At 37.0% G+C, this 72,089-nt stretch overlaps 3 protein-coding genes and 1 long non-coding RNA gene across 6 annotated transcripts; 3 read left to right on the forward strand and 1 right to left on the reverse strand.

The window, feature by feature from the left end:
* The first annotated feature begins 281 nt into the window (after positions 1-281).
* On the forward strand, positions 282-1,821 carry LOC145803156 (uncharacterized). The gene is made up of 3 exons (XM_082896490.1): positions 282-848; positions 942-1,040; positions 1,353-1,821. Exons 1-3 carry the CDS (start codon positions 318-320, stop codon positions 1,410-1,412), a joined length of 690 nt encoding a protein of 229 aa, XP_082752616.1. The 5' UTR covers positions 282-317; the 3' UTR covers positions 1,413-1,821.
* Positions 1,822-27,776: 25,955 nt separating this feature from the next.
* On the forward strand, positions 27,777-44,457 carry LOC114314949 (uncharacterized). Of its 3 annotated transcripts, XR_014344109.1 has the most exons (7): positions 27,777-28,090; positions 38,564-38,701; positions 39,513-39,633; positions 39,718-40,709; positions 41,545-41,584; positions 41,672-43,612; positions 43,783-44,457. It is a non-coding gene; the product is annotated as an uncharacterized LOC114314949 (long non-coding RNA). The 3 variants fall into 3 exon arrangements; XR_014344107.1 differs by lacking the exons at positions 41,545-41,584; positions 41,672-43,612; positions 43,783-44,457 and having other exon boundaries at positions 27,790-28,090; positions 39,718-40,891; XR_014344108.1 differs by lacking the exons at positions 41,545-41,584; positions 41,672-43,612; positions 43,783-44,457 and having other exon boundaries at positions 27,796-28,090; positions 38,564-38,689; positions 39,718-40,891.
* A 2,254-nt stretch (positions 44,458-46,711) lies between these two features.
* Positions 46,712-48,947, forward strand: LOC114315552 (GDSL esterase/lipase At1g71691-like). The gene is made up of 5 exons (XM_082896491.1): positions 46,712-47,026; positions 47,157-47,287; positions 47,838-48,062; positions 48,233-48,482; positions 48,634-48,947. The coding sequence occupies exons 1-5, from the start codon at positions 46,756-46,758 to the stop codon at positions 48,804-48,806; spliced, it is 1,050 nt and encodes a 349-aa protein (XP_082752617.1). The 5' UTR covers positions 46,712-46,755; the 3' UTR covers positions 48,807-48,947.
* An 18,648-nt stretch (positions 48,948-67,595) lies between these two features.
* On the reverse strand, positions 67,596-68,204 carry LOC145802413 (uncharacterized). Its single transcript, XM_082895124.1, has one exon. It carries the CDS (start codon positions 68,202-68,204, stop codon positions 67,596-67,598), a length of 609 nt encoding a protein of 202 aa, XP_082751250.1.
* Positions 68,205-72,089: the final 3,885 nt, after the last annotated feature.

Here is a 72,089-nt window from a genome sequence, read left to right on the forward strand (position 1 = left end):
ATCTGATAAGCATACTGGTATTTTCTCTATAGTTATGGGTCTACGCCTACTTTCCGAGACTCGCCCCAGTACCCGATGTGGAGACCCCACTTGGCGTTCCATTCTCCCGCCGCTTCGACGTGAGGTGTGTGCGGAGGCCTCGGGAGACGTTCATCTTCTTCCGTCGCTATTTTGACATCATCACCCCCGCAGAGGTATGTTTAGAACTTGTGGTTCATTTAAGCTTCGCTTTGCACTGTATTTTCCATAACAGTGGATAACAAACTGAATTTCATTTTCAGATCACCTAGCAGCCTTGGGCTCCATTGCCAGCTGAGATGCGGGAGCGATTTGCCGGTGCGGAGGAGACTGCCCGCTTCAGACTTCTATTGGAGGGCCTGGTCTGTCGAGCCTGGTACCTGGGTGAGCGCTTCTTGTGTCAGACCCTGGGTTTGCCGGAGCAGATAGTCCCGGTTCACCCTCTTGACCATATGAGGGAGACTGAGAGGTTCACTCCCGAGCAGATGGCCGACTATACGATCGGCTGGGATGCAACCCACTTCAGAGGCATAGGCGACTACTCAGAGTATGTGAGGACGTATATCATGCGGCCTTTGAGCAGTGGCCGCCGAGCTGAGAGAGGGGGACCTGCAGCGCCGGTAGCTGGAGCAAGAGCAGGAGTGGAAGCAGGAGCGCCGAGGGTGGCTCGGGGCCGTGGCAGGAGTGGAGCTCGGAGGGGACAGGGGGCTAGTTGGCCAGCACTGCCCGTGACGATGACATGCCGAGGGCGGGGTGGGGCGACTTACCAGATTCCCATTGCTCCCCCTCTGGCAGACCACGAGCTAGTCGGGTTTTATGGCTTGCCTCCGGTATGTACTACTGCATTTTGCATTCTGCACAGTCATTTCATTCCAATTCACTTGATATTTTGCGGGATACTGAGACTCCTAACACTTTTACAGGCCTCTTCTGAGTACACTCGCCAGTCCCTGGAGCTGACCGCTTCGGTGATGGGGATGCTCCAGCAGAGCCTCGACCTTCTGGCGATTTACAGCATTCCGGTATGTTTCTCTGACCGCGGTCTCAAACCATACATAAACTGTTTCACATATCTAATGCACAACACCACACTGGATACACTGCCCTCACGGCATCTGACATACTGTCGCCCACAGACTGTTCACGGCACCACTCACGGCATTCATACACTTTACTCATACATTGCATTCTACACTGACATACTACTCACAGTATTCACACGTTGTACTCATACATTGCATTCTGCACTAATACACTGCCTACAGTATTCGCACACTGTACTCATATACTGCATTCTGTAGCATACTGATGCGTTTGCCATTTGTACTTTTCAGCATCCCTTCCAGATTCCTACTTTAGGAGGTGCTCCAGCTGGACCATCCGTTCCTGTTTGAGGAGGAGATGGAGAGGGCAGAGTATACCCCCGCACCAAGGTGGGGCGCACTCATGTTGGGAGTAGCTCACAGACACCTGTCCCCGATGACGATGAGTCCGAGGCGGAGACGAAGGCGAAGTCATCTGAGGAGGAGACTGGAGACGGTACTGACTCGGGTTCAGATGATGGCGCTGATGGTGATGCTCTTGGACCTTCGTCCAGGAAGAGGACGAGGGCAAACCCCTAGGCCTAAGGCCGCTTGACATTGATCCAAATTTTGCTGCTTTTCTTTTTCTTTTTCTTTTGTACTTTTTTTTGCTGGTAGCTAGAGTACCTTGTACAGCCACGGGCAGGTTTTCTTCTGTTTTCTCCAAAACTTTGTACTTGAAAAAGATGATGAAATGAAATAAAGCTTTTTGTTTGAAAAATTGTTACATCTGTACATTTCATACTCTGCATCGCATTGCATCATATTACACCTAAATGTAAATGAGATTGATCCTTTGTCTAAAAATCAAACGCTTGTATTGCAATAACCAGATAGTGAACTAGCTAATGACAAACAACTTGCACAACCCGCTGCTCATTCTGAACACACGACCCATTCTGAACACTGCTCATTCTGAACTCATAGCCCACAGCAGCACATTACCCATTCTGGATACACGGTTCATTCTGAACTCTGCCGAAGTTGAAACACACTCAAATGCTCCAAAATTTCTTGCTTTGCAATCTGGAACCCAAAAGCTTCAGATAGGTCCTGGTTCTATTGTTTTGACAAGTCCTGGGTTAAACCCTGCGGATGTTGAAAGAACCAATCTTACTTTGTACAAATGTGGAGAATGGCACAGCACTCTGAGCACAAATGATTTGAGGAGAGGGTTTTCAACCGGGTATTGAGCCTACGACTGAACACAACATACTACGAATCTACCAAAGGTATACGACCTAAACATAACGAGACACACTTGGAATAGACCCAAAACAAGAGTTAAGGTAAACAAAACAAAAGACACGACACACCGACGCATTATAAAACGAGAGACTTCTCAGATCACGAGGAGCCAGTTTCTCCGAGTATTATTTCCCACCCTCTTCTCATTTGTGATTCTCACATCTCTCGGCCCTCAGTCTCGGTTTTTTCTCTCAAAACCCTTTTGTTCACTTTTTTTTTTTTCAGCGCACATCCCTCTATTCTTTACTCTCTCATTTTTTTCATCCCTCTCCAGATATGGTCGGTGAATAAGCAAGAGGTTGTGGGTTTATGCCCAACACTGTTAGCTCGCGGCTATTCCCTCCGGTGATGCCTAATCAATGCCCCTGATGAGGGAATGGAGTATCTTGATCCATTCCGGCTTGTGCTTCGCACTTGGTTTGATACCTTGTTGCTCGGAGGATGTTGGGAGCTTTCAGCCCTTTATAGACAGTTCCAGTTGTGCTCTTCTGGCAAGTATGTTGATGACGGGGGAAAGACAGAACACCTGACTCAACTGTGCCCCTAGTTCATCATTTTGACCATTTGTTTTGTTTTGGTTTCTACGAAAACAATTTTGACCAACACGAGAGTTAGATGAACATACTTGTGCGATTTTTGATTTGAAAATCTTGCAAATCAGGCTATGAGCACTGAAAATTTTCCTTTTTTGGGTCCAAGAAAATGGTCCAATTTTGGAAAATGATATAATTTTCGAGAAAACGGTCGACCTCAGTAAAAAAATTTCAAAAACTATTTTTGCAAACAGTCAATGCTTAATGAGCACGGAACTTACTCTTGAGATGCACAACCTCGGATCGGAGGCAATGGAAAATTGCCCCTTGTCTGGATGGCACTGCATGGCAACGAAAAGTTGCCCCTGGTTTGAATGGCGACCCATGATAACAGAAAGTTGCCCCTTGTCTGGATAACGCCGCAGCATTTTGTAAACAATCCTCATTAGTGATGATCACGACCAAACTCTTGGATACAGAGAAGACGAAGATGGCCAAAACCAATATATGGACACGGTCACTTTGAAAGTGCGTGGGGCTGGACTTCAGGACGAAGCTACCTACGTATCCCAATCATGGGAATCAAGGATGATTAAAAACCATTACATGGACTTAGTCGCTATGAAAGCGTTGGGGGCTGGACTTCAGGATGAAGTTGCCTACGTATCCCAAACATGGGAATCAAGCCTTACATAGTTCCGGTTAGGGTACACTCGGGTATTAACCTTCACTTTTTAGGCTCTAACTTTTGCCAAGGCGCCCGTTGCGGGTTTTCGACCTTGCGAGCTTTGTTTTTCTTTTCCTTTTCGATTCTTTTCTTTTCTTCTCTTTTTCTTCTTTTTTTTCTTTTCTTTTCTTCTCTTTTCATTTCTTTTGCATTTTTTTGTATTTTCTCTTGCTCTAACTTTTGTCTGGGTCGCCCTTCTGGGTTTTTAGCCCAGTGAGCCTCTCAAAGGGTAAAAGTGTAACAAGTCCATGCCAAATGGTTTTGAGACCCTGAAGTCGTCTGAATCCAGGAAAATGACTGTTATATTGATTTGCTGAAGGACCCATCTACGGCTCTTCGAGCACATCAAACATTTTTACCCCTAGTTAGAGAGGTGCTTCTGTTCTAGCTTCACAAGCTTCTTCTAATGAGATCTGATCTTCTTGATCTGACTTTGGTGCCTTTTGTTCGAGGGCCGCTTCCAATCTGGCCGCACAGGCCTCTCTTGATGGTCGATCGTTGAACACTCCGAATTGTGGTTCAAGGTTTTGAAGCAAGGGCTCAAGTCTTGAGGCTGAGAGCGATCCTAAGCTACACAATCTCAAGAGCAATTCCACACAGGTCTTCGCAGGACCGCGCAAAACATTTTATTTTTGAAAGTTTTTAAAGAAATGACAAATAGCTTGCGCTGAAGATAGTGTGGAACCAGTCTGGATCAAGCCAGGGTCCTTCTCAGTACTCATGCTGACAAGCATGATTTCAATCATTAAGGGCTTAGCACGCCTCTCTTTTGATCGGAGTTTTGCAAATCCCGATGAATTCCTTCCCTTTTGTTTTTACCACAGTGTTCAAGAAGGTTTTGAAAAACTTAGGTCAATGCAATGATTTTCAGGGCACAAGAGAGCAGGTGGAATGTACTGCTATTCCATTCAAATCCCCGGGCACAACCGGTTCAAAATAGCAGTAAGCACGGAAACGTGATAGCCGCAACTGTTTCATTCAGATTCCCTGGTTGCAACTGGCGCCACGGCAGAGACAGATTTAAAAAGAAAGCAAAAGGGTAATTACAAAACAAAAGGGTGTTCAAGGCAACAACTCCGGAATCACCCGACATTCTATACAATGGGACTGACTCGACGCAACAAGACAGACCCTTAATCAAAAAGACTAAAACAAAGAGACAGACTCAAAACAAGACCACCAAACTGACTCAACATCTAAGTCAGAAACCACAAAAATTGGCATTCACAGATGCTCAAAAGTGCGTGCCAGACACTACATCCAAAATGCACCGAGCGCCACCCGCAGGTGGTCCAACCCCTAATCACATACTTGCAGTATCTTCGAAGTCCAACAGCTCAGTGGTAACAGACTTTGCTAAGGTAGGTGGGAGTATGACCACATTGTCGATCAAATCTTACACTTCATGACGAAGGCGAAAACAACCATCGGTACTGTGACCGGACTGTTGGTGGTACGCACAGTACAAGGTAGCATCATGCGAGAGAGGGAGATTCTTCGGGAGGGGCCGAGGCTCGAGGGGTTTAAGATGCCCCTTTTTAGCCAATATTTGAAATGCCCTAGACAAAGGCATGCAGAGGGCATGAAAGACTCTGCGCCCTCGAGGCAGGTACTTTGAAGTCTGAGGGTTCCTGCTAGATGCACTAGCGAAAGGGTCGGCAGGCACTGCCTTGGCTTTCTGATCTTTTCCTGGTGCAGGGTTGGGAATGACAGGAACTGTCTTGGCATGACGGGGCCCATCCCAATTTTCTGTTTGGCTTGAACTGCCCTCGGCTGGAGTGGGAAAAGCATCATCCATAGCTTTAGTCATGACTGCGAGTACTTGTTGCTTATTCATCCCCCTGGCTTTCAAAGCCTCGACTGCCCACAGCAGTTGTTCGACAGGATCAGTATCTGTTCCCACTTTGTTCTTACCTCTAGCCTCAGCCTGATCGGGGGTTCGGGTTACTACATCAGAGCGAAGCCCGGTTGTTGCTGACACGTCGTTGCTGTAGCTGGAGGCAACCTCTGGTTGGCTGAGCTCAATCACAATCCGCCCCAGTAGCGGGGGCTCCTGTGGTATGAAATTCCCGGCATACGGTGCAGTTGGTGGCGAAGCCGACATTCCATAGGCCAAATCGGCCACGGATATCTGGAGGTCTCTGATCATTCCCATTAACTCCAATGTAGTAGGTTCACGAACTTGAAACATCTGGGGTTCCCAGATCGGGCGCGCAGCAGGCGACCTGGGCGGATACAGTACATCAACATTGGTCTCATCCTGCAAGATGATCCCTTGGTCCAACGCGGCTGCCATAACCACAATTTCCTCTGAACTCTGCGTCATCCTAAGTCCACTGAATTGAACGATGACTGACGAATCAGATATCTGTCTTGCCTCAGCAAAGAAGAATACCGGCTATTCTGAACTAATTTTCTGAACTGAAAGAGAAAACACGCAGCGTTTCAACCCAATCAGAACAGACACAAGCATAGCTGAATAACCGTACCCTATTACTGATCACTGTTCCCCAAAATCACTGCCCCAAAAACTGAACCTGATACCCGCAGATATAACCGATCCCCAAAACACTGATACTGATGCCCTCAGGCCTGGTACTAAACTTGCAAACTGATATGCGCGTTCCCCCTGTAAAGATACACTCCAAAGCACATAGCAGATAAGTGAGAGCCAAAACACCCCTATGTTGGGGTAGGGTTTCCCTGTCCTATTTTGTCAGGAGCTAGGGTTTCACTACGCACGTAGCGGTTTCAAACAACCTATCGGGTAAGCAACCTGTCCTAGTTTGGAATGGTCACTATAGATTCCGAATATGCACTAGGTCGAATGGTCAAAAATGGTGCCCCGGTAAAACCGGGGTTTGTGCTCCCATATTGGCAAAGCCCGTAACCGGTCAGCCTTATGGCATGCTTTGACAAAGCAAGCCTCCGACAAACCGTTCAGGAATAGCATATGGCAAACACGGTGTCCTAGGCGCACCAATGCACATGCAATGCAAAGAAACAAGTAAGTGTAGTCAAAACAAGATATCATGAGTTCGAGTCAAGTTTTCTAAATCCCCAGCAGAGTCGCCAGAAACTGTAGACGCGCCCGCATGAGGCCTTCGTGCTACAGTTCGGACTCGATTTTTGTCACGGTTCTTAATCTGAACCAAAGAGTCCAAATCTGGCAAATCATTTTGAGAAAAATAGATTTTTAGAAAAGAAGTGCCAAACATGGACTGCTTTGCCAGATACAGAGTCTCCACCTAAATATTTTTTTAATGGGGGAATTTAGAAAACCCTGACTCGGTGCCAAAGGCCACGTGTCCGTCATCACCAAAGTTGTCTCGGCTCGGGAACTTGGGTACGATTGGGGAAGGTCAGCTATGAGCACCCCCTCTCGCCCGGTCCGAAGACCGGCCTCTACTAACCATGATATCTAATTTTAAAAACATTATGCGTTCTTATTCCGGTTATTAGCCTAGATTTACTACGTTATGCGCACAGCAAACAAGTATAGACCACATCGCCTAAATTGGAACAAAACATTGCATGTTTGTTTTGAAAATGGTTTGCTACTCGCAAGTAGGCTAAAATACAGGTTTTGCCACCCTCAAGTGGGCTTTAAAAAAGATGCTTTTGCCACTATCTAGTGGGCTTAAAACTCACAGTTTTAGTGCATTATTCCAATTTAGGTAATTCAACCTCCATCCACAGGCACTCAAGCAGTTATATCACATAAGCATCTAGCCTCATGGTAAGCATGCTGTCATATCAACATTCACACTCATGCGAGATGCTAAAGCATAAAACACTTACAGTGTACTCCAAGCCAAAACAATAAACTAGTTAGTAATCATGCGTGATCCTAGTTCATGTTAAAATGGTTAATGCATCGCATACAGAATGTCACTAGAATAGGCTCAGCTAATCTAAGGATGACATGTGAAATGCAACAGATAGTATGTATTCAAGTTTGATTTGAAATACTATGCAGTTAGTATGATGTGCCAAGCCTGATGCATGCAACACTGATAAATGGTGCATGCATGCATAGCATAAGGATGCTAAATTAAATATGCCGTAGACTAACCATCGAAAGCTAGTAAATAAAAGAGAAGAAAGACGTGGGGTTGGGAGACATACACACACTCACGCACACTTATTACACAATCGCCCTCACTCAGAGGGTTCGAAAGAATAATACAATTAATTAACCTACAAGCTAATTGATTATTACAGACAAATTAAACTAGTTAAGAAAATTAACTAATCTAATAAGACAGTAAAAGCAGCCTCGGGAAGAGGGCCCAATGCATGCGCGCTCGGTTCCGCTCGGAAACCCACCACCATGCACAAGTTGCCTTTGTTTTTTCTGCTCTGCTCCTCTAAAGACTGCCAAAGTCCCAGGGTTGCTTCTTTGAGTGCTGTGGGACACCACTGGCTGAGGATGAACACCACCGGCCAAGGGAAATGATCACCGACCACAAATTGATCCATCGGCCAACAATGGATGGCCAGTCGGCACTGTATTTAGTCGACCGGTCAAAACTTCCTGCAGAACCTTTTTTTGACAGCAGCAGAGGGAAAAACTTGGCATGGCAATTCATTTCAAGCAAATGTATGCACCAACACATCTCTTATCATGTTCATGACTCAAAGGGACATGGTTCTCGATTCTCAGACCATCAATCGCGCATTTCAATGCATGATGGCCCAAGAAACTAAGTTGTGCATTTTCAATGTGGAGTGAAATGCACATAAATGAACAATGGGGCTCAACCTCTATCACAATCAATTCAACAGGTTAAGCATGCAACATGGTCCGGAACTCAAGGCTAACAAGCCAAAATGTAAGGTAGCTATACAAAGCATGCCATGGTCAACCAAAGCAACCCAAAACAGACTTCAAGCATACCAAAACAAGCATGGAAGCTTCACAAAGCTTGGCCAAAAACATGCTAGAACAAGGGCTCAAAGCATAAGACATGTTAAGGCTAAATGATGGCATTACAAGACATGTATGCAAGGCATGCAAGGTGTCTCTAAACCAACATGAAATAGAGGTAATACATGGAAAAATACTACCAAATAACAGCTAAGGCATGGTCAACATGAACCTAAACTAGGTGCTCACACATGAGGCAAAAATGGACCTTTTCAAGGACAATAAGGAGAGGGGGTGGCCCCCTCCTTCTTAGGACCTCAAGAAACCATCCTCACCACTGAAATCCCTCAAGATTTCAGTGGTGAGGAGGGCTAAACAATGTGGTCCCAGAGCTCACCAAAATGGCACAAAAATAGAGCCTAACAAGGCTTAAGAGGGGTCAAACAACCCCAAAGCTTAAAACACCCTCAACCAACTATTTGAAGCACTAAAAAATAGAACTTTTATATGTTATATGCTAAGCTCAAAAATAGTTGCAAGATAGGTGAAAAAGCTATGCAAAAATGGGAATAAAAGGGGTAAGTTCTTACCCTTGTTGACCTTCTTCAAGAACAATGCTCCAGCTGGTCCTTAAAGCTCAAAACTAGTCAAGAACACCAAGAACAACCCTCTGGCCCTTCAGCAACCAAGAGAAGGTGTAGAACTAGGTGTTTGTGCACAAAAGTAAGACAAAACACACACAAGGCAAGAGAGAGAGAGAGAGAGAGAGAAATATAGAGATAGGATAGAGACACTATGACCTAACCCTAATATCAGAGCTCCTCTGGCTTTTTTTTTGTAACCCTAATGGAGGGAGAACAGCCTCCCTCTTATAGAGATCACTCTTGCAAAGCATCTCAAGTAAGCTAGTCAAGAGGGAGATCCCTCCATACACGTGTATGGAGGGGAGCAAAGTGGGTGCCAGCTATCACAGCTGGCACAAAAATATCTGAAAAAGCAGATGAACAGTGGTCGGCCGGCCAAAAATGCAATTTGACCAAAAAAATGGCCGGTCGACTACAAAGAGTGCTGGTCGGCCAAATATTTGGCCGATGGCAACAAAACATAGCCGGTGGCCTCAAGCCCTAGCCGATGGAGTGTGGGGATAGCCAGTAAGCCATTCCCTGCCCTCCAAAGCAAAAAAACAAGTGTTTGGTGCAAAACCAAACACAAAACAATTGAGTCGAGAGATCCTGAGACAAGGCGCGTGTAGCCGAGACCTCCGGGAACTCAAGACGAACACAAACAAGGATGATCACTGAGTGTTCAAACAGTGACGTCCAAGTCTTGAGGACGGTCAAAAATGGGGTGTCTACAAACCCTTAGTTTCCTCAACAAGCTTGAGGCTTGGTTTTCTATATAAGAGAACCTCTTCCTCCCCTCTCTAGGGTCAGAAAATTGTGCTTGAGAGATATAGATACACCTTTGTATCTATCTGGCATCTTCTCTTCATATTTGTGCTCAAAAGTGTAGTTTTATCATACTTTAACACATAAACACACACTCAAACACCATACTCTTGGAGCTGAGGTCCCTTGAAGTTGTTTTTGAAGTTTTTGGGCTAGTTTTGGTAAGAAAAATCTGCTGGAGTTACAGTCTTGAAGGAGTTCTTCAAGGGTGAGCTTCTAACCCTTAAAATCCTAATCTTTGCTTAAGCTTTTAGACCTATTTGCATGTTGTTTTTGGCTTGACTTTAAACTGAAAAAAATTCTATTTTTTAGTCCTTAGCATGTTTGTTTAAGGTCCTTTTTTGTTGGGGGTGGTCTACTCCCTCTTAGGCCTTGTTAGACCTTGTTTTGAGCCATCCCTTTTGGCTCTTGTTCTAGCCTTTGCATGACCTTTCTACCACTGAAATCCAGAGGATTTTCAGTAGTGGAAAGGTGGTTTTGGGGTCCCAAATAGGAAAGGGTCATCCCCTCTCCTTGTGTTTTGTATGCTTACTTTGAATGCCTCATGTTTGAGCATGTTTATTAAGCTCGTGTTGGCTTGTTCTTAGCATGTATTTGGGGTTATTTTGAGATCGCATGCAACTATTTTTGGTTGTCTTGATCGTCCCTTTCATGCATAATACACTTGTAGTGTAAATCTCACAAACTAGTCTTGTATGCTTCATGAAGTAGCATGTCTTTCTAGCTTGTTTTGAGTCCATCTCAGTAGGTTTTTCGTGTTGTTTTAACATGCTTCAGATCTGTTTTGGATTGGTTTGGTTGGCCCTTGCATGCTCCTTGCACTTGTAGTGCAATTTCCTTTACTAGCTTAATCTGTATCATGCTTTAACATATCATTCTAGCATGCTTTTAGCTTAACTCTAAGAAGCTTTTGTCCATGTTTTAACATGCTCTAGCTCTAATTTGTGTTGTTTTGGTCATGCATGCCATGCTTTGTATAGCTATAGTGCATTCTAGCTTGTTAGCTTTGTGTATCAAGTCCACTAGCATGCATTGCTTGGCCTATTTGAATGATTTGTCATCATTTATTATGTGACTACAGTGCATGTTTCATGGCCATACACTTGCATCTTTCACTTATTCAATGCGTTGGAGGGTTTGCCCTTTATGCCTTAAACATGAGTCATTGTGTATGCCTTCATGCCTAAGCTTGCGAGCTATCATTTCAATATGTTTTTGGGGTTATTTTGCCATGATATAACTCTGATTTTTGTTGGCGAAGCCATCTCATGCTTGGTCTTGATAGGTGTAGTGTAATCCACCTTATTTGCCTTGCATATTCCATGCCTTATGCCCTTCATGCTAGCTTATTTTGGCTTCCTTTCATACATGTTTTAGACTCATTTTGGCATGTTCTAGGACTGTTTTAGGTTGCCTTGACCATATGCTTCATGTTTTGCATAGTTGTAGTACAAATGCTTAGGCTAGCTTCAAGCTTTGAGCACCATAGCATGCTTCATTTGTGTTATTTGGATGATTTGGCATCATTTACCAAGACATTTCAGAGCATGTAGTATTGCCATGTTTCCACTTCATTCACTCTTTAAGTGCCTTTGAGTGTTATGCATTGTTGCCTTGTTTATGGCTTAGCTTGTATGCCATCTTACCTAGGCCCTTGAGCTCTCATCTCAGCATGTTTTGGTCTTTGTTTAGACCTATTTGAGCTCTGTCCATGATTGGTTCATGCATTTGTGCCATGTATTGCATGCCCCCTTTGTAGTCCTCTTGGCTAGCTTTAATGCTAAAGGACCTTTGCATGCTATACTTGTTTTGTTTGAATGATTTGGCATCATTTCATACCTTATATTAGTGCACTTAGTGTTGTTACACTTCCACATTTGTCACTCCTTGAGCACTCTTGAAGGTTGGGCTCTTAGGCCTAGTTGATAGGCCAATGCATGTGCATGCATTTACTTTATGCTTTTGTGCCTTCATTTCTTAACATTATGGCCACTGTTTTGGGCATGGCTGAGGTCTGTCCTTTTTGGTTTAAGTCCATTGAGCATGTTGAGTATGCCATGTTCTTTACATTGTGCATGCTTAGGTCGCATTGCATTGTGTATACCATGTTGTTCATCGCATTGAGTATGCCATCTTTCATTGCATTATGTATGCTATGATGTTCTTTGCATTGTGTATGCCATGTTGCATTGTATTGAGTGCATGCCATTTGCATTGTGCATGCATGCCTTATATTATCTTTAGCATGCTTAAGTTGCATTGCATGTTTGCATGCTTGAGTTGCTTGCATTGTGTTTGGATTGGGTGTTAGTCCAAACACAAGAAACGAGGGACCGTTTCATACTTGAAGTGATGAAACGTGCCTCAATTCTCGACCGTCGACACTCTTGATCATACATGATAGAGTTCTAGGCTTTATGTGTTTATGTGTGCATTCATTTCATATTGAATTGTGCAATTTGGTTTCTCGGCCATCATGCATCGAGGTGCGTGATTGGTGGCCCGAGGGTCGAGAACCACACTCCCTTGAGCTTATGAAATGATAGGGAGGGTGGTTGTGCACACATATCTTGCAAATACATTGCCATACCCTTTCTTGCTCTCTGTTGCAGCAAATTGGAGTTTGGCAGCAACAACTGGTCGGCCAGCCAGAAAAACTAGCTGGCTGACCACTTTCTCTGGTTTTCAGTAAAAAAAAGTGGTCGGCAGGTGGTCTCCCACATCAACAACTAGTCAGCCACCCTCCCACAGGTTCCTAAGGTGAGTTGGAAGCTTTCTGGAGCTTGGTGCAAGGTTCCTAGAACAATTGAAAACAGAGGCAAGTTGGGGCATCGTGATGGATTTCCAAACGAGGCGACCAGGCATGCGTGCACTCTTCTCCCTCTGAGGACCTTGATTTACTGCTTTACTTAGCTAATTTGCTTAGCTAGTTTATGCTTTGGTTTTGTACCTAAGTAGTTAATGCGTTTAGCTGCTTAATTGTTTTGTAATAATTAGTTAGCTTGTTAGTTAATTAGTTTTGTGTTATAATAATTAGTTTAATTAGCTTAGATTAGCTAGTTAACTTCTTATTCGGACCCTTCGTCGAGAGGGCCAACTGTTGTAATAAGCGTGCGTGTGTGTGATGCATGTCTTCTAACCCTCATTTCTTTTTCCCTTTTACTTAACCGCTTACGATGGTTAGTTTTAGGGCATATTTCGATTAGCATACCTTATGCTTGCATGCGTGCATCCATTCATCTATCTTACATGCACTGGGCTCGGCACATCATACTAAATGTATTGTATTTCAATTTCAATTTGAATACATGTACCAAGTTGCATTTCACATGACATCTTAGGATAGCCGAGCCTATCTAAGTTGCATTTTTGCATGTGTTGTATTAGCCATTTTAACATGAACTAGGATCATGCATGATTTCTAACTAGTTCTTTGTTTTGGCTCGAAGTACACTGTGAGTGTTTACGCTTTAGCATACTGCATGTGTGTTAATGTTTCCATGAAAGCATGCTTGCCATGAGGCTAACTGCTTATTCGATATAACTGCCTGAATGCCTGTGGGTGAATGTTGGGTTGCTTGAATTGGAACAATTCATTGAAATCCTCAATTTAACCTACTTGCGAGTAGCAACTTCAAATCATTTTCACAAACGAACATGCAATGTTTTGTTCCAACTTAGGCAATCTAGTCTATACTTGTATGCTATGCGCATCACATAGTAATTCTAGGTTAATAACCAGAATAAGAACACATGTGTTTTCAAAAACAAAATATCATGCTTAGTACAGGTCAATCTTTGATCGGGCGAGCGGGGGTGCTCATTGCATGACCTTCCCCTCTCGTACCCAAGTTCCCGAGCCGAGGCAACTTTGGCGATGACAGACACGTGGCCTTAGGCACGAGTCAGGGTTTCCTAAATTCCCCCAAAATAAAATATTTAGGTGGCGACTCTATATCTGGCAAATCAATCCATGTTTGGCACTTCTTTATAAAAATCAGTTTTCCAAAACGATTTGCCGGATTTGGACTCTTTGGTGATTTATCGGTCTCACATTGCACTTTGTGAGATTAGATTCAGAACCATGACATTGAGTCCGAACTTGTAGTAGCCTAAGAACAAAACGAATTCGTGCCCTTCGCGACGCGAAGCTCGGGAGTTCTCGGGGCGGTCTACAGATGTCCTTCAATCTTTAAAATGATCAATTAGCATTAGAACGTTTTCGATTAACATCTTTTGTCAATCAATCATTCGATTCAATCAGTGCGATCCATCATATTCTTTTAGGTCATACGTGGTACATCTAATAGCAACAATACACTAGGTCTTAAAGACCGACCAATCAATTGATGGTCATCATACAATAACAATAGTTCCAAGATTTGGAACTGATAGAGATCTCTGTAACAATAGCGATGTCAATAACAATAACAATAACAATATGCTATGGATGCCACGAATACAATTCAAAAGAGGATCATCATTCGATCGATAAAAGTAATCGTTCAGAAACAATATAATTTATCATTCAGAAGATAATACACTTTGAACATATCTTTACAACATTGTTACTCACAGATAACGGGGCTGTAAACAGGCTATTCAGCTTCCTTGAGGTGCGTACCCCTACACAGTTACAGAATGAACGTATACTAGATTACACATCCGGAATTGGTAACTTGTTCTGTCTACTTGTGTTGGTGTGGTTTAATTCATTAACCTCATTATGATGTCTTAAACATGGTCTAGGAATGCCTAGGATGAAATGAGGATGCAAAAATGCACTTACCAATGTTTTTCAAAATTTGCCGAAAACAGGAGTCTCGCTCGAGCGTAGCTTCCTTCGCTCAAGCGAGCATACCGAATGTGAGTGGTCACTCGAGTGTAGACTCCTTTGCTCAAGCGGTTTGCAAAAATGTGAAAAGTTCTAGTTGCATGAAATCTTCGCCCGATGCTTGCTCGAGCGTAAGACACAATTCTTCGCTCGAGCGCAACTCTCGTCGCTCCAGTGTGCTTCTAGACACACCAACGCCTGAGAGCATGCAATTTACGCTCGAGCCATCCTTTTGTCGCTCAACCGAAAGTATGAAAATGAAGGTGGTCGCTTGAGCGTGGAATGCTTCGCTCGAGTATGGAAGCAAAATTCTGGGTTTTCCAAATTTGCTCCCAAAGTTCAAACCATGGGTTTAACACCTCCAAACACATCCTTTTGGGACAAAATTCTAGAAAACACTTGGAAACTTATAAAACATCATGGTTTAAAAAATCAAATCATGAAATCCAAGCCCTAAAGTATGCCAATTGTGCAAAAACCCAACTTAAACTTTATGAACATTACAAGAACATAACATGCAAGAATTCTCTTGAACTTCATTACTTCAAAACGTAATCAAACTTGGCAAATTTATAGAAAACATGATGATCTCCTATAATTAAGCTCAATCTAGGACACGCATGAGAAAATCTCATGAACACAACTTTAAAACTCCATGATATGGACATGCATGCATGAATTGATTCTCAAATCTACTCTTTAGGCTATTTCTTGATTTTAGCCTCTAATTTCCATGTACCCATGCATTAAACAACTTTAATTCACAATTAAAAGGGCAGATTCCTACCTTAATTCTTGAATTCCCAAGTGTGGTAGCCTAATCTTCCGAGTCCTCTTCAATTTCCTCTAAATTTTAAGCAATTGCCTAGTTGAGTTCAATTTTCTTCCTACTCTCTCTCTCTCTCTCTCTCACACACACACACACACACACACATTTTTGTGCAAGAAGGTGGAAAATGGATGGTGTCAAACATGTATAAGGTGAAAAAAAGAAATGGTCTTGTAAAAACCTGCTTAATGGCAAACATGTAAATAACTTAAGCTAGATTAATTAGCATTATTTATTCTAATTTAATTACTCTAAATCGAACTTCAATTAAACCTACCACAAATTTCTATAATTCCTAATTAGCATATAATATAAGTCAATTTCTGAATTGGTTGCCGATAAGGCTTTCAATTTGCAAATTAAAATCAAAACATGAACAAATCTTTCCATATCAAACAGATAAGAATGCATTTAAAGCAACACACTCACATAATTAATCTAGGATTTCATCTTAATCATTTACTTAGTATGCTTAATCATGAATTAGCGTTAACCATGAGTCGGGGTTGTCACAATATCTTAAAGTTTCCAACGGTCTATTCAATCTAGGCACAAATTGCATAGAAACAAAAGAATGGGTTGATCCTGAATCAATCAAAACATACGCATACTGTCCACAAATAGAGAGTGTAACTAAGACTACAACTTCTGCATTTTGAGTGTCCCCCGATACAAGAGAAAAAACCCTTCTGTCTTTGATTATCCCTTGTAGCAGTCAGAATTGCGGACATTCCCTTGCTATGTGTCCTGTCTTCCTACACTAGAATGAAGTCCTAGTAGTCTAGTAACACATAACCCCCGTGCTTTCTTCCACAATCCGGACAAACAGGTACTGAATTACCACTCTAACTTGAACTGCCTAAATTTCACAACCTTGCTTTCTTAGTTGTTGTTGAGGATGTCCCTTTGTTCACATTCCAATTCTATCTTTTGGCTTTCCACTCAAAATTTCTGTCACGGGTAGCCTGATTTGTCTCTTCTATGAGAGCTCTGTCTAAAATATCAACATATTTTGGTAGTTTCAACACATTAATTCTGTCAAGAATTACATCACAAAGACCTCCTTCAAATTTTTTGGCCTTTTATAGTCTGTGTTGACCATGTGCAGTGCAAACCGTGCTAGTTCAGCAAGCTGGGCCTCATACACTGCCACTGATTTATTTCCTTGTTTCAATTGTTCAAACTCTATTACTTCCTATCTCAAACACACTGCGAGAAGTACTTCGCGTAGAAAATCTCTAAGAATTGAACCCAGCTAATTCCCTTGTTGGTATCTCGCACTAACATCCACCACCTTCTTGCTTCATCTTCAATAGTAAAGGTGGTTAGCAATACCTTTTGTGTCTCTGTGCATGGAAACACTTCAAATAGTTTCTTGATTCCTAATACCCAGGCCTTAGCCTTTAGCGGATCAATTCTCTCATGGGACAAGGGCGACTTTATCTTTTTGAATTCTTTAGTGAGAGCAATGGTTCGGTCATCTATTTGATGATCTTGTTTCGATGGTACAAGCATCGGAGATGGGGGTGGTGGTTACTGTTGCTGCCATTGCTCTTTTTGTCTCAGGCTCTCAGCCATATCATACATCATTCTTTCCATCCGATCAGGACGATTAGAGGTAGACTCCTCCAATTCATTCCCTCTTGTTCTCACCATTATCTATATAAAACCTATATTATAACAAATACATTGTATGCATACTTTCACATATACACATTTTCAAAAGTTATCTCATATTGACATTCAAATGCAAATGAATGCAATTCTTAAGCCTTTTCAAGACACCTTATTGTTCAATGGACTAATGAGTGGCGTATAACTCGTGCTCTAGTGTCTGCTTTTCCTTTTCCCTTTAAGGTCACCAATTTTGTGGGGCTCAAAGGTGGTCTTTCAATCCCCTCTAGAGAAAAAGATGCTGGCATTGGATAGGAGAGGGACAGGCTAGTTGCTGCTGCATTTCAAAAGAAAGAAGTGCAAGGGCAATGCTAGCATAAAGGATGTAAAACACAAAGGGAATCATAAAGAGCTCAAGAGGATTACTAGCAGTTGTAGTGGTGGTAGCTGGAGAACTGTAAAGAGTGTGATGTTCAGCAGTTCTACTTTTCCTTACAGCCACTTTTTGTACTACCTCAGCAGTAGTAGCCTCCTCGCTTGAGATTCTCTATTGCCTCTTTTTCTCTTACCTCTGGAACACAATGAGCTCCTTGGCCTGTTCCTTTTCTACTGCCTTGGCCACTCCTTCATGCGTAAAATCCATAATAAGTTCGACAATAGGTGAGATGGGCTTCTTCCTCGTTTGTAGGAGACTCTTCTTTCTCTTCTTCATCTTCCTCTAAAGGAACCCCAGGTAACACTTTTATAGGATCAAGCTTGAAAGCGGCCTTTCTTTTCTTTAATTCCTGCTGTTTTCCTTTCAGAGTGACAAGGACCTGTGCTCGCTGATGTAAGACCTTCTGCAAAGCCCCTATAGCAGTAAAATGAGCAATAAGGTTAAGAAAAGTGTAAAAGAAGGTAAGAAAGTCAAAAAAAGAGGTAAAGCATGTACCTTTCTTGGTGGCAGCCCTAGTAATTCTAAGTGAAATAGCTGAAACAGTAGGGGTGGAAGCAATGGGTACGCCAACCCCCTTAGTTTTGGCTTGCCCACCATGGATTGGCACACCCAGCCCGTTTAGTAAGTCTAGGGTGGGAGTGGTAAGCTACACCTCCATGTTCGCTGTTCACCAGTCTTGAAATCTTTGCATGACCCCACCATGGCTAGTGAAGGACACGAATTCGAAGCTAGAAAAGTCCTTTACAAACTTGACCATTGCTTCATTTAGCCTGGTTTTTGGCACCTTCAAAAATCTGGCATCAAGTTCAGAATTAGAAAGGCTGCTGAGAGGGACTGGGATCCCCTGGGTAAGCCCAAACTGCCTTGCAAGTTAGGCAGGGCAATAAGCCTCAGCGATGCACTTATAGGCCCTAGGGTTTATAGTGACAATGAAGAGCTCCTTAGGAATTAAGATAGAGGTTCACATTTCCTTATGAATAGGCCTGGAATACGTCACATCAACCAAAAAGGCCCTTAACCATGTCGGCCTCACGTCAGCATCGAAGGGGCAAAAAAATGAAGGTCAAATAAAGGCTGGCAAGTGATGAGAGTAAGAAAAGTAAAAAGCAAAACTAGAAAGATACAAAGAGAATCTGGCATAATTCTCTCTGTAGGTGGCGGGCTCTTACACCAAAAATTTTAAGCAGCGAGAATGGAAGTCACTAAAGTAAGCAGAACCCAAATAGGGCCTCCTTGATTGGGTTCTAGAGACCTTTCACAAAACTGGGAACAAACCCTATATACATGGCCTAGAACATAGGAAGCCAAGGCTATACTCTTCTTTGAAGCCAGAGCCTTGACAAGATGAATAAATTCAGACATTATTTTTAGGATGAAGTATCAAAAAGAAATTTACAAAGCCAATAAAGAATAAAAAGAAAAGAATTCTCAGTTGGTCACTGGACCTTCCTTATTATTCTCAACTTCTATGAACTCACTGTAAGAAGGATTCAAAGCAAGGGTAGAGAAGGAAACCGCAAGGTCTGGGTAATCAGGACCAAAGGGGTCACCAATGGGTGAGAGTCTTAGAAGATGGCACATATCAAAAATGGTGGGGGCCATCATACCACACCGAAATTGAAAGAAATTGAAAGCAGAATTCCAAAAACAAAGAGCAGCTGGGATAAGGAAGGGATCCTTAGGAATTATGAACTTGGAAAGTTGAAGGGAATCAAGGATATAAAGGTCCTCTAAATCTTGTTCTCTAGCCTCGATGATTCAATCATACCATTCCTCACATTCCGTCTTCAATATGGACCAGCAGTGATAAGGTCGAGTGGCCCTCCAACCCCCAGTTGAATTTTCCTTCGTAAAGAAGGTAGTGATCCTCCAAATGTGGGTGCAAAGCGGAAACTACAGCAGGAGCCTCAGTAAAGATAGGGCCAAGGATATATTCACCTTTTGCGTGATAGCGCAGGATGACGTACCTTCCATCGATTGCACTGTGGCCTTCATTATATTTGGCTATTTCTTTGTTTATCCAACTTCTTAAGGCCATCGAGGGACAAAGATGTTCGATAACTAGTAGGTTTGTAAAGGAAGAGGTAGTCATTGGTGAGAGTAGAAGAAAGGATTGAAGAAGTAATAGGAAGGGTAGGAAGAACAAGAGCTAAAGTAAGCACAGAGGGAAGTAAGAGTGAAGTAAGAGTTAGAAATTGACAAGTGAATATGTAAGAGCACAAGAATTAGGGCTTTATACCTTCTTGTCTAATTTGACCATTTAACCTAACGGGTCAAGTAGTTCTAAGCTATTTAAGCTTCATTTGACCCATGTGGAGTTAGGGCCCATATTTTAATTTTAAAGGTCTTGAAAGCACATTTTTGGGTTTTCTACTAAGAAAATTTCCTTCAAAAGAATATTTTACTTCCTTTTGAGGAAGGAAAGTGTGCTTCAAAGTGCTTGACTTGGCTTTAAATGAATGGGTCACTTTGAAGCTAGTATTTGCTAATACGTTAATCAGTTTTTGCATATTAGCAAGTACAAACCATGAAATTTGAAAAGATAAACCCATATTTTAATTTCAGAGGTTTTGAAAGCACATTTTGGGGCTTTCTACCAAGAAATTTTTTTTCAAAGGAAATATTTTACTACCTTTTGAGGAAGGAAAGTGTGCTTCGAAGTGCTTGACTTGGCTTCAAAATCAATGGGTTACTTTGAAGCCAGTATTTGCTAATATGTTAATCACTTTTGAGATCAAAGGCTTGCATATTAGCGAATACAAACCATGAAATTGGAAAAAATGAACCCATATTTTAATTTCAGAGGTTTTGAAAGCACATTTTTGGACTTTCTACAAAGAAAATTTCCTTCGAAGGAATATTTTACTACCTTTTAAGGAAAGAAAGTGTGCTTCGAAGTGTTTGACTTGGCTTCAAAATGAATGAGTTACTTTGAAGCCAGTATTTGCTAATATGTTAATGAGTTTTAAGATCAAAGGCTTGCATATTAGCAAATACAAACCATGAAATTGGAAAAGATAAACCCATTTTTTAATTTCAAAGGTTTTGAAAACACATTTTTGGATTTTCTAAAAAGGAAATTTCCTTCGAGGGAATATTTTACTACCTTTTGGGGAAAGGGATTGTGCTTCAAAACAGTTGACTATGCTTTAGGATAAATGGGTTACTTCAAAACTAGTAACTGCTAGTATAAGAACGAGTTTGAGGTCATACATATTAACAAATACAAACCATGTAATTGGAAGCAAGAAACCCATAATTTATTGAATAAATAAATGATTACATTGAGGGGCCTATTTGGTTACATTTGCAACTTCGTAAAAATAAGGAATGGAAAAGGTTATGAGGTCATGGAACTTAGTCCAGCAAAACTCAATGAATACATGTTCTCTCTCTAACCTTTCCTCTATCCTATCTAATTGGGGCTTCTCTAGCTGGTGTTCCCTTATTTGGTGAAAAAGCTGTTGGGCCTTCATCTCAAATTATGTTTGCTTCAGTGCTTGCTCCACCTCATCCATCCTATCCATCCCATCCATATCAGCATCCTCTCTGTATGCTAAATCATGGTTCTTGAAGTCTTCATATTGTTCAAAGAGATTCTCTGCTTCGTATTGGGTTTGAATACGAGTGGTAAAGATTTCTTCCAACGATTCACCAGTGGCCAATGCATTTTTATAGCAATTAAGAAGGAGAGGGAGTTGGTCCAGGAAGGTATGAAGTTATATTTGGGCCACTAGATTGAGGGTATGGCTTCGAGAGACTATATTACTATGAGGGATGTCATCTCAAAGCACTTCAAAGGATAGGTGGGAGAAGGCAGTAAGTAGAGTTTGGGCTTTGTACTCCTGGTAGGCAGTGGGAAAAGCTGGGGCTTGATAGGGGGCAAAATGCCGATCCTCAAAGAGGGTGAGCTTCAATTCCTCAATCCGGTTAGGATTATAAGGAATGAGAGGTGCAATTGGGTCCACTCCAAAGGAAGGAGGAAATTGGGGCTCATTCACACACTCTAACCAGTCAAAAGAGCCGAGTTTTGCCTTCTTGGCCAAGTGTGAGGGTCTCAGTCCTAGAGCTTCGATTAAGTGGGGAGTCTTCCGCACTATTTTGCTTGGCAAGGTGGAGGTATACCTTGCCGATAGTAAATTGTCTTCAAGGCAGCGAAGACAGTCAAATGGTACATAGGATTATAACACTAAGCTACGAGAAGAAGGAAGAACCAAAGTAGGGTCATCAAATTCAACAAATCTATGGTGAATATAGACTTTGAAGTCTATAGACTTTGAAGTCTATATGAGCAACTTTTTGTTCTAAAGGTGTATATTCTGCAAAAACCTCCATAACTTGTATAAATGGAGAATGATAGGTATGGCTAATAAATGCATAAGAGTTCTTTCGAGATCGACCATCATTGTGCAAAACCTCTTCACATGCTTGATCACTGAATGAACATGTTTGATTAGCAATCAAGGATGAATCAGTCTCTTCGTTTGCATAGATAGTGGAAGTAAGGTTCAAGCACAAGGGGAAGTTTAGTGTTTTAAACATTGCTTGAAGGCGATTATACTTCCAGAACAATTAATTACCATGCACACCCGAGAACGTAGGTAGTAGGGCATCAATCCACTAATATTACCAAGTATTGGTTATATTAGTGTGGGGGGTAATGTTGGCCATATATTTTGTATCAGTGAGTCACAGCTTGACACGTGGTCCATCAAGGGTAACTTGAGGAATTAGTAAAGGTCTCCAATCATTAGAGGACATGTGGCAAATCATATCAATGGCAATGGATCTACGAAGTACTAGAACAATCAAAAAGAGCAAGGTGTCGTGGCTAAACATTTCTTGAAGATTTAAATCCAAATTCAAGAGGGAAGCTCAACTGCAAGAAATCGCGTAGTGAAGGCAAAATGCTTGGAGCCATGTCCCATGATCATGGAAGTTACTTCAACAATTATCATCTACTTCGACAGTTATTAGGCACTTCGACGGTTACTACCAAGGCCTATAAATAGAGAAGAAAGCTGATAGTAGAGGACCCAGAACCAGATTCAAAAATCAGTTTACTTACTTTATATTTTTCCAATACTTTACTTTCAAGTTCTTTACTTTTCCGTACTGCATTTCAGTTTCTTAGGAGTAATTCTAAGTTAGTCTGTTCATGGCTATAAATTCCTTCGTAGCTGTGGAAATGTGAAGGTACTATTGTAAACATTTGTTTACTTAATGAAATTCGATTCTAACACTGTTCTCTCCTTCTTTTACTTTTGATTAGTACTTCTGAATTTTCTCCTAAAACAAGCCACCAATAAAAGTCCTCTTCATTGGGGCTAAGAGAATTTTGAAGCAATTGTCAGATTAATTGGTTGACATTTATTATTTTTGTAAGAGTTATTGATCGTTGCTAGCACACTGTAATTACATTTCTAGCCATCAAAAGCCAAAAAAGCCAACAGTTTTGTATAAAAAAATAAAATAGACGGTGAGAAAATAAACCATTAATTCAAAATTGTTTCAAATGCGTGGTTTCCGTTATTCGATCGACTTATTTTTTGCAAGAATAATATATTTGACAAATCCTAAAATTTAAACAGTTCAGATTATCGAAATAGGGCCCAAAAGAGAACCTATTGGGCCGAACTGGACTATCCTATCCGAATATGGACTGGAGACAGTCCAATCTCATACTTTAATTCATATTTTTCAAATTTTATGGTGTATATTTAAATTTGACATGGTGTAAATCACAATATAAAGAAATCTAAAACACTCATTTCAAATTTTGCATATTTTTTGAAATTTTTTCTTTTTTGGTCTTCAATTTAAGAACCCTAATAATATATTTTTTTTTTAGAAATATAAGGACAATAATAATTTATGTATTAATTTATGTCCTCCAAAACACACGGTGACAAAATTCTATAACTTTTTTAACTCATTTAAAATTTTGAAAATTCTATAACTTTTTTATCTAAGACACTATGTGGCATCTCCTATATTAGCACCTTTTTTTTAAATTTTTTTTTGGATCACATCACCTCTCTACTTTGTTTGCACATCTTTTCATAAAAATTCAAAAAAATATACTTTTTTAGGGGCCATTTGGGAAAATACAAAAAAAAAAAAAAAAACCAAAAGCCAACTTTTAACCGATTTTGGGTCACGTCACATTTTACATAAAAAAACCAAAAAAAACTAAAAAGACAGCTTTTAACCATCTTCTCAAAACACCTCTTAGATCATTCCAAATACCCTTAAATCTTTGTTTTTTTTTTAATTTTTATTTTTTAAATCATTTCCTCAAGATTTGTAAAACAATATTCATAATGAATACAAAATTCTATAAAATAAAATAAAATAAAAAAATGATGCCATTTCACTTACCTAAGACAAGTCAGTGAAATTTCAGTTAGTTAGTGAATTTCGATGACCAAGTCTGATTTAGTGAAATTTTGGCTAATCAATGAAATTTTAATGACCAAATCAGTGAAGTCATTGAAATTTCACTGACCTAGCCTAGTTCAATGAAATTTTAGTTGATTAGTGAAATTTCGATGACCAAGTCAATCAAAGTCAATGAAACTTCGATGAGAAAACTTGTTTAAGTAAGTGAAATTTTAAAAGTTCGATAACCAAGTCAGTAAAATTTCACTGACCTTTCACTAACCTAGGTTGGTGAATTTCAATTGGTCAGTGAAATTTCAATGACCAATTTAGTGAAATTTTATGAATATAATTTTTTTTTTATTTATACAATTTCATATTACTCATGTATTTTGTTTGAAAGATCTTATCAATAGAATTCTAAAAATATAAATTTTATATTATTAAATTTTAAAGTTTAAAAATCACTTAAACAATATAAAAGATAGGACAAACAACTTAAACTACTAAAATAATAATACTGAGAGATCTTAACTAAAAATGGAAATTATTTCTTGGAACTCTCCTTCTACCAGATAAGCTCCCCTTCATAACTCATCTCTCTATACCTCTCCACACTCTTTTTATGGGTTTTAATTTGGACCTATACTGATGATCCAAATTGTCTATCTCATAGTCCCCACAATGAAGGTCATCCATGAAAATCGGACAATTATAAATATGGAAACAAATCACATTTTGTTTTGTAAAATAGATATTTAAATTTTATATTATATTTGCCATTCATTTTACGAAACAAAATGTAATTTTTTTTATTTTGTATTTATAATTTTCTAATAAAGTTAATTTTTTTGCATGGATGACCTTTATTATTGGGCCTACGAGACAGACAGTTCGGATCATTGATACGGGTTCGGATTGAAACCTATACGAAAAAGTACAGAGAGATATAGAGAGATACGGTATGAAAGAGATCTTATCCCTACCCAAAAAACTATATGGAAGATGTATTACTCCTTTTCTTTTTTCTTTTTTTCCTCTTATATATGTAGATAACATAAATAAATAGATAAAAGTTGTGTGAGAAAACGAAATCATTAATTGTTGAACTTAGGCAAGGTAGGCCCAGCACAAGCACTGACCAATAAACCCTACACAGTGATGGGCAGTATTAGTAGATACCATCACCTTGGCTTGGGTCCAAATAATATTTGTTCGACAGCCAAGAGAAAATAAATCAAAAAAAAGAATCGAAATTTGTCAAGAATCAATAATCAAATGTGAAGATTTTTTCATGACAAATAATATCAATTTAAATATAGGGTTTAAATTCTAGAGTAATGTTACATACCTACACTTCTAATCTATAAATCTATTTACAATGATGTGGTAAGAGGGAAGGGCCTATATTATTAGATGTATAACAAATTAAAAATTGGCATGCATAATATCACATTATTATAGATACACTTGTGAGACTTGTTTGTGGATCTTAAATATTTTCTTAAATTCTAAGTTATTTTGTAGGTTAATACACTTTTAGTGCAGTTAATGGCTGCTGAGCAATGGAAAAGTTTGGTATCCTAGAATTAAGGGTCTAGATTTTACTAAGAATGAGTATGTGTAGTGGAAATTAAATTGATGAAGTGTGGCATTTACTAGTGAAATGAATTTGAACCATTAATTATTGTTTCTGGACAAATTTTGGGTAGCTAATTATGGATTTGTAGTATTGTTGCCAAGCAATTGTCCAGTTAAACCCCCCCCCCCCCAAAAAAAAAAAGGGCTAGAAAATACATTGAATGATTGAAATTAATTTTATACGTTAGTCAGTGTTTCAATACTCTCTAATGTTTTAAAAATCAGGTTGGTAAGAGAACCAGAAAAGGGATCAGGTAAGGAGACCACTAGTTCAACTGTTGAGCCAAATTGGAATCAAACCATAACGCCATAATTATTTTATAAATATATTGAAATTTATTTAATAATAACATAAGAATTAGGATACATTGATTTATTTTTTTAAAAAAAAATTAAAGATAAATTTACAATTTCATAAATATATTATTATATATAAAATACATCAATTATATTAATGATTGCAAGAAAATGTAATATAGATATATATTTATCAAATATAAACAAAAGTTGAATATGGTATGGTAGTTAGTAGTTATTTGTCATGCTACTTCCATTGGGTTCTATGCTCAATTCTCCTAAGCAACATAGTTTCGCAAATTTGCTTGCCATTTAACAAAATGGGAGCCCAACCGATTTAGTTGAACCGTACCCGGACTAAACTTTTAGTCTGGTCGATGGTTCAACCAGCCTGTCCAGTCCGATTTCAAAATATTGTTACTCGCACTAACATTTTTGATCGGAGAAACAGTACTTTTGGCGACTAACTTTTTAGCTACCAAATGATTTAGTACGGTAGTTATATGTTCAACAACCAAAAGTTTAGACCAAATATTTGTTTTTAATCATGTAGTCACTGTAGTTATATGTTCAAACGGCCAAAAGTTTAGTCATCAAATACTTGTTTTGTCAATTAATTTGATTAACGATTTTTTTTAGTCATGAATTACATTTCACGACCACATGTATTCACTACAACAAAACTAACTATTTACGGCTTCAACTTTATGGCATATATCAAATGCATGTCGTAATTAGTATACTCTACGACATTTTTTTTTTTTTGGAAGTTGTTAATGGTTTTTCAATAACGACATACATACCATGTAAGTTGTTAATTCATATATTTGTAGCATACAAAAATATATCGCAAAAAATGTATATTTTTGAGACTTAAAAAATATGTCGTAAAATATTTACACTTAAGAAGATACACATTTCATGTTGTAAAATATTGTAACTTTACACGGCATGCATTAACATGTAGTGAAAACTTCTACAAAAAAAAAAAAAAAAAAAAAAGTTCAATACGATTTTTTTTTAACCAATTTCTAACCAAGCTTCCCACCTTAAATTTTTCTAATTGAGGACAACGTAAAAAATAATTTATACATTATTTTATAATTTAGTGTCTTCTTTTAAGAGATAATTGCACCTAGTGAAATTTTAGAAAAAAAAATTATATATTCATGAAAAAGTTTATAATTTTAATTATTAATATTTATATTGCTTCTCACTAATTTGTAATTATTGTTTTTTAAATTACCTTGATTTGATATTTTCCCTTCTTTCAATAATTTATTTATATTTTACTTTTTAGATGGGCCTAATCTAGATACAGCTAAAAAATAAAATATTTATAAAAAAAATATAATACATATGAAATGTATTGAATTTTATATTTTTTTAATTTAGTATTTTTTTTAGAAAATTTAAAAAATATTTTTCTTCTAAGTATATGTAAATTTTTTCAATTTAAAATGTAAAAAAAATTATTTAAAATATTTAAAAACATACAATAACTAAAACAAAAACAAAAAAATACAAAAACATTATTTTAAGGCCCGTTCACCACTCTTTCTCTCATTCTATCTATGCATGTTTTTGCCTCAAACCCCCTCCCCCCCTCTCTCTCTCTCTCTCTCTCTCTCTCTCTCTCTCTCTAATTTTGCTATAATTTTTTTAGACTTATTTGGATATATTTATAATTTTATAAAAAAAAAAAAAACTTTAAAGCTTGTCTAAAAAATTACTAAAAAAGTTACACACAAATATGAACTATTTTTTGTAACATTAATTTTATTTTTAAAAAAGAACTTATTTTTAATTAATAAAGCCGAATTTCTGTGTCATCCCTAAACAGTCCGCCAAAGCCTTCATTGTCCGAATTGGTTTCTTTCTCTCTCTACATACATGGCGATCCTTCCTCCTCCTTTGATCTGATCATCTCTCTCTCTCTCTCTCTCTCTCTCTCTCTCTTCAATCGAGTTCTCCAATTCATTGAGTCAATGGACGCGGTCGACGAATTGGCTCAGCTCGCTGATTCGATGCGCCAAGCATCTGCTTTGCTTGCTGACGAAGATGTCAACAAAAACTCATCGTCCTCACGCCGCCCTTCCACTTTCCTCAATGTCGTTGCTCTCGACAATATTGTGAGTTGATTGATTTCAGAATCAATGATATATTGTATCGATGTTGAAATTTGATGCTTTTGTTAATTGATTAGATCTCTGGATCTAGCTGCATTTTTTGTCTTTATTTTGATTTCAATAGGTGCATCTGAGTCAGATGTAGAGAGAATTGTGTATCAATTTTTGGTGAACAAGTAGTTGAGAGAGAACTGAGTCAAATCAGGCATTTTTTTGTTGTGTTGATTGTGTAATTGCTTATTGGATATCTTATGATCTTTGGTTGGTAGTAGTGCCTCAAGTATTGTTGATTCGATGAATTGAGTAGTATTATGCATGTAATTTGGTATACGAGCTAATGTTGCTGTTCACTTTGTTGTTAGATTGAGTGAATTGTACTGTCCTTGCGTGAATTGTAATTGGCATTTTTTTTTAATCTTTAATTTTAATTTTTATCTTGTGCTTTATGAGCTCAGATTTCTATTTTACTGTTTTATTAAAATGTAACATGTATGTGTGTAAGTGAATTTTGTAATGAGTATAACTAGTGTTTATGAAATCTCTGGTGATTCTGGTTTGTTGATACAGCTCTTTTTTTTTTTTATTGCTCTAGCTTACACATGCCACTTACACATTTGAATATACCCTTTCAAGGATTTTATAGAAGCCATTACAGTGTAAAGCTATATAGACTTTGATTGGACTACTATGGGCAGGAGCACAGGAGCAGTTTGTCTAGAAGATTTTAGAGGCTTAGGGTGTATATAATGTTAACACAATACAATCATTACACAATCGAACTCTAAAACTGTGTTGTCTTTAGAGGCTTATGTTTTGAGAGTCAAGGGTATTTTGGTAAGTTTGAGATTGCTAGACATCCGTTGTGGTTATGTTTACAAGCATTAATATAGATCAAGTTGTGTTTACAACAAAAGTAACCTATGGTGATGAAAAATAGTGAAGAAAATAAATTTCGTCACTAAATAAGAATAATTTGTGACGAATTATAAAATTTTGTCATATATAATAAAAAAATAAAAATAATTCGTGACGAAATTTATTTTTGTCAATAAATACTTATTTTTAGGTGAAGAAAAATTAAGTTTTGTCATCAAAGGTTTTCCCGCTAATTTTTTTTGATGGTGCCAAAATTTTGAGCCTTTTGGTGAGAAAAAAATTTGCCACCAATAATAAAATTATTAGCGAGGAATATATTTTCGTCATCAATAATTTTACATTTTTTTTTTTGAAAAACTTGATTTTAAATATTTTAAGATTATTTAATGAGAAATATATTTTAGTCAGTAATCAGCTTGTTTGGTTTTGGTTTTCAGAAAATAGTTTCAAAAAATTCTACTTTTTTATTTTTCGTATTTTAATAATTTCAATGAATTTTTTTAATATTTTAAGTTTTTTTTTTTTTTTTAAATTCTTAGACACGCCTAACATAAATATACTTTAAAAGTATAATGTTTGTGATTTTTTTTAAAAAAATACACTAAATATCAAAAAATAAAAAAAATTACGAAATTTTCCCCCGTTTTTTTACACTACAAATTTTTACACTAAATACAAATTCACTAATTTTAGAGGAAAATTTTTGACAAATTGGCAGAAAAAAAATAGATTACTAATTTCCCCCCCCTCCCCCTTTTTTATTTTTGTTTTTTTGTTTCGTTGTTTTTTTTTTTTTTTTTTTTTCCCTCTCATATCACTCTCTCAAAACAAAACACTGGTTAGTCCTCCTTCAATGTGTTCTTCTCTCGTGCCATCGCCGATGTCGCCTGTTCTCCTCCTTCAGTGCTGTTGCCGATGTCGCATCTCTGAGCTCGCTTGCCCATTTCCTTTAGTGCCTCGTGTTCTCTTCCATCAGCACCTCTTGGTGACAAAAACTAGTGAAGAAAATAAATTTCGTCACTAAATAAAAATAATTAGTGAGGAATTTATAAATTTTGTCACATAATAAAAAAATAAAAGTGATAGATGACGAAATTTATTTTTGTCAATAAATACTTTCTTTTAGGTGGAAAAAAATTAAGTTTGGTTACAAAAAAATTTCCCGCTAATTTTTTGGATGGTGTCAAAATTTTGGGACTTTTGGTAAGAAAAAAATTTATCACTAGTTATAAAATTATTTGTGAGGAATATATTTTCGGCACAAATTTTTTTTAATATTTTTGAGATCTTTTATGAGGAAATAATGTTCTCAATTTTGATGGGAAAATGTTGATATATTAAGCCGCAATGAAAAAAGTAGGGCATTAATTTTTTCACCCTGTTATCATCTTATCATCTCTCTTTTTCCGTTTATCATCTCTCTCTCTCTCTCTCTCTCTCTCTCTCTTTCTCTCAAAATAGGATATTATTTGTCTCACCTCTTGCTCCTCCACCACGTTGATCGCCATCGTCGTCGCTTTATTAGCCTTGTCGGTCGCCACCGCCACTAGTAGTCTTTTCGGTAACCGCCGCATCTTCTCTTCTTGCCGATTTAGTACGTGATTTCTCCTTGCTCTTTTTCTGCTCTCTCTCTCTTAGGCCTCGTTTGGCAACAGGCCGGCTAGCCAAAAAGTCAAAAAGTTATTAAAAAAGCCAAAAAGCCAACAATCCATACCAAAAAGTAAAAAATTCTTTTTTCTCTCTACTTTTTGCACATCTTTTCGTAAAAAACCAAAAAGTCATCCCAAATATACTAGTTTTTTTTAGCTCATATTTTAGCCAAATAACCAAAAAGTTACTAAATTAGCCTATTCCCAAACGAGGCCTTATTCTCTGTTTTGGGTTTCTTTGTAGTGTTTTTCACGAAATGGGTCTCTAGATTTGGACCTTTTGCTTCTTGATTTGGTGTTTCTGTGTTTTCTAGGGCTGGAAAGAGAAGATATATATATTCCCTTGTATTGTTCACATGTTTTGTAATGGGTTTTCAATCTTGTTCAAATCTGAGTTTTGTGATGGGTTTTTAAGAGAGATTCAAATATGAGTTTTCAATCATGTAATGCATATTCCTTCATTTCTTCTTTTGCTGCATTTTTTTTTTTTTTTCAAATCTGAGTTTGTTTTTTCTCTCTATTCTTCCGAAGAAAAGATTGCTTTGCTTATTAATAGATTGACATATATGCATCAATTACTTTTTCCATATCTAACAGAAACTAGGATCCCATTCTTTGTTTGTTTTTCCGGTTTAACTTTTGAGTAGAATTGTTGGAGACATTATCTAAAAATTTTGTGAAAGAATTATATGGTTGATGATTTAATGAATCTGTAAATAAAATTTTGTGAAAGAATTATTTTGTGAAAAAATCTGTGAATAAAATTAGTATTGCTGATATATGATATATGATATACACAAAAAAAAGGTATCTGAAATTTTATCTGAATATGAATTATATGATATACATTTAAAATTAGTATGATGTGAATCTTATCTAGAATGACTGTGATTTATATATATATTTATCTAAATGTTTTCTAAGTATTTTTTTGAAAAATTTGTAATATTGCTGATAAATATTATAGCCAGAGCAATTCTGCCTTAAATTACATGATTAGGTAAGTATATATTGCCGCAAAGATTGACATTGATATACACAGATAGACACAAGCACGTTATATATGCACATGTTTGCTTTGAGTGCAGTCCACTTCAAATTCTCCAAGTGCTCATGCTTTTTTGGGTCTGAATCTGGTTTGCTTGAAATTCATTATTATAGTTCTTGTAATTTGGTCATTTTTTCCCAGATCTTAATTGAGGTTCTGAAGTGTGTTTGTATATCAGTAGGAAAATTTTTAAATGCAACTAGCACTTTAATAATGAACCGTAAATTAAGATTGACCCAACACAAGTTTGTTATCTATTAGATAATGGTTGCTTGTTATATAGCAAAATCCTTGTTGGCTTGCTGGACTAAAACACTATTGCAATTTGCAATCAATCAAGTTTAGGAAAGAAGTTGACCTTGTTTTCTTTTTCTGAGTCATTCATATAAGCTATTTAATCAGTATTTTTAATAAAATTAGGGTTCAACTCCTCTCTATATTTGAATGTTTGTTTAATATCTGTTTATTTTATTGGTTTTTCTACTTAGGTTATTCATAAAAAAATAAAATTGATTACTTAGGTTATGAGTTGGATTGATTCCTTTGCTTCTATGATCATCCTTGCTAGCTGGACTAGCCTCCTGATTCTTCTTGGATACCATGCCTAGCTATTTGAGGATCCTTGTAGATGCTTGACGCTTTGCTACTGCCATTATTTCTTGCCTTTGTTTTAGTTGGCTGTGGGCATCTTCTCTTTGAGTAGTTCCTCCTTGCAGGCTGTTTTGAGGTCTCCTTCTGTTAACAATTTCACAGACCCCATCTCTCTTTGTTTATGTGGTCTCTACACTTGTGTGGAGTTTTCTTTTTATTTATTTTCTTTTCATTTAGCCTTACCATATAACATACGGAGAAATAGTTCTACCTACTTCACTCCAACTATGGACATGGGAAATAGAAGCTTGTCATTGACTTCCATAAGATCAAATGGTTGGTTTTTATATGAGATAGGCTCGGGTGGCTCTACTCCAGTGAAGATGTAGAGAGCTTTTAGTTCCTCTGCGCACATTGCATGGGGTGCAGCTTTATATCCCACTATAGTTCTCAATGCATCAATCTGTTCCCATATTTTATCTTTGCTTAGCAGCACTTATAGCAACAATGGTAGAGGTAGATCCTATCAGAAACATTTCCAATAATGCAAATTTTGACAAAGGAATGATCAGATATTAATAACCGAGACCTACACAATCAAAATAGTCCATAACAAGTCATTAAGAAATCAATTCATTGGCCTCATATTTTTCCAAATAAAGAAGAGGTTACATGATACAAATACAATATATCAGTGATAATTGAACCTTTATTGTTGTGTGCTCCAGGTTCCAACCATCTAAGAACCCATGAATGCATGTGAGCTGCACATGGATTTAGTTTGTTAATCTCTGCTTCTCTTAGCCATGTTCATAGCCCGTCTTCCATTAGGTAATCCATGTCCATGGCACTGCTAGTCCAAGTTGCTTGTTTGCTGCTGCCCATTTGCCTTGATTTCTTGTATGTGCTAGCTGCTGGATGTGGGAAAATGGGTCTTCAGTTGGTCCTTCTACTTTTTTGGATGTCTTGTCTTTGGTGGGTTTGCTTGGCTGCTGCTATGGTTGGTGTGGCCTGCTGTGGTGTTGCTTTTGGCGACTGGTTTGGCCTGCTGAGAAGGCTTGCTCCCTTGGTTGGCTTCTCCTTTTTGTGGTTTTATTTTTTCTGCTAGGTTGATTTATTTTAGTTTAGTAGTGCTTTATTTTTGGGTGAATAAGTCATAAAATAAAGACAAGAAAATTTACACAACTACAAGGGGTATGCTCCAGGACCTAGCAAGAACTATACATAACCAGAGGATAAAAACCTGCCTAGAAACAGCAAGCTAAATCCAAAGAGAGAACAACGGCTCATAGAGATAAACAACTAAAACTGTGCATAGGTGGGCCCCCAAAAAGTATCACCAAAGTACCACAAAAAAACCCACAATAGAAACCCTAAGGAAAATAAAATCTGGTTGCAATCAGTGAGCATAAACCTGTTCAGGGGCCTCATACTATGCATATGTGGGCTAAGAACAAAGTCAAACAAACCAAAAGGGTTGTCGCAAATACCAGAATTTTTCCTTGCACATCCTGCAAGGGTAGACCCAAAAAGGCTCTGCAACAGAGCAAAAGTGACAAAATAATATATACAAACTAATAGAAAAGCCTTGTCATTCTGCATGTGTGTCCAGCAGCCATACTTCAAGATAACACCCTGTACAGTAGTCACAATATAACTATCCTCTATGTCACTGCCAGCACTCTCTACAATTGCACCATCCAACTTCAGGACTTGGGAGATTAATAGGACCTGCCCAATATAGAAAATGGATTAAGTACAACCAAACAGGAAGCCTGCCTCTGTGTAGAATACAACAAAGTAACCAACACACAATATATGAGCTAATTTCACTCAACCCACAATTTTTAATCTCACAACCCTCGGGAATTGATTGACCACACATAATATCAAGTCTCACACCACTCAACCCACAATTATAACACTCACACCATTCAATGTATAGCCTTTCCATGTACCTGCAAAAAACAGAGAAACTAGAGATACCAATAAAAGAAAACATTAGGCAACTCTCTCACTGTGGACTCAAGTAAAGGTATGAATATAGTCCCCACTATCACTCAACTCTCAATGGTATATAATAGTTCACACTCCAGCTTTTTACAACCTGCAAAAATTAGACGATTGTTAGATAACACACAATATCTGCTCACCTTCACTCAACCCACATATACTAAACTCCCATCCCTCATATTTCTGCTGCTTCCAGCACCATGACTGTCCTTCAAGATGGAGTGAGGCAGCCTCTATTTGCTTAGAAACCAGTTATGAGTGGAATGAACTTTCAAGTTAGACAATGAAATCATTCTATATCTGATCATATCCACAATTCTCTTGATAACCACTTCTTCAGGGTACATTTCATTATTAAAAATCCTATTATTCCTAGCAAGCCACAGCTGGTAAATTGTGCAAGTAAAAACAAGCTTAGAAATAATAGTGCCCATAGAATTCCCCTTAACAGCTTTAGAGATATGTTCCACCAACTCAGGCCAAAGAAGACTAGGCCAAGATTCATTAATCATAGATTTCAGCTGACTCCACACTCTATCAGAGATAGGACAGTGAAAAAATAGATGATTATGATCTTCATAAGTGTTCTGGCAAAAGACACAATTCACATGTTGGGATAAACCAAGTAGATAAAGCCTATCCCCTGTATTAAGCCTTCAGTGAATAGCCATCCAAGTAACAAAGCTAGCTTTGGGATAATACGTGAGCCCCAAACAACATGAGCCCAAGGAACTTTGGCAAAAGATTTCCTCCAGGAATTCCAAGTAGATTTGATAGAGAATTCACCATTGGGGGCAGGAGTCCACAGAACTTTATCATCATCCTGACTGGGATGTAAGGGATAGAGGAATGTTATCAATTAACTCCTTAATTTCCCAAGAGCTAACCACAGGCCACTTCCAAGAGTTTTTCTCAATAACAGCACTGACCTTAGAATCACTATGAATAGCAGAATCATAGATGATCCTCTCACCAAACTTAGACCACAAAGAACCTAAAGTGTGCCAATTATCATGCCAAAGGAAAGTATTACGCCCATTCCCAAAGATGTGTTTGATAAGAGGAAAGATAATAGGCCTAAAATTTAGTTTAGTAGTGCTTTGCTGGTGCTTCTTTGTGGGGCATTGAGTTCTGCATCTTTTTGTTAGGCTTTGTTTTGTTTGTTGTTTTCCTTGGGTAGGTTGCTTAGTTATTTTTTTTGGCTGGTTCTTTTCGCTAGGGTTAGCTTCTTGTGCCTCTTTGTTTTGGGTTGGTTTGTTGTTTGCCTTAGGAATGCCTCTTGTAATCTTGTATATTTCTTTGTTTTATTTTATAACTTGCCCAATGTAATAATAACAAAGATGTACACTCCAAAGAGAGGAGAGAGCCACTTTATTGACGACAAAGAGGTAGATTCATGAGGGAGGGGAGAGAGATAGATAGGTCCCAAATTTTTTTCTCTAAATTGATAGTGAAGGAGAAATTATTCAATACTTTTGGAACAATACTCTATTTCATTTGCAGGTAACACACCACAACACATATAGGGCTCACTTCACTCAACCCACACAGGAAGAGGCACTCAACAAAGATATATATCCTGAATTCACTCAACGCACAACCAAAGAATTCCCTCACCCAAAGGCCAGCTCGACAACCTGTAGAGAAAACAATGAGTAAAAACATATGTGCTCACTTTCACTCAGCCCACATATAGGAACTCACATCACTCAAATATCCAAGAAATACAGTAACCTAACATATCTGGCCTCACCAATCTCAACCCTCATTCTCCTTACAAGCAGTACTAGCTAGAAACTGCAGAGAAAACAATTAGATAAACATATGAGAACAATGCAATACGGATAAGCATTTTGGGCTCACAACACTCAACCCTCAACCTAAATATCACATCACCTCAACCCTCAGCATCCCTCAAGAGGTACCAGCAGGACCTGCAAAGAAGCTCATTAGAGGAAATAAGGAGCTGCTTCAGCCAACAAGCACCCACAGCCTAAGGAGACCTGCAAGAGTAGTAAGTCCAAGCATATAAGATTCAGAGCGTTAGTGCCATAGCCATAAGAAAGCACCCCAGTTTCAGTACAGAGGAAAGGAGCCTCCATCTGTCCATAAACCAATCACTAGCGGCATTCTTATTAAAGTTCTTTCACAGAAAGAATTCTAAACCTTACAGGGTTGACAATTCTCCTCTGAAACACCTCAACAGGAGAGCTAATAGATTGAAAAATTCAAGAGTTTCTTTCCTGCCAAATACAGTAAACAGATAGGTTATTTGTTGTAGATAGAAAGAGGGGGGGGGGGGATTGTCAATAGATTTCTAGCAAAGGTTTATTAGCTGATGTGGCTTCATTATGCTAGTCCTACTCCATAAATTTGTTATCTATTTAATTACGTTTAATAATATTAAGTAATTGTGCTATCTGTTTTGTTTCCCTAGTTTTCCCATCTTCAGAAATTTCCTTGTTATGTTGGAAAGTTTTGACTGGCTGCTTGAATTTGGGCAGTTTTATGAACCAGCGGATTCTTGCAAACTTTAGATTTAAATGTTTTACTAAGTGCCAGAATTTGGCACTTAAGACTTCATTTGTACAAGTAATAGGAAAATTGATTCTGAACTTAAAGTTAGTGCCTAGAAATGAGTTTATGGTGAATTGGTGATCAGGACCCTATATCTGTCCATTTACTACTTATGTTATTGAATAATACATTATAATTATCACTGCATTTGATAAGAGAGGAAACACTCTTTTTGGCAGTGGGATATATATTTAATGAAAATTAGAATATTACACCCTTAAATTAGCATATCTTGCTTTAACTTCTCTGGACTTCGTATATAGTTGAGTACAGAGAAAATCAAACAGAGTACGAACTGCAGTAATAGGCCATAAGTACTAAATTTTAGTCTCAGGGCATTCATTGGAATTGTCGCATGTGGCTATCAATTCTATTGGTATCGTTCATTTCTTATATGCACATCTCCTTAAGTGCATTATTAAGTTCCTCTCTAGAATTTAATCACATTTTGTTTACCGAGTGCAGATTGTGTACACAATTTGTATTGACATGGATAGAGAGGTCTATACAATGTAATTGATAATATGTTGATGTTTTTCTTGTTTATTGTTTTTGCAAATTGGTTTTTGATGACGTTTGGAAGCATACTTGAATTTTTTTTCCCTAAATTGATACTTCTACAAATCAAGATCGAGTGTTGATTTTTTTTATGGACTCCATGTTAGTTCATTTTGGGATTTGCTTTGATGGTTTTTTTGTTATACTTAATGGATTATTATTAAATTTGTTTGATGGATATATTTTGATTTATAATATAAATTGTATAGTGAATTTTTTTGTGGAGTGGTGTATAATAGCTAGTGGATTTCTTAGTACATTTAAAAGCCTTTTGGGATATGAACAGGGATATTTGTGAAATAATAATCTAAATTAAAATATAAAATACAGGACAAGTTTAGTGACGAATTTTTTTTGTCATTTGTACTTGTTATTATGACAAAGTGATTATTCGTCACTAATAAATATTTTTTGTGACAAATTGTTGCAACTTATATATGAAAGTTTTCATTGATTTTGTTGTTTGGTGACTAAAAATTTCGTCACGGATATATATTTTTGTCACGAAATATATTTTGTCACCCATGTATGACGTTTGGAGACGAAAAATTTCGTCAACTTTACATTTTACTGTGACGAAATTATTTTCTCATCAATGATCAACATGTGAAATTTATTTGTCAACTAAAGTTATAATATGGTACTGAATAATTATTTGGTGACAAAAATGAGGATTTTTGGCGACAAAATGTTATTTTATTGGTGACAAAAAGTTTCGTTACTGAAGTAATTTCATTGGTGACGAAATTATTTTTCGTCACGATGCTTTTTAGTGACAAACATTCAATGACGAAACCAGTGAGGAAAATATTTCCTCACAAATATCTATAGTGACGAAATTAGCTCTTTGGCGACACAAAAAATTCGTCATTCAAGACCCAATTTATTGTAGGCTTATATATGGTCTACATTCCTTAATTTGGCATCTTACTATAGAATCAAGAGATTCTCTTGAATAATTCCAATTATCCTTCATCTTTTTTGTCTTTTTTTTATCCCACTTCCATCTTCTTGACCACTAAAAGAAGTTTTCTCTGCATTTGTTTAAGCCGCTGCGTGCTAGTTTTCTTGGTCCCATCTATCTTACAAACCAGGGAGCTATTCTTTTTGCTTGTTCTAGTCTATACTTGCTGTGCTTATGTGCTGATCATCTAGTTTATGCAGGATATCTTACTTGTGCTCGCTGTTCAAGCTCAGGAGTGCTTGTCCTAGTTGAACCAGTTTCAACTGTTAACGGTGGAGATCAGCACCTAGCAACTCCTAAAACTGAACGATGTTCAAACTGTTCAGGTTCTGGAAAGGGTAGACATTTGGGATTTTGGTTTCCGTATTTGTTTAATGAATGTCACATGGAGCTATTTACTATTTGAGGGCGGTAGAATAGTGGATTTTGATGGTGCAATATATGGCTTATATGCATGGTTAAAACGGTTGCCCGATGAACTAATATGAGATTCTTGGGGAAGAGATTACGAAAACAAGAATGCTATTTCGTCAGAAAAAATAAATATCTAATTTAGAATGCTTAATGCTTTGAAGCCCTTGCGTTTATATTGTGCTAAATTACTGACTTCAACCTGCTTGAAATTAATCCTCTTATTTGTTTCCTATGCTGACATGTCCAACTATACCTTTGTTACCCCCATTGGTGAAATTTCTTCCTGTGCAGTAAGACTCTAGACCTGCTTTGACACTAGCTGAGCTAGAGCTGTTTATTTATTTATTTATTATTTTATTTTTAAATTTATTATTTATTTAAGTTGGCTGCTAAATGAGGAAGTTATTTGATAAACTGGTGAGCTCCAACCCGTGACTTTTGAAATTTTTATTTTTATGAGTAAGCTAAAAGTTTCTCTAACACCTTTTCATTTGGCAAGTCTTACCATTGGGCCATGCCACCCTTTTTCCATTTCATACCCCTAATTACTAAAATATTCTGCTGCCGAGCTTTTTTGTGGTTCTGCTGCCTAACTTTTTTGTGGTTCCTCGAGGTTAACTATTATGACCATTATACATTATGTTTTTTTTCATAAGCCTGCTACTCCTTTATTTATCTTTTTCAAGTTTTTGTAAGTGGAAGAAAGCTCATGGTTGTCAAACTGTATTTTGACAGTGAATCATGCGCTTGGGTTTTAATTGGGACTGACATAAATATTCTGCTACTTGCTAAGTTCGCAAAGCCTTTAATGGGACCTGCCCAGATAGTCATAAACAGCATCCTCATTAACGGTGAAGTATGTAGTTTTTTTTTCTCTTTTTTACTTACCTTTTATATCTAAAATTCTGAATTATCGTTCATCTCTTTTTGGTAAATGAAGAATTAAAGTCACATCTATGAAATTGAAGAACTGGTAATTGTTCTTTGCCACCACTAGTGTAAATCAGGTAATGTTACAGGCTCAACTCCTCATTCACATATAAGATGGTGGGATATGTGGTGGGTAATTCCTGGGTCGATTGAGGCTTTGTTTCAGTGGTGGGCAGGGGCTTTGGTTAAGAAAAAAGAGGTGAAGGTGTAGAAAATTGTGCCGCTAGTTTTATTTTGCCAATTTGGTAGTTAAGGAATGATATATTGTTTAACAGTGGCCATCCTAATTTTGATGATTTGGAGGACATTGTGAAGACCAGGATTACATTTTGGGCTAAGAACAATTTACCAGGTGTGCAGTACGGAGTGCATGATTTTGTTCATAGGTCAGACATTGCTTGAGATGAAGGGTGTTTACTGGGGCACTGTGGTGGCAGTGTTCTGGGACGACTTGTGCTGGTTTTGCTGTCAAGTCCTGCTGTTGCTGTGTGTAGTCCAGTTGCTGGGTGCGTAGTCCCACTGCTGTGGTCTTGTTATGGGAAGCCCTCTGCTGGTGTTTTTGCTGTTATGAACTGCTGCTGCTGGTCCTATAGTTGCTGGTTCTCTTGTTGCTGGTGTTTGCTGTCATGTGTAGTAACAGTTTGCAGTAGTAGTGTGCTGCTGTAGCTGTGTACTTGGTGCACTTATCAGTTTGTTAGCAGTCCTGTTATAGCTTCTGTGTTGTTTGCTTGCTGGGTTGTCATGCAGTTGCTAATGTTTGCGGGGTTGAAATGCTGTTGCTGATGTTTGCTGGGTTGACATGCTGTTATAGCTGTTGTTTTGCTACCTTGGGTGCTGTTGGTGCTGCTGTCTATTGGTGCTGCTTGTTGCTACCTTGGGTGTTAAATACTGGTGCCTCTTCCTGTGGCAAGGAGTTTGATGGTGTATTGTTTAGAAGTTGCTGGAAGATTTTACAAGGGAAGGAGTTGGCAGAGTTGGATGGTTGTCCTTGCGGTGTGGTTGGTCTGTTTTTTACTGTTTTTCTTTTTGTTTCTCTGTTTTGGATTGGTTTCTCGTCAATCTGTGGGTTTAGTGCTACCATATAATTGTGCTTCCTCCTTGATGCCAACCTAGTTGGGATTGTGGAGTTTAGCTATGATGTTTTTTGCACTTCCCTTCTTTATTGATGTTTATTGTTGCTTGTATTTGCTCACCTCATCAATAAAGTTTTGCTTTTCTTGCTGGTCAAAAAAAAAAAAAAAAAAAAAACTCACATAGTGAAAAGGGGGAAATAAAATAAATTAAAAAAATAAAAGATATTTTTTTTCTGTTACTTTTTGGGAAGTGGAAATTGCATCAATAAAATATCTAAATTAATTAACTAAACTATGCTAGGTGATATTATGTTTCGTTCTGTTTATGTGTGTGTATTAGTGGTGGACATATGGAAATGTTATTTTGAAGGGATGAGAGTTTTGAAAAAAAATTCCTTTTACCTAGTTCCAAATAAAATATTAGAGTGAATTTATGACATGAATGTCTGCCCGATGTAGTGAAGAGCATGGATGTAAGACTCTCTCTGGCTATAATTTGATATAGTGTTTTCATCTAGGCTATGTTACATTTAGACACTTGGGCTATTAAAGCATGAGAACATGCGTTAAATTTGATGTTATTCATTTTATTCAAAAAATACCAGAGCTTTGCTTATTACTCTCAATCTACTCCTAGTACCCTGTTTTGTTGTAGTGTTGATACAGTTTATGTAGTTGGTGTGTTTTACCTCTTTTGTTGTTGATCTAATTGTTCTTGTTGTTGATCTGATTGTTAATGTGAATGCCCATTTTCTTATTAACAGTTGAATCATGAAATTGTCAACTAGCAAGATGAGTGGAGAGGTATTTTATTTCTCATTTAACATAAAATTGAATTTATAACCAATTGTTGTCCCTATTATTTCTTATTTTTCCTTGTGTATTGCACAGAATTCAAAAAAAGCTGAGAAAAGAATTAGGAAGGAGCGTGAAGCTATAATTGCTATGACAATGGATGATCTTCAAGATGTAATAGGAAGTATAGTTGCATGGCCTAGTCAATTCATTTTTTTGGACTAAATATTAGAATAATTGATTTACGATTTGTAGTTATGCTTTTTGGATGTTTAAAGTCGTATTTTAGAAATTAGTAAATCTTATGATTTGGATACTTTTCTTGGTTTGTATGTTTGAGATTGTTATTAGCTTGATATGATAAAAGTTAAAGATGGAAGTTAGTATGAAGGTTGTTTGGTGTATGGATATTAGATTTTTTTGCTTACTTCATAGTTGTTGCTTTTTGCTTGGTTTGTTCACAGATTGCATTTTATAAGCTACTATTTGCATAATGTTAGGCAATGTTATATTTCTGTATATATATTATATATTAAAAATAACATTCTAAGGCATATAAAATTATGTCATGAGCAGTGTAATGATTTATGACATGTAAGAAAATGCTGTAAAAGATTATATACGACATACAAAGTACGTCATAAATATATTAAAAATGACTTAAGGCCTACAAAATTATGTTGTGAATCGTGATGATTTATGGCATGTAAGAAAATACCGTAAAATATTATACATGGCATACAAAGTATGCCATAAATATGTTAAAAATAATCTTCTATAGCATTTAACATTATGCCATGGAAAGTATGATGATTTATGACATGACAAAAATATTGTAAAAAATTATGTATGACATACAAAGTATGTTATTAATGTTTAATTTATTACGTTTTATAACTTTATCTGTATGCCGTAAACAAAACTCAACTTTCCACGGCATGTCATATAATGGCATTTGTATACATGCCGTGAAAGAGTTTTTACGGCATGCATTGCAAGTCGTGAAAAATCAATTTTATTGTAGTGGTTATCGACCAAAATTTTTTGTCGCAAAAATGCTTACGCTAATTAAAAATAATTTTTTTGCAATAAAAATTTTAGTCAGCAAAAAGTGTAACTTCCTGTTATATTCTAAAATTCAGTTTCTCAGACCTGTTTTTGGGTTTATAGACCATCTGGCAGTCATAAATACCAGACCCATCTTGTTCCATTTTCTTCACATTCTCTTCTATTTTTCCCCACCATAGATAGGCATGGGTGCACTTACCCCTGTGTTTTTTTTCTTGCTTCTTGTGAATCCTCTAAATCTGTATTTTTTTTCTGACTTTTTTGTTTTTAATATATGTACATATTTACAATTTACCCAACCATTGTTAACGTTACTTTATGGGAGAGGTTTCTCTGGTATCCACATGGTGGATTGGAGTGTGTTGTAGGATTCGTGGGGTTCACCATGGGTTTCTTTTCGATAATCTGAATCGTTGATTATGTAGAGTTCATCGAGTCCTTTATACCTGCAAAAAATACATTAATCAGATATAGATAGCCTCTTGATCGGAATATACTTTTATTAATAATTTATTTTTAAAACCATATTACCATTGACAAAAATGTATTCTGATCAAAGGACTACCGCTATCCGATCAACGTGATTTTTCACACACATGAAGTACTCGATGAGTTCTACATATTGAACGGTTCGGATAATCGAAACGGGATCCATAGTGAGTCCCACAGGTCCAACAGCATGCTCTAGTCCACTGTGGACTGGAGAGAAGCCTCTCCCTAGTTTAATTCCTCTTGGCTTCTCAGCGTGATTGCTGGAGTTTGCAAACACAGATTGACGCATTTAACAGGACTGTCCAGGAAGATCTGCCATGTATGATTGAAGATCCACAAGAGCTCGCTGAGTATCTTGCAAATTCCATATTTTTCATCTCCATGGGGACCAATGACTACACCTTAAACTTTAACAACCACCACGACCCTGAATATTTTGCAAATTCTCTCTTAATTCAGTTTCGATGGTGTTTGCAGGTAAACTTCTAACTAATTGCATTCAAATCAGATTGTTGATTTTTAACACTATATTATTGCTATTAATCGATGATCAACTGTAATTTAAGTGTGAAAGATGATAGCTTCCATGGCTATGGATTGGGTTAGAGTCTAACCTAACCATCCTTCAATGTTTTCATTATTGCAAGACACTATATAACATTGGAGCCAGAAATCTAGTGGTGAACAACATAGGTCCTCTGGGATGCTTGCCGTCGATGATAAACAAGACAGGAAATGGGCAGTGCGATGAACAAATAATTAATTTCTGGTCATTATTAATTTTTTTTAAATTTTTTTTTAATATCATTTTGCCGTAAAGTAGCTATTTTTGTCTCCTGCATGTGTGTTGTGCTGTGTAGGGTTTACAGATGTAAAGGATCCGTGTTGCAGAGGCTATGTTGATGGGAAACTAGCTTGCATCCCAAACTCTACACCATGTGACAACAGATGTCAATATCTCTTCTTTGATGAGCCTATGTTCAAGGGGAACTAGCTTGCATCCCAAATTACTCTACACCATGTGACAACAGATGTCACTCTCTCTTCTTTGATGCCAGCCACACCAGTGAATTTGCAAATTGTATCTTTGTTCGAGACATGCTTATTAAGGATTGAGGGTTCAACAAGTTTGCTAGTTTATTTTTAATTATGAGTGGTATGGTAGTAAGAGTATGGGATGAAAACAAGCTCTTGTCTCTGCTGAAGTTATTATGGACACTCAAATGATTTGATTTTTTTTTTAGGTGAATGTGATTTGATTATTTAATCTACACTTAATCTAAACTTTATTCTTCTACACTTAATCTACACTTCATTTTTCTTAGCATCCTGCTATTATTTTATTTATTTGTTTTTTATTTTGATTCTATAAGTTTGCGTGACATGGGAGAATAATGTTACGTGGTATTTTACAAGCATCTAAGAAAATTTTCAAAGTTTAAATGTCAACGGTGAGTTTTAGAATAATAGAATCAAGGAATGGACACTATATTCATGGGTAGAAACAAAAGACTAGTATTAGAGACTCACAATTTGAATCCTTAATTCAATCTACAATGATATGACAAGAGAGATAGACTCTACACAACTGAGAAATGACAAACTAAAAGTTTATATGTATAATGCCACATCATTGTAGGTCACATTGTGAGAGATTTTTTATGGGTTTTAAACATTTTCCTAAATGAGAAATTATGTCTAGGGAGACCAATGTGATTGTGTGAAAAAAGAAAAAGGAAAAAATAATTGGTACATTACCGATAGAGAGTAATTTCTCACATGAGGTTTGTGAAAAAATTGCTTTATGAGAAAAAAAACAAACAAATAAATCTAATAATTTCTTTTTTCTTTTTAATTCTTTTCTAAATTTGTGAAATATTAGTAAAGCTATTTTGTTGGTTGACAATATCTAGGAAATAAAATGTAAGCGTACTTTTTATTTTTGAAATAAAAATAGAAAGAAATGACCTATTCTATAAATAAAATTAAGTAAATCTTATTGATGCTAAGTAGCATACCAATTAGTTAGAAATCATCTCATTATACATTGTGAAACATTAATGAAATATAAAATTAATAGAAAGATTTTGAAAAAAATTAAGAGACAATCCAATGATACATTTTACAAATACTTATGAATATAGAGCTAGTAGTGTAATTTTCCAAAGGCTGGGGTTGGCGATGGCACCCCAGTCCCACTGTGGGTCCGCAATTAACTATATTTTTCTTTTTTTTTTTTTGTTTTTTTGTTTTTTGTTTTTGGCAACAATTTTATATTTATGTAGATGATGTTTCTGGGCGACAAGTAGTCTTTAAAAGAGAAAAAAAGAAGGTGAAACAAAAAGAGAAAACTACATTCATTTTAACTTAGCTATCATGAATCAGTTTTAGTGTTAAGAGTTTCTCCAATGGTTAGCTAAATTCAATAGCTAAAGTTATATTTTAGCAATGAACCGTGTAAAAAATTTACAATTCAAATTTTTTTTTTTTTTTTTGAGGAATAATTTAACAATGTTTTTCCAATGATCAGGTTGCTATTCTTTGGCTCAACTAGCTTTGCTCAGATTAATTATTATTCTTTCAACCACTATTTTTCAACCATTACGCTTCCAACGCTGCCAAAAAAAAAAAAAAAACAAAGAAAAGAAAATTTGTTTCTTATATTTTCTATTAATTTTTTTTCGTGGCCCATTCGAAGTCATAAAATTTATATTTTTTTGTGCTTCTTCTGTAACAATTGTAAGGAAATGTTAGAATATGAAGTCTCAAAGGAATTGATAAGAAATCAATGCATGGCAGAGGAACACAAGGAACAATTAAGTTTTAAACATCTTCAACAATCCCACATTATTAAAAATTAAAAAATTTCAAAAAAATAAAATAAAATTTTGGACTTAACCACGTGTCTTGATGTTGATTGATGTTTTCTGGACTTGAATGTGAGTGTCTTGATGTTGATTGATGTTTTCTGGACTTGAATGTGAGTCGTTGGTGTAAGTCTTGAGTTCACCTCTAAATAATTCAATAATGCTAGTATGCTACACATAATTTAAAGAGAAAAAATATATATATATTTTCTTATATATGGGAGAGAAAAATAGGATTTCATTATCCTACCTTAACAATTATTTCGAAAAACATTAAGTATTTTGATTTTACAGTTTTCAAAAATAATTTAAGAGTTTTTAATTCATATTTTTTTGAGTTTTGGTGAATTGTTTTTAAATAAATTAATCAATTTTTTTTATCCACTTAATCTCAATATATACTGAAAAAGTAGAAAATTTTTGAAATTTTTTAAAAAATTTCACTAAATACATTTTTTTTTCTAATGCATTTTCGTATTTTTTTTTAATATTTATTGAATTCTTTTTAAATTTTTTTTATAAAGATTTTATTTTTTAAGTATATTTAAATTATACATTTAAAAATAAAAATAAAACTAAAAAATTCAAAAATTTTAGTTGGCAAAAAGTGTAATTTCTTATAATATTCTAATATTCAATTTCTCATAGTATCTGTTTTTGGGTTTACAGACTATCTGGCTGTCTATAAATACCAGACCCATCTTGTTCCATATTCTTCACATTCTCTTCTATTTTTCCCCACCATAGATTGGCATGGCTGCACTTACCCCTGTGTTTCTCTTTTTTCTCTTTCTCTCTGCCAATTCTGATGAAAGTTCTAAGTTGGATTCATCGTGCTTTTCAGCCATTCCGATTTCCAACTCGGTTGCTGCTCTCTACGTGTTTGGGGACTCGACCGTTGATGCCGGCAACAACAATTACATCGACAATGCCGCAAGGGCTAATTTTTTGCCTTATGGCATTGATTTCAACAACACCCCCACTGGCCGTTTTACCAACGGAAAAACTATTGCCGATTTCATTGGTATTATATTACTAACTACCGTAAACTGTACTCTCCCTTTGGTTTGGTTTGGTTTTGTTATGTTTTATTCTCATTATAAGTAGTAAATGTTTTAAATTCAATTTTCTGTGTTGTGATGTGATTCGTGAAGCGATATTATATAATCTTTCACTACCCCCTCCGTATTTGAGCTTGATGGAAGCACAAAGGAAGACCACCATGGGCGGCATCAATTATGCTTCTGCTGGATGTGGTATCTCCCCCAACACCAAACCAACCGAGGTGAAATATTTTCAACTTTTCTTGCTTCTTGTGAATCCTCTAAATCTGTATTTTTTTTCGGACTTTTTGTTTTTAATATATGTATATATTTACAATTTACCCAACCATTGTTAACGTTACTTTATGGGAGAGGTTCTTCTGCAATCCACATAGTGGATTGGAGTGTGTTGTAGGATTCGTGAGGTTCACCACCGGTTTCGTTTCGATAATCTGAATTGTTCATTACATAGAGTTTTTCGAGTACTTCATACGTACAAAAAATACATTAATCAGATATAGGTAGCCTCTTGATCGGAATACATTTTTGTTAATAATTTTATTTTTAAAATCATATTACCATTGACAAAAATATATTCCGATCAAAGGACTACCGATATCCGATCGATATGATATTTTGCACACATGAAGTACTCGACGAATTCTACATATTCAACGGTTCGGATAATCGAAACGGGATCCATAGTGAGTCCCACGGGTCCAACAGCATGCTCCAGTCCACTGTGGACCGGAGAGAAGCCTCTCCCTAGTTTAATTCCTCTTGGTTTCTCAGAAAGATTGCTGGAGTTTGCAAACACAGATTGAGGCATTTAACAGGACTGTCCAGGAAGATCTGCCATGTATGATTGAAGATCCACAAGAGCTCGCTGAGTATCTTGCAAATTCCATATTTTTCATCTCCATGGGGGGCAATGACTACCTCTTAAACTTTAACAACCACAGCGACCCTGAATATTTTGCAAATTCTCTCTTAATCCAGTTTCAATGCTATTTGCAGGTAAACTTTTAACTAATTGCATTCAAATCAGATTGTTGATTTTTAACACGATATTATTGCTATTAATCGATGATCAACTGTAATTTAAGTGTGAAAGATGATAGCTTCCATGGCTATGGATTGGATTAGAGTCTAACGTAACCATCCTTTAATGTTTTCATTATTGCAAGACACTATATAACATTGGAGCCAGAAATCTAGTGGTGAACAACATAGGTCCTCTGGGATGCTTGCCGTCGGTGATAAACACGACAGGAAATGGGCAGTGCGATGAGCGGATGAATCGAAACATCATGCCATACAACTCGCAACTTCCTAAGACACTAAAAAATATCCAGGATGATCATCCTGATGCTACCCTCACTCTGGCCAACAGCCATGATCTTCTTCAAGATGTATTGGCAGACACTGAAAAATATGGTAACTGTTTTTCTTTTCATTATTTTTTCAATTGACAAATAATTGATTTCTGGTCATTATTATTTTTTTTCTTTTTCTTTTTCTTTTTTTTAACATCATTTCTCCGTAAAGTAGCTATTTTCGTCTCTTGCATGTGTGTTGTGTTGTGTAGGGTTTACAGATGTAAAAGATCCGTGTTGCAGAGGCTATGTAAATGGGAAACTAGCTTGCATCCCAAACTCTACACCATGTGACAACAGATGTCACTCTCTCTTCTTTGATGCCAGCCACACCAGTGAATTTGCAAATTGTATCTTTGTTCGAGACATGCTTATTAAGGATTGAGGGTTCAACAAGTTTGCTAGTTTAATTTTAATTATGAGTGGTGTGGTAGTAAGAGTATGGCATGAAAACAAGCTCTTGTCTCTGCTGAAGTTATTATGGACACTTAAATGATGCAATTAAATAATCTACCCTTAATCTAAACTTCATTCTTGGACGCTTAATCTACACTTCATTTTTCTTAGCATCCTGCTATTATTTTATTTATTTGTTTTTTATTTAGATTCTATAAGTTTGCGTGATGTGGGGGAATAATGTCACGTGATATCTTACAAGTATCTAAGAAAATTTTCAAAGTTTAAATGCCAGCAGTGAGTTTTAGAAGCATAGAATCAAGGAATGGACACTATATCCATGGGCGGAAACAGAATACTAGTATTAGAGACTTACAATTTGAATTATTAATTCAATCCACAATGATGTAACAAGAGATATAGACTCTACACAATTGTGGAATGACAAACTAAAAGTTTATATGTATCATGTCACATCATTGTAGGTCACATTGTGAGAAATTTTTTATAGGTTTTAAACATTTTCCTAGAAGAGAAATTATGTCTAGGGAGACCAATGTGATTGTGTGAAAAAAGAAAAAGGAAAAAAGAAATGGTACATTACTGATAGAGAGTAATTTCTCACATGAGGTTTGTGAAAAAATAACTTTATGAGAAAAAAAAAAACAAACAAATAAATCTAATAAGTTTCTTTTTTTTTTCTTTTTAATTCTTTTCTAAAGTTGTGAAATATTAGTAAAGCTATTTTGTTGGTTGACAATATCTAGTAAATAAAATGTAAGTGTACTTTTTATTTTTGAAATAAAAATAAAAAGAAATGACATACATCTATTCTATAAATAAAATTAAGTAAATCTTATTGATGCTAAGCAGCATACGAATTAGTTAGAAATCATCTCATTATACATTGTGAAACATTAATGAAATATAAAATTAATAGAAAGATTTTGAAAAAACTAAGAGACAATCCAATGATATATTTTACAAATACTTATGAATATAGAGCTAGTAGTGTAATTTTCCAAAGGCTGGGGTTGGCAATGGCACATTGGCTAATATAGCCAACTTTTTAAGCCTGAGACTTTTTTAACCTCGTTTGATTTTTGTTTTGGGGTTTTTTTGACTTTTGTAAAAGAAAAAAAGTAATGATTATGGGTAAAAAGTGGTATTTTGTCTTATTGGCTTATATAACTTATTTTATCTTTTTGTGATTTTTTAGTCCCAAAATCTTAGCCAAATGAGCACTAACTATATTTTTCTTTTTTTTTTCTTTTTTGTTTTGTTTTTGGCAACAATTTTATATTTTATGTAGATGATGTTTCTAGGCGACAAGTAGTCTTTAAAAGAGAGAAAAAAAAAGAAGGTGAAACAAAAAGAGAAAACTACATTCATATCAACTTAGCTATCATGGATCAGTTTTAGTGTTAGAGTTTCTCCAATGGTCACTAGCTAAATTCAATAGCTAAAGTTATATTTAGCAATGAATCATGTAAAAAATTTATAATTTAACAATTTTTTTCTTTTTTCTTTTTTTTTTTTTTTTTTTTTTTGAGGAATAATTTAACAATGTTTTTCCAATGATCAGGTTGCTATTCTTTGGCTCAACTAGTTTTGCTTAGATTAATTATCATTCTTTCAACCACTATTTTTCAACCATTACTCTTCCAACACTGCCACACACACAAAAAAAAAAAAAAAAAACAAACAAACAAACAAAAACAAAAAAACAAAGAAAAGAAAATTTGTTTCCTATATTTTCTTTTTCTTTTTTTCGTGGTCCATTCGAAGTCATAAAATTTATATTTTTTTGTGCTTTTTTTTTTTTTTTGTAGAGTTAATTGTGGTATTTCTTAATTTTTTTTATTTTTGAAAATTTCGTTGAGAGATGTACAATGTTTCATGGCAACTTTGTTGACATGACATATTTCACTATAACTAGACCTTGTGCCAAATTTGACACATGGTATATGTATGTGTATCAATTGGTAACAATTGTAAGGAAATGTTAGAATATAAAGTCTCAAAGGAATTGATAAGAAATCAATGCATGACAAGGAACACAAGGAACAATTAAGTTTGAAACATCTTCAACAATCCCACATGATTAAAAATTAAAAAATTTCAAAAAAATAAAATAAAATTTTGGACTTAACCTCGTGTCTTGATGTTGATATCTTCTGGACTTGAATGTGAGTCGTTGGTGTAAAGGAGTTAAGTCTTCAATTCACCTCTAAATAATTCAATAATGCTAGTATGCTACACATACTTAAAAATAAAAAAAAATTACACTATTTTCTTATATATGAGAGAGAAAAATTCGATTTCATTATCGTACCTTAACAATTATTTCGAAAAACATTAAATATTTTGATTTTACAGTTTTTAAAAATAATTTAAGAGTTTTTAATTCATATTTTTTGATTTTTAGTGAATTGTTTTTAAATAAATTAATCATTTTTTTTTGTCCACTTAATCTCAATATACACTGAAAAACTAGAAAATTTGTGAAATTTTTTAAAAATTTTCACTAAATACATATTTTTGTTGTACATTTTTGTATTTTTTTTTATGTTTATTGAATTTTAAAAAAAAATTATAAAGATTTTATTTTTTAAATATATTTAAATTATACATTTAAAAATAAAAATAAAACTCAAAAATTCAAAAATTGTTTTATAAACTCAATTCCAAACTGGCATTGGAAACTTTTAAACATATAAAGAATTCAAAAATTCATTATATGTCGTTTGCAAGATATAATTGTTATGATAGACGTCATTTCCGTTATACCAAGTTTTACAGGTTCAATAATGGGGAGAACAAATCCTTTTTGTATACATTACTCATAAATGGACTGACACAGTTGCAGATCTCTTACAAGTGGGAATATCATCCCAATGAACCATGGGGCCATTTTTGTTAGGAATAAACTTCTCTCGATGCTTCTCTTTATATTCATCTCTTATTCTTTTTATTTTTATGGATTTAAATTTGGACTCTGTTATGATCCGAATCTATCCTCAGAGATTTAGATCATAATCGGCCAGTAATCATGAGATTATATACGATCCCAGATAGGAATTAAATCATATTCAATTATATGGAGTCAGAGGCGGAAATAGAATTATCCAATTTGGTTGTGCACAAATGGAATAAACAATAACTTTTTATATATTAATAAGTCACCCATACATATATAAGAGATTTCACATGTCCAAAATCATACATATGTCATTAACATTCAAAACAAAAACTTATATAGAGACATGGTCAAACATGACCAACAAAAGAGAACAAGAAATCAAAAGACAAAAGCCTCATTCGTAAGGCAATCCTTGGCTGACTCCACGAAACTCAGTAAACTTCACAGGTTCACTGGGACTAGACATCCCGCTACTCACCCATATACATATAAATACAGAGTAAGCGAAAGCCCAGTAAATAACATCAGAGTAAAGAGGTTATATGAATGAGATCTAATGTAAAAGTAAAATCATTCTCATCATATTAATTTCATATCACAACGGAACCAGCTCAGGTCCAATACATGACAGAACGACATTGGATCTAACATATACAGAGATACAGAGCAGAATAGATCATACTTGTTGGAATGACCACGGGTACAATGACCTCAGGTCAAATCAATTATAGTTGTATAAGCACCATTGGGTCAACACATAACAAATATTCAAACTTATTAGATATTCAGAACAACTTTGGGTCCATCTTGTCAAATTTACAGAATAACCTTGGATCCATTTCAGATATACAAAACAACCTTAGGTTCATCACATACATTTGTATTTCATCAAACACATTTGCAGATATCATGTTAATCAGGTAGATGGAAACTCATTCATACTTGTAAAATCATAGATTCGGAAAAACTAACCATATTAGGACATTTAGAAAATAGAGTAAATAATAAAATATCTTTTTTAAGATATTACTCACAGTGATTCGGTTGCTGACATGTCCTTGCGGATGATCCTACACAATTCATAAACATATACACATTGAATCGCATTGTTCATTTGAATCATTCTCTAACTTATTCAATTCTCATAGACTTCATTCTAACTCTTTAATTCATTTAGGATGCTCAATTCATGCTTAATAATGTTCAGAAAGGAATGAGAATACATAAGTGATCAGAAATATGTCTTTTCAAAATATGCTAAAATAGAACACTTCGCTCGAGCGCAAGATTAGTCGCTCAAGCGAACCACATGGTTTGCAAAAGTACTGGACTGTCCGAATCTAGGCTTGACGATCGATCAAGCCAAGGTGCAAAATAAAAAGGCGATCACTTGAGCGGTAACTTAGTTGTTCGAGCCAACTACAAATGTCTGCAAAAATACTAGATGTAAAAGATGTGCGCTCGAGCGATAGTTTGTTCACTCAAGTGATTTGATCGAATTTTGGGTTTTCCAGTCGCTCAAGCGATGCGGTCGAATTCTGAGTTTTCCAGAACATAGTTGAACTTCAAAACATGTATTTTCCAATCAAAAGCTTGCATGGCTTATACACAACCTCCCAAACACTTAAAAACTCTTCTATAAACATGGATACAAAACCAACTCTCAAAACTCAAGGTCAAACTTCATGAATTCAAACTCAAATGATTATGCATGTAACATCTAACTCCAAATTCCTTTCCAAAGCTTACAAAACATAGAGATTAGCTTCAAAACAACTTAATTCTTGAGTGAATGTATGATATGATCCTCAATTCAAACATGGATAACAATATTATGCTCAAAATGATTAAAGTCAACAAAATTATTCATGCATATATGATCTAGCCCCAAATCTTCATTTTTAGACCATTCTCTTGTGATTAATCTTATAACTTCTTGAATACACATTTGTTAACTTAAACTCATGAATTAAGGTTCAAAAGCTCACCTAAGCTCTTGAATCAAGCTTTCTCTAGCCAATTTTTGAGCTCTCCTTCACAATTCCACAATCTCCTAACCAATGTTCCAAGTTTTCTTGTTTCTCTCTCTCGAACTTGCTCTTTCTCTCTCTAAGATGAAATTTTAGAATTGTTGAGTGAATAATGAGCTAAATCAACACTTCCTTCATATTTATAGACTAGATTAACTTAATTAACTAACTAAGGATTAAGCTAAGTAATTAAAGCTTAGATTAATTAATCTGAGGCTTAATTTGATTGATTTAATCTAATTAATTTAATTCAAATCAAAATTTTAATTAAACTTCTTATTAGACTCTAAAAATTATGCCATTCATATTAAACTAATCAATTTCGATTTTTGACACCATTAAGACCTTTTCAGATTATAATAGAAATCATAACAAATTTTCCTACGGCTAACAGATATAAATTCAAAAATTATATTAAGCACATAATTAGCATTCAAATTCTCACTAAGCACTTGAATAACATTCAAAATCAATGATTAAAAGCATAATATGTAACGGGGTTGTCACAGTCTTTCCCCTTCAAGAAGTTTGGTCCTCCAAACTTGCGTTACCTTATGTCAAAAATAACTCCGGATACTTTTGCCCCATTTCATCTTCTTTCTCCCAAGTTGCTTCCGTACCATAATGTTTCTTCCATTCTATCTTAGCCATGGAAACCGCTTTAGTTCTCAGTTGTTTCACTTGTCGATCGATGATTTGTATTGGCCTTTCTTCATATTCCATATTATCGTCGAGAGCTATCCGATGATAATCAATAACATGGAACGAATCTCGGAGGTAACCCCTCAACATCGATACGTGGAACACATTATGCACTAGTCCCATCCCTAGCAGTAGAGCAATTCCAAATGCAACTGGACCTAGCCTTTCCAAAATCTGAAATGGCCCAATATATCAGGGTGACAACTTGCCCTTATTACTGAATCTTGACAAGCCACTCATTGGAATCACACGAATGAACATATGATCACTGGCTTCATACTCAAGAGCCCTTCTTCTATGATCTACATAACTCTTTTGTTGACTTTGTGCAGTTTTAAGCCTTTGTTGAATGACTTTAATCTTTTTGGTGGTCGTTTGCACAATCTCGGGACCAAGCAAAACTCTATCTCCAACTTCTATCCAACAGATTGGAGATCTACATTTCCTGCCGTACAAGGCTTTATACGGTGCCATATCGATGCTATAATGAAAATTGTTATTGTAAGTAAACGCTACCAACAGTAAGCAGGTTTCCTAACTCCCCTTGTCACGACTCGAACCCACCCCAAGAGGCTTAGGCCATGACCGGATAGTAATCCAAGATTACTTTCGGCCTCAAAGACAAACTGATAATAATGATGATATTGGGACGTTGCAGAAGCAATATACAAATATAAACATGTACATCGAGCAGTGCATACATGAAAGTCCGTATTAAATTTAAACTTCAACCTTCTCATAGATATAGACACATAGAATGTCAAAACATCTTAGCACACTTGTACAAAATTATCCATACACAACAAGTTCCAAAAATAAAAGAAAACAAAACGAAGTAACTTGATCCACGTGGTTGACATAACTTGCCTCCAATGAGTCCAAGATCGCCCCATCACGGAGGCACTTCCAAAATGGCTTGACTGAATGGTGGACTCCTGAGGTTGCTTTACACTTGACACTCCATTTGTTGACCTACACAAACATATATATATATATATACAAGGGACGGGGGAGAGCTAAAGCCCACTGAGTAATACTAGTATAAAGAGGTTAAATGAATGATTTCTATCATTGTACAAAATCATATCACAAGAATTCAAAGCAAAACATAAGTGAGCACTTGTTGTATCAAAGTTCACAAATCATATTTATATGTGGTACATCCAAATGTGTGACGAAGGGCTCGAAGGCATAACAAATGGACCATATAGGTCTAATAAAGGGACCATATAAGTCAAGCGAAGGCATCACCTAGGTCAACACCAGAGATCTCTAAGTAGATTTCGTTAATCTATCAACAATAACGCAAATAACACTCTTACCTCTAGGTGTTCGTGGTGGACCGACAATTAAGTTCATGGTTATAGGTTCCCACTTCCATTCGGGAATAAGAAGAGACTGAAACAAACCTGTTGGTTTCTAATGTTCAGCTTTCACTTGTTGCCATTGGAGGGAATTGTAGTCGGCAATTTCTTTTTTCATGTTTGGCCACTAGTACACTTGTTTCAATTCTTGGTACATTTGGTATTCTCCAGATGCATAGCAAACATTGACTGGTGAGCCTCTTCTAAAATTATTCTTTTCAATTCTATATCATTAGGAATACAAAGTCTTCCTTGGAATTTCAATAGTTGTTCTTTGATGAAGAATCTCGGTTTAGGCTTAGTTTCAAAATCATCGCACACTTTCTTCAGGAACTGATCTTTCGTTTGTTTTTGTTTAATTTCCTTAATAACGGCTGGCTGTGTGAACACTGTGGCCGAAATACTGTCCTGCCCATAATACACAACTTCTATCTCAAGTCTTTCTAGATCTTGCAAAAGCTCTTTTCAGTCAGTAAACAGACAAGTCGAGGGTCCCGTACTCTTTCTGCTCAATGCATCAACTATGGTATTACCTTTACCCGGATGGTAGTGAATCTACAGGTCAAAATCTTTAATCAGTTCAAGCCAAAACCTTTGTCGCATATTTAGTTCTTTCTGTGTAAAGAAATACTTTAAACTTCTATGGTCTATATACACTTCACATTAGCCCCATACAAATAGTGGTAGCAAATTTTCAATGCAAATATAACGGCAGCAAGTTCTAAATCATGTGTTGGATAGTTCTTTTCATGTGGTTTTAGTTGTCGGGATGCATAAGCAATTACTTTGCCATTCTACATTAAAACACAACACAAATTTCTATGAGATGCATCACTAAAAATTACAAACCCTTTAGTACCGAATGGTAAGGTAAGAATTGGAGCTGTAGTTAACCTCGTCTTCAGTTCTTGAAATGCGGATTCCCTCTGATCAGTCCACACGAATGGTTCTCCCTTTTAGGTCAATTGTGTCAATGGCACATCAATTTTAGAGAAGTCTCTAACAAATCTCCGGTAGTAACCTGCCAGACCCATAAAACTACGATTTTTGTTACATTAGTCAGAGTAGGCCAGTTAACAATTGCCTGAATTTTTTGTGGATCAACAGATATCCCTTCTCTATTAATAACATGCCCAAAAATGTAACCTAATTCAAGCAATTGTTTCTCAAGTAGTTGTTTACCCTTAGTGTTTGAAGAATTATTCTAAGGTTTGTTAGAATTATTCTAAGGTGTTGTTCATGTTCTTCCCCATTCTTTGAATAAATCAAAATGTTATCAATAAAAACTACAGCAAACTCATCCGTAAATGGTTTAAAGATTCGATTCATCAAATCCATAAAAGCTGCATGTGCATTGGTAACTCCGAATGGCATAACTGAAAATTCATAGTGTCCATATATGGTTCGGAAGACAGTTTTCTATGTCTTTAGCCTTAACTTTCAATTTGTGGCATCCCCAATCTCAAGTCAATCTTTGAAAATACCTGAGCCCCCTGTAACTGATCAAGCAAATCATCAATCGAGGCAAAGGATATTTATATTTAATAATTACCTTGTTTAGTTGTCGATAATCAATACACAAATGAAGTGTCCCATCTTTCTTCTTCACAAACAACATAGGTGCACCCAACGGTGATATGCTTGGTCGAATGAACCCTTTATCAAGTAATGCTTGCCATTGCACTTTTAGTTCTTTCATTTCAATAGTTGACATTCGATACCGAGTTTTGGATATGGGTTGAGTAATAAGCATCACATCAATCACAAATTCAATTTATCTATCAACTAATTGTCCTGGCAACTCTTCCAGAAACACATCAGAAAAGTCTTTCACAATTGGAATATCAAAAATACCCTTGACAACCAGTGTTAATCAATTTACGTGCTTTTATGAAACTAAGTATGGTGGGGGAACTACACCTCTCCCCTTAAAATAAATTTCATTCTGTCCTGAAAGTCGGAATATCATATGTTTAGATGTAAAATCAGTGGTTGCATAATATTTAGATAACCTGTTCATACCCAAGATAATGTCAAAATGAGTCATATCTAAGGGCAACAAATCAACATATAATGTGGCCTTCTCAAGCAAGATTTCACACGCAGGGTAAACAGTTGAACATAGCATAGATCTCCCTAACGGTGATGATACACATAGTATATATTTGTCACGACCCAAACCCGCCCCTATGGGTTTAGCATCGTAACCTGCAAGTAATTCGTGATTACCAAAGGCCTGTTTAACAATAATACAATACAAAGGGGCTGGCGGAAGCCAATCAATAGTAATATACATTGTCCAATGAGCTGTGAAGATCTGAACGGAAAAACTTTCATGCACATGGCCATAATCATATGTCACTTAAAAGAAAAGTGCAAATATATAATAGGGACATATTCCCAGCATCAAAAAGAAAACTGTACAATCGATAGTCTTAGACGTCCATTACATTAGCAAAGACCAAAAAGGATAAATTTGAATCACCCCAAAAACAGCCTTAACTTGTGCAGGTTCGGACCTCGATGTGAGGCACAAAGGCTGACTTGACAAAACAAAAGCTTGGGCCGGCGCCTTTAGCTTTGGTCCGGTGCTTGGCCACCTATATAGATATATAAACTGTGAGCCATAGCCCAGTGAATAACAAATGTGTAAAGCGGTTAAGAATGATGTCCTTCAAGCTTTAAAACGATCAATTAGTATTAGAACGTTTTCGATCAATATCTTTTGTCAATCAATCATTCGATTCAATCAATGCGATCCATCATATTCTTTTTGGTCATACGTGGTACATCCAATAGCAACAATACACTAGGTCTTAAAGACCGAACAATCAATTGATGGCCATCATACAATAACAATAGTTCCAAGATTTGGAACTGACAGAGATCTCTATAACAATAGCGATGTCAATAACAATAACAATAACAATATGCTGCGGATGCCAGGAATACAATTCAAAAGAGGATCATCATTCGATCGATAAAAGTAGTCGTTCAGAAACAATATAATTTATCATTCAGAAGATAATACACTTTGAACATATCTTTACAACATTGTTACTCAAAGATAACGGGGCTGTAAACAGGCTATTCAGCTTCCTTGAGGCGCGTACCCTACACAGTTACAGAACGAACGTATACTAGATTACACATCAGGAATTGGTAACTTGTTCTGTCTACTTGTGTTGGTGTGGTTTTAATTCATTAACCTCATTATGATGTCTTAAACATGGCCCAGGAATTCCTAGGATGAAATGAGGATGCAAAAATGCACTTGCCAATGCTTTTCAAAATTTGCTGAAAACAGGGGTCTCGCTCAAGCGTACCTTCCTTCGCTTAAGCAAGCATACCGAATGTGAGTGGTCACTCGAGCGTAGACTCCTTCGCTCGAGCGGTCTGCAAAAAATGTGAAAAGTTCTAGTTGCATGAAATCTTCGCCCGACGCTCGCTCGAGCGTAAGACACAATTCTTCGCTCGAGCGCAACTCTCATCACTCAAGCGTGCTTCTAGACGCACCAACACCTAAGAGCATGCAATTTACGCTCGAGCCAACCTTTTGTCGCTCGAGCGAAAGTATGAAAATGAAGGTGGTCGCTCGAGCGTGCAATGCTTCGCTCGAGTGTGGAAGCAAAATTCTGGGTTTTCCAGATTTGCTCCCAAAGTTCAAACCATGGGTTTAACACCTCCAAACACATCCTTTTGGGCCAAAATTCTAGAAAACACTTAGAAAGTTATAAAATATCATGGTTTAAAAAATCAAATCATCAAAATCCAAGCCCTAAAGTATGCCAATTGTGCAAAAACCCAACTTAAACTTTATGAACATTGCAAGAACATAACATGCAAGAATTCTCTTGAACTTCATTACTTCGAAACATAATCAAACTTGGCAAATTGATAGAAAACATGATGATCTCCTATAATTAAGCTCAATCTAGGACATGCATGAGAAAATCTCATGAACACAACTTCAAAACTCCATGATATGGACATGCATGCATGAATTGATTCTCAAATCTACTCTTTAGGCTATTTCTTGATTTTAGCCTCTAATTTCCATGAACCCATGCATTAAAAAACTTTAATTCACAATTAAAAGGGCAAATTCCTACCTTAAGTCTTGAATTCCCAAGTGTGGAAGCCTAATCTTCCAAGTCCTCTTCAATTTCCTCTAAATTTCAAGCAATTGCCTAGTTGAGTTCAATTTCCTTCCTACTCTCTCTCTCTCTCTCTCTCGTTTTGTGCAAGAAGGTGGAAAATGGATGGTGTCAAACATGTATAAGGTGAAAAAAAGAAATGGTCTTGTAAAAACCCACTTAATGGCAAACATGTAAATAACTTAAGCTAAATTAATTAGCATTTTCTAATTTAATTACTCTAAATTGAACTTCAATTAAACCTACCACAAATTTCTGTAATTCCTAATTAGCATATAATACAAGTCAATTTCTGAATTGGTTGCTGATAAGGCTTTCAATTTGCAAATTAAAATCAAAACATGAACAGATCTTTCCATATCTAACAGATAAGAATGCATTTAAAGTAACACACTCACATAATTAATCTAGGATTTCATCTTAATCATTTACTTAGTATTCTTAATCATGAATTAGCGTTAACCATGAATCGGGGTTGTCACAGTCTTCCTTCTTTTAAAAGAGTTTGGTCCTCCAAACTCAAATTACCTTCATTTTGGAAGTACACCGGATTCAGAGGAAATATCTCAGGATATCTTTTCATCATGTCGTCTTCTCTTTCCCAAGTCGCGTAAACGCCACCATGGTTTTGCCAATCCATTTTCACTAACGAGATTTCTTTATTTCTTACCTTCCTGATTCGTCGATTTACTATCTGAATAGGTTGTTCTTCATAAGTGTAGTCATCACTCAACACCACATGGGTAGGTTCAATAACATGAAAAGGATCCCGTAGATAGTCCCGCAACATCGAGACATGAAAAACATCATGCATGTGTTCCATTTCGGGAGGGAGTGCTACTTGACACGTCACTGGATTGATCTTTTCAATAATTTCTGACGGCCTAACATACCTCGGTGCTAGCTTACCTTTGGTTCCAAAGCGAGTCTGTCCTTTCATTAGTGTTACTTTAATAAAAACATGATCGCCTACTTCATATTCCTTGTCTCGTCTTCGTACATCTGCATAGCTTTTCTGTTGACTCTGTGCAGTTTTCAATCTTTGTTGAATTAATTTCACTTTTTCTGTGATTTCATGCACAATTTCAGGCCCAAGTAAAGGCCCGTCTCCAACTTCTGCCCAACAAATAGGAGACTGACATTTTCTTCCATATAAAGCCTCGAAAGGCGCCATACCAATACTCGAATGAAAACTGTTGCTGTTGGCAAATTCAGCTAAAGGCAAATGACTTTCCCAATTCCCTTGGAAATCAAGTACACACATATGTAGTAAGTCCTCCAGAGTTTGGATTGTTCTTTCTGATTGGCCATCTGTCTGAGGATGGTATGCACTACTCAATCTCAATTCGGTACCCAATGCCATTTGCAGACTCTGCCAAAATCTTGATGTGAACTTCGAGTCCCTATCAGAAACAATGGACACAAGCACTCCATGTAATCTAACAATCTCATTAATATAAATTGTAGCCAACTTATCCGCATTATAAATTGTTTTGACAGGTAAGAAATAAGCAGACTTAGTCAATCGATCAACAATAACCCAAATTGAATCCATACCTCTACTGGAGTAAGGCAATCCAACAATCAAATCCATAGTGATATGCTCCCACTTCCACTTCGGTATTGGCAAGGGTTGAAGCAAACCCGCAGGTCGTTGATGTTCGGCTTTGACTTGTTGGCATTGTAAGCATTTTGACACAAATTCAGCAATTTCTTCTTCATTCTCGGCCACCAGAAATTTAGCTTCAGATCTTGGTACATTTTTTGTATTCCCCGGATGAATAGAAAGTTTTGAACTGTGAGCTTCTTGCAAAACTCGCTTGTTTACCTTAACATCATTTGGTACGCACAATCTACCCTGAAATTTCAGCACATTATGTTCAAAAACAAATCCCGGCCTCGGTTTAGATTCCCGTTCATCAATAATCTTCTTCAAAAAGTCATCTTGTTGTTGTTTCTCTTCAATTTCCTCAATAAGTGCCGGCTGGGGAGAAATAACAGCTAATGTCTCACCTTGTTCTCGCACAACAATTTCAACCTCAAATTTCTCAAGATCATGTAGCAATTCTCTTTGCCCGGTAAGTAAGCATGCCAAATTCCCAATTGATTTCCTACTGAGTGCATCAGCAACCGTGTTAGCTTTCCCCGGATGATACAAGATTTGTAAGTCATAGTTTTTATTAATTCTAGCCATCTCCTCTGTCTCATATTCAACTCTTTCTGTGTAAAGAAATATTTTAAACTCTTGTGATCTGTGTACACCTCACATGTTGCCCCATATAAGTAGTGGCGCCAAATTTTTAGTGCAAATACTACTGCGGCAAGTTCCAAGTCATGAGTTGGACAATTCTTTTCATGTGGCCTCAGTTGTTGGGAAGCATATGCAATAACTTTACAATTCTGCATTAACACACATCCCAAACCCTCATAAGAAGCATCACTAAAAATAGTAAATCCATCTGTACCTGAGGGTAAGGTGAGAATCTGTAATGCCCCCAAAGTGCGTATAGAAAGTTATCCTTATTTAATTAGGGGTTAATGTGCTTGCCATTGGAATTGAAGAATTATCCGTTGGATTATGCCTTTGAAACTAGATTGGTGACCTTTACCAAATAACCTGAGAATTTTCCCTCTGCTCGAGCAGAATAGTTGGCGCTCGAGCGTAATTTTGGGGTTCCCAGCAAATTTTGCAGGCGGCCTGAGATTCTGCGAGTTGTGATTTCTCGCTCGAGCGGGGGATTAGACGCTCGAGCGAACTACCTTGTTGGTCTGCACGCTCGAGCGCAAGGTTGGGCGCTCGAGCGGGTCTCCTGGTTAAGTTTAAATTTCTGAGGCACGTAGGTTCGTTTTTGGACATTTTTATTAGTGTATTTAGAACCTCCTTATCTTATTTTGGAGTATTGATTGAGATGATAATATGATGGTAAAGTAAGATTGGATCAAAAACTTTAATTTGAATAATTCGTTTACGACCAACCGTCACTCTTTTGCCCTTTTCTTGTTCCACACTTGGAATTTGGATGTGAGGTTAGAACCATTGGAAAGCTTATTTTCGGGGCTTCAATTTGGACACAAGAACGACCTAAAACGGAGTCCGGATGGGGGAGTTATACCTGTTTGAAGTTTTGAAATCCGTGCTGGGAGCAGGCCCGCTCGAGCGGGAATTGGGACGCTCGAGCGGGAATAGCGGGTTTTTCGGGACAACAGCTTTAAAAATGGGATTTTGGATCATTTCTCATATTTTTCTTCTTCCCTCTTCCTTCCTCTTTGCCTAAGTCCGAAACCCTAGCCCGAAATCCTTGAATCCCTTTACTTTGCTCACGATCCACCATGGTTTTTGGCATCAAGGATAGAGAACAAGGGAGGATCGATGATTTTACCCGATTAGAACTTGGATTTGTGAAGGCTTCTTCTCAAGCTCACTTCTTTGCTTGATTATTGAGGTAAGGGTTTGAATACTCTTCATTTGAAGATGTTGGGAGTTAATTAATGGGTTAAAATGGTGAATTATGAGTCCTAGGTGTATAATCAATGGAAAAGTTGGAATAAAAAGTGTTGGGTTAATAAGTTTGATTATTTCTTGAAATCTCCATATTTTCTTGAAACCCTAGGTTGATTAAAGATGATAACTAAAGATTTAACCCAAATCGAAAGTAGAATAATGAAATTGAGGTATTGAATCATGTATATACAAATTTAATTGGAATTTGGTGATACTTGGAAATTATGTTTAAAATTGCGAATGAACTTTGTTGTGAGCACGGTGAATCATGTCTTAATGAGAAAGGAGATTAGGGGGGAAGGGTTTGTTGACGATGTGGATGATGTAAACTTGGCTATGGAATATTGAATTGAGTCTTAGCAAATTAATTTGAATTATGTGGAATTATAATTGGTAGTATTGAGTTAAATAATGTTAAATAGTGTGGATTATCTTGGATAGTAATAATTATGTGGGGTTATGTCGAATTGTGTTAAATGTTGTTGAATCGAATTGTGTAGGGTTATCTGCAGGGACGGACCTAGCATCTAAACACTGTGAGTAGTAGTACGCTTTACCACCGCTAATGCTTGCCATTAGTATTCTGTTAATTTTGTTACTTATGTATGTAAACGATTCAAGGAAGATAAATGTTATATGTATATAAATGATTCAAGGAAGATAAATGTTATATGTATGTAAATGATTCAAGGAAGATAAATGTTATATGTATATAAATGGTTCAAGGAAGATAAATGTTATATGTTTATGTAAATGATTCAAGGAAGATAAATGTTATATGTATGTAAATGATTCAAGGAAGATAAATGTTATATGTATATAAATGGTTCAAGGAAGATAAATGTTATATGTTTATGTAAATGATTCAAGGAAGGTACATAAGTAAGAGAAAGAATGAAACAACCCTCCTATGATTCTGGAATTCTGTAAGACTCTGAAATAAGTTTGCTATGATAATGTTGGGCTAAATGCCAACAAGTTTAATGCCAATACATGTAAGAGTTAAAGGCCAACAAGGCTAAATAATCAAGAAATGCTCTAGTTATGATATGTTACGTTTGAATTAATGAATTCATGATATCCTTAGTACATGGCCCTTACCCGGGGGTACTAATACCGTGGTTTAAATAAATAAGTTGCAAGTGTATGTATGTTACAAGTTCAAGTGTATTACAAGTATAAGCATGTTACAAGTTCACGTATGTTATAAATTTAAGTATGTGTTTCAGGTATGTTTCAAGTATATGTTACAAGGGCTTAAATGCCAATATGTTTACAAGGGCTTTATGCCATTTTCAAGGGTTTTAATGCCAATATGTTTACAAGGGCTTTATGCCATTTTCAAGGGCTTTAATGCCAATATGTTTACAAGGGCTTTATGCCATTTTCAAGGGCTTTAATGCCAATATGTTTACAAGGGCTTCATGCCATTTTCAAGGGCTTATGCCACTTTCAAGGGCTTCAATGCCAACAAGTTACAAGGGCCTCGTGCCACAAGTTACAAGGGCCTCGTGCCACACGTTTCAAGGGCCTCGTGCCACCATGTTTCAAAGGCTTTATAGCCATTGTGTTTATGTTGCAGGATTAGGCCTAAGGCCATATGAAATGAAAACAGGAACAGATTAACTACATGAACTTCGCATTTATTTATGCATTGTTATGTACTATGTTTAAATTGTGCATTTATGTATCATACTATTCACTGAGCCCGGCTCACCCTCTGTTATGTCTGTTTCTGTAGGTCACCAATCAGGCAGTCAGTCCTAGCCAAGACGTTGCTTTCTTTTTGTCAACCCCCATATGTCCAGGCACTGTTTAAGTCATTTAATTTCTTAAGTTGTCAAGATGTTGGTTTGCTTATGAGTGTCCATCTAAAGTGGTTGTATATACCTTTCATGTTTGTTTTTGTATACGCCCGACTTTAGGGCTGGAACTGTAAATGCGTATGTACATACTCTGGGATATAGTTGAGACTTTATTTATCCGGTATAATGCATGTGATGAATGAGATCCTGGCATGTAGGAGTAGCTCAATGGAGTTTAATTGTTCATTATTATTTATCTATTTATTTTTGTGCTTCCGATAAGGCCCCGTATGTTAAATTACCAGGTTACATGTCCGTCTCTAAAGAGGTCATGCCCAAACTTTTAGGGGCGGGTTTGGGGTGTGACAGAATCAGTGCAGTCACAAGTCGAGTCTTCAATTCTTGAAAAGCTGATTCTCTGTGGTCCGTCCAGTCAAATGGTACCCCTTTCTGTGTTAGCTGAGTCAACGGCAAAGCAATTTTGGAGAAATTTTTCACAAATCTTCTGTAATACCTGGGTAAACCCAAGAAACTCCGAACTTCAGTAACATTAGTCGATCTAGGCCAATTTACCACTGCTTCAATCTTTTGTGAATCAACTGAAATGCCATCTTTACTAATCACATGCCCCAAAAACATAACACTATCAAGCCAAAATTCACACTTTGTTAGTTTTGCATATAGTTTATGTTCTCTCAAGGTCTGTAAAGCAATTCTCAGATGATGTTCATGTTCCTCCTTACTCTTGGAATAAATCAAGATATCATCAATAAAAACAACCACAAATTCATCGAGGAACGGTTTGAAAATTCTGTTCATAAGGTCCATAAATGGAGCAGATGCATTAGTAACTCCAAAAGGCATAACAAGAAATTCATAATGTCCGTACCTCATTCAGAAAACAGTCTTTTCAATGTCTTCAGCTTTGACTTTCAATTGGTGGTATCCAGATCTAAGGTCAATTTTGGAAAAGACTTGAGCACCTTGTAGTTGATCAAATAAGTCATCAATGGGAGGCAACAGGTACTTGTTTTTCACTATCACCTTGTTTAGTTCACAGTAGTCAATACAAAGCCTTAATGAACCATCCTTCTTTTTCACAAATAAAATTGGAGCGCCCCACGGTGATGTACTAGGCCTAATAAACTTCTTGTCCAATAGCTCCTGCAACCGAATTTTCAATTCTTTCAACTCAGTAGGTGCCATTCTCGGAGCTTTGGAAATTGGCTGTGTACCCGGCAACACCTCAATGGTGAACTCAATCTCCCTGTTAATCAAATCCCCTAGAAAATCATCTGGAAAGACATCTGGGAATTCTCTGACTATTGGAATACTGTCCACATTAGCTTTAACATTAGTAGGCACAATCAATATACAACATAAATACCTTTTACACCCCTTTTTAATCAATTTAAATGCTTTCATAGATGAAATCAAGTATAGGGGAGGTACAACACCAACTCCGTTAAACACAAATTCAGGCAATCCAGGTGGACGAAAAATAACTTGCTTCGTTACACAACCAATGGAGGCATGATATTTTGTTAACCAATACATTCTCAAAATTACATCAAAATGATCAAGATTCAAAGGTAGCAAATCAACAAATCAAAGTACATCCTCAATAACAATCTCATATGCAGGATACACATAAGCACAAGTCATAGATCCCCCGGGTGAATATACAACTAACCAATAGTTCATGGGTTCCAGTGGTCTATTTAATTTTCGTGAAAAAGCATGCAAGACAAACGAATGTGTAGACCCTGAATCAATCAGAATATAAGCACTTTGAGCACAAATTAAAAGTATACCTGACACAACTGTCTCGGTATTTTGCACATCTCCTGGTACAAGTACGAACACTCGGCCTTGCCTCAAAGGTTCTTTCCCGGTGGCTTTGGAATTGGGTTTTGGTGTAACAGTTGATGCTGCAGCACTTGCTACGAGTTTACTGAAATTCTGAGAAGCGAGAGAACAGTCTTTAACTATATGGCCCACCTTGCCACATTTGTAACATGCCCCAGAGATTCTACAACAAACCCCTCTATGTCTTTTGCCTCATTCTGAACAAGGCGGTATAGAGTTATTGCCTTGGCTAGAACTGGTTGTTGACCCTGTGTTTTTCTTTTTGTTCGATGAACTGTTCCGGCCCTTTTTAAAGTTAAAACTTTGTCTCTTACCCCGCCATTCGGTCGCCGGTGTCTTAGACTGTTTCAATGCTGCCATATTTGCCTCGGCTATAATGGCTTGGTCAAGGACATCCACATACTTAAGTAATTTCAAGACATTAATTCAGTCCAGGATTTCCACATTAAGTCCACCCTCAAACTTCCTAGCCTTTTTGTAGTCGGTATCCACCATGTGTGGTGCGTACCAGGTGAGCTCGGTGAACTTAGACTCATATTCAGCTATTGACATGGTGCCCTGCTGTAGTTGTTCAAATTCAGTCACCATACGGTCTTGGACACACTGGGAGAAATACTTTTCGTAGAAAGCTTCTTTAAACTGTGCCCAAGTCATAGCATTATTTGTATCACGAATAAGCATCCACCATCGTCTAGCCTCTTCTTGTAGGGTAAAAGTAGCCAATAACACTTTATGTGCCTCTGCACATGGAAACACTTCAAACAGTTTTTCAGTTTCTAAGACCCATGCGTCGGCCTTCAGTGGCTCAAGACCTCCATGAAATGTCAGTGGCTTCATTTTGTTAAACTTTTGTATCAAGGCAATCACATCATCATTGGCATTTAATTCTGGTTGTACCAGTTGTGGAGAAGGAGGTGGGGGCTGTTGGTTTTGTTGCTGTCTTAAAGTCTCAATCAATAATTCAACCATTCTCTCCAACCTAGCAATTCTTGTTTCGGACGATTCTGGTTCATCTGTATTTTTTGCATTCTCCATTTCACTATAGAAAACATGGTAATAATAAACATAGGAAAGATGGTTTCATATTCATGTATGTCAATTCATATGCACACATCATGTCCGTACATACTTATGTATGCTCATGAAATGCCCTATTACTTTTCTAGGACACCCTATAGCTCATTTGGACCCGTGTGTGCAGTATAACTCGTGCTTTGATACCATTCTGTCACGACCCAAACCCGCCGCTATGGGTTGAGCATCGTAACTGGCCAGTAATCTGTGATTACCAAAGGCCTGTTTAACAATAATACAATACAAAAGGGCTAGCGGAAACCAATCAATAGTAATATACATCGTCCAATGAGCTGTGAAGATCTGAACGGAAAAACTTTCATGCACGTGGCCATAATCATATATCACTTAAAAGAAAAGTGCAAATACATAATAGGGACATATTCCCAACATCAAAAAGAAAACTGTACAATTGATAGTCTTAGACGTCCATTACATTAGCAAAGAACAAAAAGGATAAATCTAAATCACCCCAAAAATAGCCTTAACTCGTGCAAGTTCGGGACCTCGATGTGAGGCACAAAGATTGGCTTGACAAAACAAAAGCTTGGGTCGGTGCCTTTAGCTTTGGTCCAGTGCTTGGTCACCTACATATATATATAAACTGTGAGCCATAGCATAGTGAATAACAAATGTGTAAAGAGGTTAAGAATGATGTTGTAGGCACCCCATTTTTGACCGACTTTAAGACTCAAATGTCATAGATTGAGCGCTCGGTGATAGTGCATGTTGTGCTCGTTTCAAGTTTCCAGAGTTTTGGCTGAGAGCCTTGCCTCCGGGCCTCTGAACTCTTTGTGCTTTGGCTCGGTTTGTCAACCGAACCTTGTTTTCTCTTCCCTAGAGGGAGGGAGAGGTCTTGTAGACCATCCTTTGTGGTCGTAGACCACTTTTCCTGCTTGGAGATTAGTTTTCGATTTTCAGAGCCTTCGGTCGCGCGCCTTGTCTGGGGACCGCTTAACGTTCTCCGTTTGGCTTGGTTTTCGAACCACACCCTGTTCCCTTGGCCTAGAGGGCCACTGTTGTCTGGGAGACCACTTTTGTAATCGTAGACCACTTTTGATGCTCGTAGACTAGTTTTCGAGTCTCCCGGCCGCGCGCCTTGACTCCCGAACTTTCGTCTTGCATCCCTTTTGGTTTTTTTTTTTTGGAACAAACCTTGTTTTCCTTGTTTAGAATGTGGTACAAGGGTGGGAGTGGGAGACCAGTTCTTCCCCTTGGAGACCACTTTTCTTCTCACCAGCCAGTTTTCTGGTCGTCCAACTGGTCTCCTTAGTCTTTGGGCCACCTTTTCTGGTCGGCCACCACACCACCACCTTGTTTTCAGTGTGTAGACTTCTCCTGCCCATGGCCGACCAGTTTTGTTCTTGGGAGACCACTTGTGGTGGTCGGCCGACCACTTCAAGTAGCTGGCTGACCACTTCAAGTGGTCGGCAGCTTTTCATCAACTTTTTGGAGATATTTTCATCCAGCTGGCACAGCTAGAAGGCACTGAAGCCATCCTTCATACACATGTATAGAGGGATGGCTTTGAACCCTGTAGACGCGCCCGCGTGAGGTCTTCGTGCTACAATTTAGACTCGATTTTTGTCACGGTTCTTAATCTGAACCAAAGAGTCCAAATCTGGCAAATCGTTTTGAGAAAAACAGATTTTTAGAAAAGAAGTGCCAAACATGGACTGCTTTGCCAGATACAGAGTCGCCACCTAAATATTTTTTTAATGGGGGAATTTAGGAAACCCTGACTCGATGCCAAAGGCCATGTGTCCGTCATCACCAAAGTTGCTTCGGCTCGGGAACTTGGGTACAATTGGAGAAGGTCAGCTATGAGCACCCCCTCTCGCCCGGTCCGAAGACCGGCCTCTACTAACCATGATATCTGATTTTAAAAACATTATGCGTTCTTATTCCGGTTATTAGCCTAGATTTACTACGTTATGCGCACAGCAAACAAGTATACACCAAATCGCCTAAATTGGAACAAAACATTGCATGTTTGTTTTGAAAATGGTTTGATACTCGCAAGTAGGCTAAAATACAGGTTTTGCCACCCTCAAGTGGGCTTTAGAAAAGATGGTTTTGCCATTATCTAGTGGGCTTAAAACTCACAGTTTTAGTGCATTATTCTAATTTAGGTAATTCAACCTCCATCCACAGGCACTCAAGCAGTTATATCACATAAGCAGCTAGCCTCATGGTAAGCATGCTGTCATATCAACATTCACACTCATGCGAGATGTTAAACATAAAACACTTGCAGTGTACTCCAAGTCAAAACAATAAACTAGTTAGTAATCATGCGTGATCCTAGTTCATGTTAAAATGGTTAATGCATCGCATACAAAATGTCACTAGAATAGGCTCGGCTAATCTAAGGATGACATGTGAAATGCAACAGATAGCATGTATTCAAATTTGATTTGAAATACTATGCAGTTAGTATGATGTGCCGAGCCCGATGCATGCAATACTGATGAATGGTGCACGCATGCATAGCATAAGGATGCTAAATTAAATATGCCCTAGACTAACCATCGAAAGCTAGTAAATAAAAGAGAAGAAAGACGTGGGGTTGGGAGACATACACACACTTACGCACACTTATTACACAATTGCCCTCGCTCGGAGGGTCCGAAAGAATAATACAATTAATTAACCTACAAGCTAATTGATTATTACAGACAAATTAAACTAGTTAAGGAAATTAACTAATCTAATAAGACAGTAAAAGTAGCCTCGAGAAGAGGGCCCAATGCATGCGCGTTCGGTTCCTCTTGGAAACCCACCACCATGCACAAGTTGCCTCTGTTTTCCCTGCTCTGCTCCTCTGAAGACTGCCAAAGTCCCAGGGTTGCTTCTTTGAGTGCTGTGGGACACCACCGGTTGAGGGGGAACACCACCGGCCAAGGGAAATGATCACCGACCACAAATTGATCCATCGGCCAAAAATGGATGGCCGGTCAGCACTTTATTTAGTCGACCGGTCAAAACTTCCTGCAGAACCTGTTTTTGACAGCAGCAGAGGGCAAAACTTGGCATGGCAATGCATTTCAAGCAAATGTATGCACCAACACATCCCTTATCATGTTCATGACTCAAAGGGACATGGTTCTCGATTCTCGGACCATCAATCGCGCATTTCAATGCGTGATGGCCCAAGAAACTAAGTTGTGCATTTTCAATGTGGAATTAAATGCACATAAACGAACAATGGGGCTCAACCTCTGTCACAATCAATTCAAGAGGCTAAGCATGCAACATGGTCCGAAACTCAAGGCTAACAAGCCAAAATGTAAGGTAGCTATACAAAGCATGCCATGGTCGACCAAAGCAACCCAAAACAAACTTCAAGCATACCAAAACAAGCATGGAAGCTTCACAAAGCTTGGCCAAAAAAATGCTAGAACAAGGGCTCAAAGCATAAGACATGTTAAGGCTAAATGATGGCATTACAAGACATGTATGCAAGGCATGCAAGGTGTGTCCAAACCAACATGAAACAAAGGTAATACATGGAAAAATACTACCAAATAACAGTTAAGGCATGGTCAACATGAACCTAGACTAGGTGCTCACACATGAGGCAAAAATGGACCTTTTCAAGGACAACAAGGAGAGGGGGTGGCCCCCACCTTCTTAGGACCTCAAGGAACCATCATCACCACTGAAATCCCTCAAGATTTCAGTGGTGAGGAGGGCCAAACAATGTGGTCCCGGAGCTCACCAAAATGGCACAAAAATAGAGCCTAACAAGGCTTAAGAGGGGTCAAACAACCCCAAAGCTTAAAACACCCTCAACCAACTATTTGAAGCACTAAAAAACAGAACTTTTATATGTTATATGCTAAG

This window comes from Camellia sinensis, chromosome 11 (genome assembly GCF_055761805.1).
Source record: "Camellia sinensis isolate YWXY chromosome 11, ASM5576180v1, whole genome shotgun sequence".
NCBI lineage: Eukaryota > Viridiplantae > Streptophyta > Magnoliopsida > Ericales > Theaceae > Camellia > Camellia sinensis.

Coding starts and splice junctions, on each gene's coding strand:
- LOC145803156 (XM_082896490.1), top strand. CDS start 318: ATGCGGGAGCGATTTGCCGGTGCGGAGGAGACTGCCCGCTTCAGACTT. Junction 849..941: donor GGTTTTATGGCTTGCCTCCG/GTATGTACTACT, acceptor ACACTTTTACAG/GCCTCTTCTGAGTACACTCG. Junction 1,041..1,352: donor TGGCGATTTACAGCATTCCG/GTATGTTTCTCT, acceptor TGTACTTTTCAG/CATCCCTTCCAGATTCCTAC.
- LOC114315552 (XM_082896491.1), top strand. CDS start 46,756: ATGGCTGCACTTACCCCTGTGTTTCTCTTTTTTCTCTTTCTCTCTGCC. Junction 47,027..47,156: donor AACTATTGCCGATTTCATTG/GTATTATATTAC, acceptor TGATTCGTGAAG/CGATATTATATAATCTTTCA. Junction 48,063..48,232: donor AGTTTCAATGCTATTTGCAG/GTAAACTTTTAA, acceptor CATTATTGCAAG/ACACTATATAACATTGGAGC.
- LOC145802413 (XM_082895124.1), bottom strand. CDS start 68,204: ATGGAGAATGCAAAAAATACAGATGAACCAGAATCGTCCGAAACAAGA.